General features: G+C 41.6%; 2 protein-coding genes and 1 long non-coding RNA gene across 3 annotated transcripts; 2 read left to right on the top strand and 1 right to left on the bottom strand.

The window, feature by feature from the left end:
• Positions 1-10,747: 10,747 nt before the first annotated feature.
• On the top strand, positions 10,748-38,778 carry HAO2 (hydroxyacid oxidase 2; the record flags this gene model as incomplete). Its single annotated transcript, XM_083353154.1, has 7 exons — positions 10,748-10,884; positions 14,243-14,394; positions 17,737-18,020; positions 34,215-34,430; positions 34,965-35,123; positions 36,982-37,051; positions 38,723-38,778. The coding sequence occupies exons 1-7, from the start codon at positions 10,754-10,756 to the stop codon at positions 38,776-38,778; spliced, it is 1,068 nt and encodes a 355-aa protein (XP_083209280.1). The 5' UTR covers positions 10,748-10,753.
• Positions 30,879-31,339, bottom strand: LOC310634641. Its single transcript, XR_014491286.1, has 4 exons — positions 31,309-31,339; positions 31,167-31,208; positions 31,025-31,064; positions 30,879-30,937 (listed from the first exon to the last, which is right to left on the bottom strand). It is a non-coding gene; the product is annotated as an uncharacterized lncRNA (long non-coding RNA).
• Positions 38,779-51,386: 12,608 nt separating the features above from the next.
• On the top strand, positions 51,387-59,135 carry LOC310636794 (3 beta-hydroxysteroid dehydrogenase/Delta 5-->4-isomerase-like; the record flags this gene model as incomplete). Its single annotated transcript, XM_083356896.1, has 3 exons — positions 51,387-51,540; positions 53,662-53,826; positions 58,321-59,135. 3 exons carry the CDS (start codon positions 51,387-51,389, stop codon positions 59,133-59,135), a joined length of 1,134 nt encoding a protein of 377 aa, XP_083213022.1.
• Positions 59,136-69,656: the final 10,521 nt, after the last annotated feature.

The following is a 69,656-nucleotide window of genomic DNA, read 5'->3' on the forward strand; positions in this document are numbered from 1 at the left end:
TGGCAACCTGCCTGTAATTTAGGAGGTAATAAATGACCATCAAAATTAGTAACTAACATAAATTTATCTAATTTTCTTTTAAAAACTTCTAAGCAAAAATGTGACTGTTTTCAAAGTATTCCCTTGAGGCAAAGGAGTCCTTGCGGATTTTACTCCACTAGTCATCGCCGACTATAGGAAGCAGCGCTCATCTCTGTTTTAAGGTCATTAAACCAGCACCTCTGAAGACATTTCAGCGATCGTTTGGCCAGCATGATGTCACAGAGCACTGTTACCTTCCCACCAAAGTGGTACCTATTTATCTACTCACATTTGTATGCTTTCGAACTGCTAGGTTAGCAGGAGCTGGGTCAAGGATGGGAACTCATCCTGTCATGTGATACTTGGGTCTCAAACCTAGGCTGCCAGCTTTCCAGCTGACAAGCCCAGCGTCTTAACCACTGAGCCACCCATCCCTTGAGGCATGGTGACTGTCTTCCACTATATATTTATTTTAGGGAACTACAGTTAGGGTTGAATAATCCTTTAGATTCAGTCTCCAAATGGTGCTTATAGAAGCGTGAGCATAGTAACTGTCTATAGCTTTTCCTAGAACCGCGTGATTGCTATGAAACATTGGAAAACTGAAGCCAAATCACTGAAGATCCTTCATTACAATATTTTTTTGTTGTTGTTGTTAGTTGCGAAGTCGTGTCCGACCCATCGTGACCCTATGGACAATGTTCCTCCAGGCTTTCCTGTCCTCTACCATCTTCTGGAGTCCATTTAAGCTCATGCCTACTGCTTCAGTAACTCAATCCAGCCACCTCATTCTCTGTTGTCCCCTTCTTCTATTGCCCTCAATCTTTCCCAGCATTAGGCTCTTCTCCAGTGAGTCCTTCCTCCTCATTAGGTGGCCAAAGTATTTGAGTTTTAGCTTCAGGATCTGGCCTTCTAAAGAGCAGTCAGGGTTGATCTCCTCTAGGACTGACCGGTTTGATCACCTTGCAGTCCAAGGGACTCGCAGGAGTCTTCTCCAGCACCAGAGTTCAAAGGCCTCAATTCTTTTGCGCTCAGCCTTTGTTATGGTCCAACTTTCACTGCCATACATTGCAACTGGGAAGACCATAGCCTTGACTATACACACTTTTGTTGACAGGGTGATGTCTCTGCTTTTTAGTGTGCAAGCGTCTTTTAATTTCTTGACTACAGTCCCCATCTGCAGTGATCTTGGAGCCCAGGAAAATAAAATCTGTCACTACCTCCATTTCTTCCCCAACTATTTGCCAGGAATTGAGAGGGCCAGATGCCATGATCTTGGTTTTCTTAATGTTTAGTTTCAACCCAAGTTTTGCACTCTCCTTCTTCACCCGCAACAAGAGACTCTTCAGTTCCTCTTCACTTTCTGCCATTAGAGTGGTATCATCTGCATATCTTAGGTTGTTGATATTTCTTCCGGCAATCTTAATTCCAACTTTGGAATCATCTAGCCCTGCCTTTCTCATGATGTGCTCTGCATATAAGTTAAATAGGCAAGGCGACAGTATACAGCCTTGCCGGACTCCTTTCCCAATTTTGAACCAATCAGTGGTTCCGTGTCCAGTTCTCACTGTTGCTTCTTGGCCCACATATAGGTTTCTCAAGAGACAAATAAGATGTTCTGGTACTCCCATCTCTTTAAGGACTTGCCACAGTTTGTTATGATCCACACAATCAAAGGCTTTAGCATAGTCAATGAAGCAGAAGTAGATGTTTTTCTGGAACTCTCTAGCTTTCTCCATGATCCAGCGTATGTTGGCAATTTGATCTCTAGTTCCTCTGCCTCTTCGAAATCCTGCCTGTACTTCTGGTAGTTCTCGATCCACATACTGCTGGAGTCTAGCTTGTAGGATTTTAACCATAACTTTACTAGCATGAGAAATGAGTGCAATGGTGCGATAGTTTGAACATTCTTTGGCACTGCCTTTCTTTGGAATTGGAATGTAAACTGATCTTTTCCAATCCTGTGGCCACTGTTGAGTTTTCCAAATTTGCTGGCAAATTGAGTGTAGCACTTTTACTGCATCGTCTTTTAAGATTTTGAATAGCTGAGCTGGAATACTATCACCTCCACTAGCTTTGTTGTTGCTCAGCTTTTCTAAGGCCCACTTCACATTCTAGGATGTCTGGCTCGAGGTCAGTGACCACCTCATTGTGATTATCAGGGATGTTAAGCTCATTCTTGTATAGTTCTTCTGTGTAATTTTGCCATCTCTTCTTAATCTCTTCTGCCTCAGTTAGGTCCCTGCCATTTTGGTCCTTTATCATGCCCATTTTTGCATTGAACGTTCCCTTCATCTCTCCAATTTTCTTGAAAAGATCTCTGGTCCTCCCTATTCTATTGTTTTCTTCTATTTCTTTGCACTGTTCATTTAAGAAGGCATTCTTATCTCTTCTAGCTATTCTCTGGAATTCTGCATTCAATTGGGCGTATCTTTCTTTTTCTCCCTTGCCTTTCGCTTCCCTCCTTTCCTCAGCTATTTGCAAAGCTTCCTCAGACAGCCATTTTGCTTTCTTGCATTTCTTTTTCTTTGGGATGGTTTTGGTTGCTACCTCTTGTACAATGTTGCGAACCTCTGTCCATAGTTCTTCAGGCACCCTGTCTATCAGATCTAATTCCTTAAATCTATTTGTCACCTCTACTGTATATTCAACAGGGATATGATTTAATTCATACCTGACTGGCCTAGTGCTTTTCCCTACTTTCTTCAGTTTAAGCCTAAACTTTGCAACAAGAAGCTCATGGTCTGAGCCACAGTCAGCTCCTGGTCTTGTTTTTACTGACTGTATAGAGCTTCTCCATCTTTGGCTGCAGAGCATATAGTCAATCTGATTTCTGTTTTGACCGTCTGGTGATGTCCATGTGTAGAGCCGTCTCTTGGGTTGTTGGAAAAGAGTGTTTGCTATGACCATCGTATTCTCTTGACAAAAGTCTATCAGCCTGTGCCCTGCTTCATTTTGTACTCCAAGGCCAAACTTGCCTGTTATTCTGGTTATCTTTTGGCTTCCTACTTTAGCATTCCAATCCCCCATGATGATAAGGACATCATTTTTTGGTGTTAGTTCTATAAGGTGCTGTAGGGCTTCATAGAACCGGTCAATTTCATCCTCTTCAGCACCGGTGGTTGGGGCATAGACTTGGACTACTGTGATATTGAATGGTTTTCCTTGGATTCGAACTGAGATCATTCTGTCATTTTGAGGATTGTATCCCAGTATTGCTTTTCCTACTCTTTTATTGACTATGAAGGCTACTCCATTTCTTCTGAGGGATTCTTGCCCACAGTAGTATACCTGATGGTCATCTGAATTAAATTCACCCATTCCTGTCCATTTTAGTTCACTGATACCTAAGATGTCGATGTTCAGTCTTGTCATCTCTTGTTTGACCACGTCCAGCTTGCCTTGATTCATGGATCTTACATTCCAGGTTCCTATGGAGAAAAAATCTTTACAGCATCGGACTTTCCTTTCACTACCAGACATATCCACAGCTGAGCATCCTTTCGGCTTTGGCCCAGTCACTTCATTCTTTCTGGCGCTACTAGTACTAGCCCTCTGCTCTTCCTCAGTAGCATATTGGATGCCTTCCGACCTGAGGGGCTCATCTTCCAGCGTCATATCGTTTTGCCTTTTGGTACTGTCCATAGGGTTTTCATGGCAAAGATACTGGAGTGGGTTGCCATTTCCTTCTCCAGTGGATCACGTTTTGTCAGAACTCTCTGCTATGATGTGTCCATCTTGGGTGGCCCTGCACGGCATAGCTCATAGCTTCATTGAATTACGCAAGCCCCTTCGCCACGACAAGGCAGTAATCCATGAAGGGGATTACAATATTAGTAGTTTTATTTTCAATCCTTAGGATTCCTAGCATGGAATTCATAATTTTAAACAAGCAACACATTGGCTTGACACTTTTATTGTATCAGGACTCATAGGAGGAAGATGGTGTGCAGGGAGGATTTTGTGCTCTTCCCAGATTGAAGCAGCAGCTAGGAGGGGACCATCACTGGAGGAAGTGGCTACACTCAGCACTCTGCTTTTGGGAAAGGAGCTCCTTTAATCCCATCCTTAATTCAAAGGGGTTGACTCTACAGGACTTTTCTCCATTATATCTTCACAACAACCCTGTGAGATCCCGGTTCTTTTGTCTATGAAAATGAAGAGGTCTTCACACAGCACCTACAAGGCCATAATGGAAGTGTCAGATGAACATCTCTGGAGAGGCTTTCCACAAACAAGATGCCACTCATAAAAAGATCCTCTCTTCTCTGATTGGCTCCCTTGCCTCATTTGGTAGAGAAGAGCCACAAGTGAGGCCACCATGATCCAGAAAAGCAAATGTGGAGGGATCTTTTAGGTAACTTAGTCAAGATTTAGAGTTACAGACTAATTAGGGGGGGGAAATGGAAGCCCAGAAGCAGACTGTCAGACATGAAGATCATTAATTGTTCTAGTGATGGTAAGGAATCTGTAAGTAATCCCAAATTGTACACCTGATCCTTCAAGGGCAGTTCAGCATCCTCCTCAGCAATGAGAGATTCAGTTCTACTTGTTCCTCCAGCCATGCTAAGATTACACTGTTTTACCCCGTGTAAAACAGATAGTGAAAAATAAATGAGAGGGTCTTTGTTGTGATCCAGTCTGGTATTCAACATCAACCAAAGGCAAAGTGATAAAAAAGCCAGGAATGGTTGAAAAGAACCAAAACAAAAACAATTGTATGAGGTCAGATGCCTCTTCTTTTCAATCTGCTTCATAACTACTCCTGCCTACAATCAAAGCAATAGAAGTGCCTTCTGGGTTAAGAATGAAGAATATAACAAACCACTCAGTGGTGGGATTCAAATATGTGAACAACCGGTTCTCTGTGTGGATGCTGCTTCCGGAAGTCCATTCTGGGCCTGGGCAACAAAAGATTAGCTATCGGTTCTGCCAAAGTGGTGCGAACTGGCTGAAATCACTATTAAGAAGCTTTGCTCTTTATTCCAATGGTTAGAGATGCAAGGCTCAAATTACACATGAAGCAGGCTTCCTACTAGCCACCCGCAAAACATAGAATGCCCTCCAATGAGAGGTTTCATGTAGCTGCTTTGTAAGGGTAACCAAACCCCATTGGAGATTCTTTTGTGCTGAATTGAATATTTTATATCAAATGCAATTATATTTTATCTTGTAAGCCACATACTGTTTTGAAAGTCTGCATATATAGTAAAATTCAATAAATAAAAGCCAGAGCTGACTGAAACCGCTAGGGATCGAAAGGGATCAAATAAATACTCCAGCAAAGCCCCTATACAAAGTGTAGGAGACATAATAAGACTTCAGTTCCTTCCCTAAAAGCCTGGAAGCGGCTTTTTAAAAAAAACACCAAAGAACTATTACCTGGTAGAAATCACAAAACCTTTAAGGTCTCTGTCATGTGAGTCTGGAGGATGAGTGAGTTTGGGGGATTTGATGTCGACTTACCTTATGCATTCGACTGATTCTGGCCTAGATTTCAGATCCTGGTGTTTAGCAGCCACTCCAAAATGAATGGGAAACAATCCTCCAAGAATAATATCTCCTTTCTTCTGTGCCCTTTGATTTGGTCCATAGGCAGAACTATTCCAAGTAAATGCAAAGAGGATCAAACATAAACTATAAAAAGTCATCGTTCCTCCTTTATACAAAAGGAATTATGTTGCAAATTTCAGACCAGGTACCTAAGAAGCAACATAAGTCTAATAAAATTTAACATATTTTTTCTGTTTGAAACACCGTACACTATGGCTGTGATGGGCAGGCTTGAAGTCCAATAAACCACAGGACAATAATGATAGCTCTGATGTCTCTTCAGTGGACTTCTCCATTGCAATTTATCTGATCCAGCAATTCCTTGCTTCTTCAGTATCACTAGCAGATCATGTAGAAGTCATCTTCAAGAATTCCTAAAACAATATTGAAATGTAAAAAATTCATGTATACAAAGAATCCATAGAATCAATCCCTCCCAAATAGCAGCTGCTCCAGGAATACAAAAGACACATGTAACTTGAAAATTTACATGGTGTCTTCTTTCTTGCTGTTAGTAAAACGTCAAAATTGCTGTAATAAAGTTCATGGCATATATTTGCACAAATACATCTGAAGACACCTTCAAATCACGAAGTCACAAATCGCATCCTTGTTCTAAAGCTGTTTTAAGTTTTTTTCCTTATAATTATTTTGTAAAACATCACATTTGCTTTATATATAGAAATAACCATAAATGACCAACATATTGGTCTTTTTACATTTACCTATAGCAAACAAATAAATTCAGGCATGATACCCCTAAAAATGGTGTCTTAGTTTCAGTATCTATTTTCCCCAAGTGAAAAACAAGCTAAAATACTCCCTGTTTAAAAATAATCAATGATAAATTCCAAATGTGCCTCAAGTTCAAGGAAGATGGTCATTTAGATAAATTATAGCCATTTAAAGAAACTGAGTGATGAATTGTGAACTTATTATAGGACAGTGAGTTTATATAAAGAAATCCATACCAAAATACACAAAGAAAAATACGTTTTAACACCCACATAGATCCATAACTAATTGCATATTTCATGTTTGACAAAGAAGCTTCCTCTATGCTATAAAACAGTAACTGGATGGATTTTTTCCCTCCATTTACTACCATTAGGGGGAAGAGTAGTAAATTAATATTTATATTGAAAAGGGAAGGAAGGAAGGAAGGAAAGAAGGAAGGAAGGAAGGAAGGAAGGAAGGAAGGAAGGAAGGAAGGAAGGAAGGAAGGAAGGAAGGAAGGAAGGAAGTCCCCTACAGAAGTTTTTACTCAATATAAACTCAAATGCATAACTTTCCATTCCTTGCAATTCCAATATATTTTCAGTTTAATTTCTCATCCCCACATTATGCAAAATTAAATGAAGGAATACAAATGCAAAACATAAGTTATTCTAAAATGTTACTCCTATCTTGTGTTTCCAACTCACACAAACCATCATGTTAGCACTTAGTATTTGTATGTTGGATGAAGTGGTACAGGAAAAAATGGTAGAACCATAGTCAGACAGATTTCTGAATATTTTAAATAGCTCAGACAACAAAGGTGGAAAACTGATTCCTTGGGTTTCCTTGATCTGAAGGACAAACCATCCTCATTCTCCCATTGTCAGATCTGGCAATCACACAAAAGAAGAAAATAGGAATAAGGCCAACCCCAACAAGAGTCTATTGTCTCCATACCTTTAACCGGTCTCCAAAAATCTGAGATAAGGGGGAAAAGAAGAAAATTGAGGGTACCAATGGTTCCTTCACTTATAAACATTACTTATTACCTACATTAGTCATATAAAAGGACTGCATCTCCTGCTTTTAGCAGAATACCTGTCTTTAAGCCTCACCAAAGGGTGCGCTCTTTCTGTAACTTCAGGGGGGGAAATCCACTGAGATAACGAATTATAGAAGACAGCACAAACGAAGCGACTAAGAAGTAACTAAGTGGCAGCTAATGAGTCTGGAATAGTTCCTTTGCCAAGTGCAGAAATAGGGAATGCATGTGCCCCCAATGTTTTTTTGTACCACCCACTCCATCAGAAAGACCAAACTCAATAGTAATGCATCTCAGATGCCAAGATATGCTTTAAACATACACTAGGAATGAGTTTGTACCGGGGGGGGGAGACTTGTGGCGACCCAATAATACTATATGTCCCCCATAACACTCCAAGGTAGGTCTATGAAGAAAGTCTTCTGCCTAAATGTAGAAAACTATGCAACATGGGGCTGTAATAATCTAACCTTATTGCAGCCTGTACAAGTCGTTATGATGAATACGTAATATGTGATTTCTCTGGCATACTCCCTAAAGGATGATAATAATTTCAGTCCTATTAATCCAGTAGTCTGATTTTTTCATGGCATACGTAACCTAGTCAGCCACTATCCCAGTGAAATCCCTTTACCTCATGTTCTGTCAACACACAATCACCCTACCTGGGTCAGAAGTCAGCAGTTTAAAAATTACTGCCATCTCCTTTACTTTCTTTAAAAGGTGCATGGCATCCCACCAAAGGAAACACAATATGCCACAACATCACCAAGCCTTTCTCCATTGGTCATATAGGTAGAATAGTCATGGCTAGACAATTGTGGCTGACCTGTATTTCGGTTCTGTGCTTTCAAGCCTTGGCACTGAGTTCAGACATGGAGATCTCTGCTTTTCAGCCACATTTTTTCCCTCCCGTTCTTTTACATGGAGACTCATGTAAAGTGACTGACTGAGGTCAACTGCGTAGGTTTAGCTGCTCCTCCAACCCACTTGACTGGGTGGAATTAGTTCAACCCATGCTTGACCAGGCTCTCTTTGGGGTTAAATTTAACCCACTGGCTTAGACGACTCAATCGACTGACCTTTATTTTTGTTTCGGTACACCCACAACAGCTTGCTGATCCAGTTAGGTGTGTTGTGGGAATAATTTGAAGACTGATTTTGGTAAGTATATTTTTTTAAAAAAAACCAAGCAAGCTTGAAAGGAAGGGAAATATCTACTCTGCTACATCTCTGTGAAGGTGATCTTTCTGCCCAGGTTGGAATGTACAAACACCTGGAGTCACCCTCCAGTAAGCAGCATCAGCAGCTCAGCTCCCTGCCAGGTCCACCACAGTACACGTTCCATCTCCGGGACAACGGTGTGACTTTTGGAGGCTCTATGCCTCATTTAATTCTGCTATTGGCCTAATTGGGTCGGAAAAATGCAGGGGCAGGACTGTGATTAAACACTAGCTTCGTGGTGCTTATTTATGCCATTGGAAAGAGAAGAGTTTAGGGGCTGTTTTTTTTTTAGTTTTAAGCATGCGCTTAAGAGTGTTTCTTCAAAGACTGGCACTATCTGCAATGTTATGAATGTTATCACCTCAAATACAAATGTAAGGTGCAGAACTCACACAGAATCTTTGCAAAGTTTTATGGGTGATTCTTATCATGAAATGTTTAATTACTCTCATTCAACTCAGCGTTTTTTGTTTTCACTTCTTGGAATCAGTTGTAGCTATTCTGGAAATAACTTTGTTTGATAGGGAGAAATGTTACACAGGGAAATCTAAGCAATGAATTTTGCCATTAGTTCCACACAAACACTACTTTCGCCTCTAACCAGTCTCCCGCTCTAAGAATGACCTACTTCACAGGATTGCTTAAAGAAACATAATAAAATGGGATATTGGATGTTATAATAGAGAAGGCCAGTTCTTCCTGCTATAATGTCCTACATTCTACAAATGCATCAAAATAATATATTCCAGAAACAGAGTACTACTAAAAGCAAGTTTTGAAAGAGCCATTATTACATACACCTAGAACAGACATGTCAAACACAAGGCCCAGGGGCCAGATCCGGCCCGTGAAGTGGTTTCATGCAGCCCGCAAAGCCATCCTGGAAACAGTGAGGGAACGGCCCCCACTGCCTTGGCCCTGGCCCAGAGACCCTCCTTCTGCCAGAGACCCTCAGATCTGTCCCACTCCTGCCCAGGCCCCCATAGGCATCCTTGATGCAAACGATGTAGAGCTGGCCACGCCCACACAGTAGGCCATACGCCAGTGGCGTAGCGTGGGTTGTCAGCACCTGGGGCAAGGCAACCGGAAGCGGAAATAGAGGGGCGGGCGGGCGGTGACGTCACGGCACTGCTGAAAAGACGCGCCCCGCAGTGGCGTAGACTTTCCAAGAGTCACGCGCATGCGGGATGCTTCCGGGTCCCTCTCGAGGGCGGCTGGGCGGGGCTCCGACCTGCAAGAGCCGCTGCATTCAAGCTCGCACGTGAGCCCCGCTAAATAAAGCCACGCATGCGCACGAAGCTAGGCCGGCCGGCCGGCAGGTCCATCTTCGCTCGGCCAAGCCTGCCGGGGCGCCTGCGGGGCGCTTGCGGTTGGCCTGAGCCTGGGCGGAGAGTTGGCCGCTTCTATTTATTTTATTCAGTTTATGTGGCCGCCCATCTCACCTGCCGGACTCATTTCGCTTTGCAAGAAAGAGCAGCTCGAGAGCGGAGCCAAGCCAACTCTGTGCAGCCCTTGGGGCTCCCTGAGCAACTCAGTGCGAGCGCCCCCCGAGATGTTGCGCCCGGTGCGGCCGGCCCCCCCTGCACCCCCCACGCTACGCCACTGCCATACGCACTCTAGCCATGCCCACCCAGTAGGCCACGCCCACCCAGGCCACACCCACCTGGCCCCCTGAGGGCAACCGCAATGCTGATGCGGCCCTCAATGAAATTGAGTTTGACACCCCTGTTATAGGGCATTTGTTACCAAAGGGCATTATAGCAATTTCTGTCATTTTAATTGAAGCTGCCTGCCACAGATAGGAAAATGAATGAATCATTTCTCTCCAGTCCAAGCTGTAGAAGCTTCCCACACAAGGTCGTCTATATATATAATTTCTCCAATCTCTGGCTAGCTTTATTTCCACAGAATAGGCAGCTATGCCTACACAAGTAATCAGTTTCTGTCAAGAATGAAAAAGTTCATAACATTTTGTTTTTTTAAGAAAAAAAGCAAAAAAGATAACAATGGTGAGCTGTATCATTGTGCCCAATAAAATGGGTTTTATCTTGGTGGAGATTATGTTGGATCTGGCTACTGCTTGAATAGAGGATGGTAAGAAAACCAAGTCTGTAGACTAGGCAGGGAAGTGGATTTCACATTTTTAATCCTTTTCTCTCTTTTCCTACTAGGTTCCTCTCACTTTGCTTTGAAATGACTCTTGTCTGTTTGTCGGATTTTGAAGCTTACGCTAAAAAGCATCTTCCCAAGCCTATCTGGGATTTTTTTGCAGCAGGTGCTGATGAATGCTATACGCGTGATGAAAATCTCATGGAATATAAAAGGTAGGATATAAAGTCAGCCTTTGAAAGAAGATAGTGATTCGTAACTGAGTCAGATGTATCCACCTTGAGATGTAGCACCGAGCCAACTGAATTTTATTCTCCTGATTCATTATCTGATGTGCATACTCAGATAGATATGAACGATCTGGTATTCACTGGACTAGAAATTTGATTTGGGAGAAGAAATTGGCTCTGAATACGCTGACAACTGATGTTTCATAACACCCTAGTTTTGATGAGTATTCTGCCCACTTCTCAAAGAAGTGTGTGAAACAGCCTAGCTTGCTACAGAGCAGCAGAAAGTAATGACTCCTGGATGGTTAAATCTGAGTTTCTGGTTACCCCAGAGTTGTTGAAATAGTTCCTGGCTCCACTTGCATTATAAGAAACATCCAGCCTTTCAAAACAGAAGGACTCTGATAGCATTTGCCCAGTGGAGGATGGCATGCATTTAGAAAATTTATAGCATACTTACAAATCTGTTTCTTAGCCAGCATGATTCCTGCATTTGTGTGGGCACTAGGATGAGAAAACTAAGCTTACATAATAAAGAGACTGCCTGCCTGAAACTTTTATATCCAAGGAGGAAAGATGGCTATTCTCTCTCTTCTCTGTACTAGTGTCTTCTTCAGTGTTCAGCAAGTTTACTGTTCTTTGTCACTGAACGAGTTAACTGAAGGATATAGCTGAGTAAATGCAAGGGTAATTTTTGTTTTAACAGACTATGGCATCTCTCCTTCAGCGGCCATTTGGTGTAGTAGTCAAAGTGCCAAACCCAGGAGTGGGGAAACACAATTCCAGTTTTCCCAGAGGCAGGAAGCCAGCTAGGTGACTTTTGGCAAGCCCTTGTCTCTGGAGCATAGGAAGAAGGCACTGGCAAACCACTTCTGTAAATGTTCCCAAGAAAACAGTAAGGACTGGTGGGGCTTTCTTCAAGCTCCACCCCACAGATCACCTGCCTGGCGGCAGCCGGTACCTCCTTCTCCTCTACCAACTCTTCCATGACTTACACCATGACCGCTGCCTCCTTCTGCCAGCCCTCCGTTGTTGCCATTGGAGAGAACGGAGAACAGGGAGGGGAACGGCTCTGCACAGCAATGCAGAGCAGAGAAGAGCATTTGCTTGCTGCCCTGCATCGCCTCGCATCTCCCTTCTCTGTTCTCAAAATGACAGCCCTGTTTCCTGCCAAAGTTGGAAGGTCTGACTGAACTTTTTTTTAAAGCTATTTATTAGTTCTTTTTTGCTTACATACATCTGTTAATTTTTCAACCAGCATGCAGTCTGGGTTCAAAAACACTAATACATAGTCAAATCCTACTCTTTGGTTCTTTCCTCTAGCCATTTGTAGAATAACTTCCAGCTTTAGTAGTATTCTGTTTCTTCTTTATCTTTCAGTCTCATAACCTGTGCATCTCAGCGCATTCCAATATTTTTTTAATTACTTCTTCCTCTGGTGGTATTCCTTCATTTTTCCAGTATTGCGCGAAAGTTATTCTTGCTGCTGTTGTAATATGTAGAATCAGATATAAACTTTGCTTATTAATCTTTTCTGGTATTATACCTAATATAAAAAAAATTCAGGATTGAATACTACATGCTCTCCCAATATTTTTTCTAACCAAGCATGTATTTTTTTTCCAATAAGCCTTTGCTTTATCACATGTCCACCAGATATGATAATAAGTGCCTGAATTATGTTTACCTTTCCAACATCTATCTGACAAATTTTTAAACAATTTTGCTAATCTTGGTGGTGGCAGGCACCATCTATAAAACATTTTATATAAATTTTCTTTATACGTAGTTGACATTGTCAGTTTATAATTTCTCTGCCATAATTTTTGCCATTTTTCTAGTTCTATATTATAACCAATAAGGGACGTGGTGGCTCAGTGGGTTAGGATGCTGAGCTTGTTGATCAGAAGGTCAGCAATTTGGCGGGTCGAATCCCGAGTGCCGCGTAACAGAATGAGTGCCTGTTACTCGTCCCAGCTTCTGCCAACCTAGCAGTTCGAAAGCACGTAAAATTGCAAGTAGAAAAATAGGGACCACTACAGTGGGAAGGTAACAGCGTTCCGTGCGCCTTTGGCGTCTAGTCATGCTGGCCACATGACCACAGAGATGTCCTCGGACAAGCGCTGGCTCTTCGGCTTTGAAACAGAGATGAGCACTGGTCCCTAGAGTCGGAAACAACTAGCACACATGTGCGGGGGAACCTTTACCTTTTTATTATAACCAAAGTTTTTCATCCACCTTGTCATTGTTTCTTTAGTTTGCTCACTTTCCATCTCCAAAATTAACAGAAAGTTATACATTTTCTTAATTTCTCATCAGAGGTTAACAATATTTTATCAAATACAGTTTGTTCTTTATAAAATCCATACAGTTTCACATCTTTTTCGTATCTATTTTGTGTTTGTAACTGTACCCACCATGATGCCCTGATTTTTCAGTTCTTGTTTCGATTTTAATGTCCCATTGACTGAACTTTTTTTAGTCTCATGAACTCCATTTCCCTGCAGCAGGAGAGAAACGTGCTAGAGCTGGAAAGCCAGTTACTGAAGAACTTTTTTGCTTTCACGAAGAGGGAGGAGCTGGGCGATGGTGTGCCAAGCTCTACAGCAGCACCAGGAAAAGAAGCGGCAGGAAACAGGGCTGCCATTTTGAGAATGGAGAAAGGAGATGCGGGGTGATGAAAGGCGGCAAGCAAGTGCTCCTCTCTGCTCTGCATTGGTGTGCAGAGCCGTTCCCCTCCCTGTTCTTTGTTCTCTCCAATGGCAACAATGGAGGGCTGGCGGAGGGAGGTGGAGGTCACAGTGCAAGCCATGGGAGAATTGGCAGAGAAGGAGGTGGCGGCTGCCACCAGGCAGGTGATCTGTGGGGCAGAGCTTGAAAAAAGACCCTCTAGTGGCACGCAGTGGCAGTGGAGCCTTTCGCCATCACTCCCCCCTGGCTCCAAAATGGTGGAGGGGGACCAGGTCTACCCCGCCCATCCTTCATACGGTAGCATGGCAGTCTGGCTCAGGAGGGGAGTGAAAGGGAGCAAGGGCCTGGTTGGGGGGGCCTGAAAAAAGCGGGTGCAGGGCACGTGGGGCAGCTCCACCACTCCCCCACCTGCCTTACCTCATTGTGGCAGCAGTGGTGCAATGTGCTGCATAGCCTCCTGCCCCATTGCGGCAGCCAGGTGGGACGGAGTGGGCAGGGTCCTAATTAGGGCTTATTTTGGGAGTAGGGCTTATATTATGTCCACCCCCACAAATCAGGGTAGGTCTTTTTTGGGGGTTGTGCTTTATTTTCGGGAAAACACGGTGTTACCTCTTATCAGTCCTGTTGCTTCTGCTTTCTCTTCATCCCACAGAATCTATTTGCGGCCACGTGTGCTGCGGGATGTGTCAGCAATAGATCCAAGGACTACGATTCTTGGCTCTGAAATTGACTTCCCAGTGGGGATTGCTCCCACTGGCTTCCATGGTTTGGCCTGTCCTGATGGAGAGCAGAGCACAGCTAAAGGTATGCAAGAATCTTTTTCCCTAGCAACAGTAAAGGCCAAAAATCATTAATGATATAATAAACTGGGATTTGGTATAAGATTATAGATTGTTCAAAAGAAAACAAACCATTATAAATCAATCTATCTATCTATCAACTATCAAACTTAATGGTAATTGTAATTGTATATTTATATATATAGAGAGAGAGCAGAACACGCTACCTATTTCTCACAGAGTGTCTGCATTGTGAGTCCACTTAATTTCTTCTAGTAGGGAACAACATGCATGCGTGCAAAATATATGGCACTCCAGGAGGCAAGGGTGCCTTAAGCAACCAATCTTATCCCCAAATAGATAGCTAAGGAAGGGTAAAAAAAAATAGTTGGAGGATTGGGCTACTCCTGCTTAAGCTACTTCTGGAGGTGGGTGCTTGCTTTGCTTTCCCCCTCTGCCATGAAGATTGTTATGGCAAGTATCCCAAAGGAGATACAGTCTGGCCCCTTCCTATTTTGGCATTGTATACATTCCTCTAATGCAGTGCTTTTCAACCTGTGGTACGTGTACTATGGGTGGTACTTCAGCACCTGGCAGGTGATATACATATGATGGGTGGAAAAGCACTGTAAAAAAAAGTGAAAAAACAAGTGTAAAAGTGTAGTGGGGGGGTCAGCTAAACTGACAGCAACGCCGCACAGGCCTGTGGGAGAGTCAGTTGGAACTGCGGTGTTGCTGGGGCTCTGCTGAGCACCCAGGATCCGTGTGGGGCTCCAGCTGATTGGTGCTTCCAGGAGTAAAGCACAGCCTTGTGGAGGAGGAGTCAGCTGGAGCTGCACCAAAGAGAAAAGGAGGAGGAGGAGGCGAGAGAGGAGAGGATATAAAAGGAGGAGGTTTTGGTGGGAAAGAGAGACAGAGAAGAGGAGAGGCTTCTTTGAGACACGCAGAGGGAGAGAAGGGGATAGAACAGTGCAAAGATGAATGTCAGAGAAACAGAGACAAGTTTCCCATTGAAAGTGTGGCAAGTGGGTATACAGATAGTCCTCAACCTACAACCACAATTGAACCCAAAATTTATATTGCTAAGTGAGAAATTTGTTAAATGAGTTTTGTCCCATTTTACGACCTTTCTTGCCACATTTATTAAGTGAATCACTGCAGGTGTTAAATTAGTAACAGAGTTGTGAATCTGGTTTCCCCACTGACTTTGCTTCTCAGAAGGTTGCAAAAGAGGACCACATGACCCTGAAATATTGTGACCATTGTAAATATGAATCAGTTGCCAATCATCCAAATGTAAATCATGTGACCCTGGGGATGCTGCAATGGTCATAAGTGTGAAAAATGGTCATAAGTCAATATTTCAGTGCCGTTGTAACAGTCAGTAAGCGAACTGTTGTAAGTCAAGTACTACCTGTACTTTATTGCTTTTTTCTTTCTTTCTTTTTTTGGTCAAGTTTCTGACACCTTGCTGGCGACTGGTGGTACTCAAATATTGCCAATCCTAAAAGTGGTACAATCTATGAAAAGGTTGAAAAGCCCTGCTCTAACAAAGTCAAATGAGCATGGCTTAATTACTGTAGAATTCTGACTTATTTGCATGCACATGTATATAAAAGTGGTATGTGAGTGTGTGCATACATGAATTATGTCCAGCCAAGCCAGCCAGCCACTGCTTTTTTCCTCAACAGAATGGCTACAACCTTGCCTGTGACTTGCCTGCTCAAAAGTCCAGCCAAGGTATTTCATTTGGCTACGTGCCGTATTAACTGCACTGCTGCTTACTGTCAGGGAAATGGGGCTGGACATTTAAGGCACTCAGAATTAAGAAAATATGGACTAGAAACTTGCAACATTGCAGGATAATGACTGATAGACTTCTATGTAGAAGTCCATTACTAATACCTTTTTTTCCCCATCACCTATATGACAGCTATGTAACAAAATGTCTTGAAGTGGGCAATGTCATAACAAAAGATATTACATCTTATGTAGCAGCAAATGGAAAAGTTCTCTGCTGACTTGCAAACATTGCCAAGGGCTGATTGTGAATCAGGCCATCGTCTATTAATCATAGAAAGGTATCAGACTGAAAGAGACTTACAGTGAAGAGAATTAAACTAGTGAGATACAACCTTGAATACATTTCTGAAGAATATGAAGCTAGAAACAGTTTCAAAGACCTGAACCTTGTAGACAGAATATCTGAAGAGTTGTGGGGAGAAATTAAAATGATGGTAAGAAAGACAAAACCAGAAAACATATAATAAGACACAGAAAGAAACAAAGGATACACTGTTTTCAAACAAAGTTATAGAAAAAGCTAAGGAAAAAAAGTACTAATTAGCCAAAGCCACTGAACTAATACAAACTTCCAAGAAGTGATACAGTGGTATACCTGAACTCAAAATATAGTTAAGGAGATAAATATTAACACTATAAGAAACACAAGGGATCTATTTAGGAAAATTAGAAGAATCATGGAAAGCTTCCCACCGCATCTCAATGACGTGAGAAACAAACAGAAAGGAAGGAATTAACAGAAAACATCTACAAGAAAGGCAACTTAGATGAGGCCATAGTCAAGAAAAGAATCAGAGGATGAGCTTGAGGAGCAAGTCAGATGAACTATAAACATATGGGCAAGTAGAAAAGCCTCAAGAGTGGATGAAATCTCCACAGAGCTCTTAAAGGGGCTAGGATGGAAACAATACAGAACAAGCCAGCCCCCCCCCCCCATCAACAGATTTGGGCTCTACACAGAAATAAGATCTGAAATTGTTGCAGTTCCTAAAATGGGGAAATTAAAGGAATGCTATAACTATAGAATAATAGCTCTAATATCCAACAATGCAAGGTAGATGCTGTTGAGAATCCTTTAGAAGAGATTATATTGCAGGTGAACAGGTAGAATTAAGAAGGAACAAGGGAATATAAGGTCATATTGCTAATATTAGGTGGATGATGGAAACAGCACCAGAATATTAAGAAGAGCCTTACTGTTTAATAAACTATTTCAAAGATTTTGGAAATCTCTCAGAGCAATGTGTATGCCAAGCATCCAGTTCTTCTGATACAAAATCTCTACAATAACCAGAAAACTGCAGTAGGAATTGGGCTCTCCGGAGAGGTTGGGGCTGTCCCTATTAGCACAGCAGCATCTATAGGCAACTTTAGCTCTGCCCCTTTGTGCCTGCACACAGTGTTGATGCACATACAAAAGGGACAGAGCTTCAATTACAGCACCACCAGCACCATTGGGACTTATTGGCTGCATGGGGAGCACTAGATGATTAGGCTTGGACTTAATTATAGAACCAAAGAAGTCAGCTTTGACTCTTCCCCCTTCCCTCCATATTTTCTAAAGCTGCAGAAGCTATGAATACCTGCTACATAGCCAGCACATATTCCACTTTCTCCGTGGAAGAAATTGTTGCTGCTGCACCCACTGGTTTAAGATGGTTCCAACTCTACCTCCATCGGAAGAGGACATTCTCAGAGCAGCTGGTACGACGGGTTAATGCATTGGGATTCCATGCCCTGGTGCTCACAGTTGACGTGCCCTACACTGGCAAAAGGCGGAATGACATTCGCAACAACTACCAGTTCTTGAAATCCATTCAAGTGAAGAACTTTAAAGGAGCTTTTGAGGTTGGTAACTCCTAAAACCCATCAGTTTGGAAAAACCACATGAGGGAAGGGATGGTGGATCTTAGCATCCAAACATGCTGCAAATTTTAGAATCCTGGCTGAGTTTCCAAAATGTCCAGTCTGCAAACTAAGGTTTAGAATTGCCTACCTATGCAGCTTCTACTACTGAGGCATAAACTGTTTCTAAGGCTGAATCCTCTGAATTAATGATGTGACAGTGAAAATCTCACTCTAAATTATTGTTCGTGAGCTTCCTGGAGGGTAACTTCATGTGATGTTTGAACATAGCAAGTTCACACGTACGGAATTCATTTCTGAGGTATTACATTCTGAATTGCTAATAACCGATAATGTAAATAGATGACTAAATTATCTCTCTCTCTGAAAATTATTTAAAAATACCAATATTATTGATCAATTTTGTCTGATGGCTGTGCAGATGGTTGAATGACCATCAGTTGAGGAAACTGTAATAATGGATTTCTATATTTGGCAGGAATGGATAATTTCCTTCCAACCCGGGAATTGTCCATTGTATTGTATTGTTCTTAAGCAAATATCTAATAAATATATTTCATTAGTAGCACTTAATATTTGACATTTAAGTAGCTGTTGATGTCTAACATTTAATACTGATATGAGTACATGAAGTTTTGTGAAGGACATTTCATTTTTATTTTTCCTGTGGAAATTTTGAAACTCAACATTTCCCAACCATTACTTTGTCTTTTTGGCCCTAGGCCAGAAATGCCACCAAAAGGGCCTTATAGGCTAAAAAAGACAACACCCTGTCTGGACTGATTCACACCACATCTTTACTACCGAGCCATTGTGACAATATAGCTCTTTGTAATTGACACTTATTGATTATTCACACAGAAAATGACGAACACCATTATAAGTACAGTAATATGTAATAAAAGACTGAGCCATCCAAAATTAAATCTATAACATTCCTTAAAATAAGATCAAGGCTGGATTGATGGATTGAATCCCGATCCAGATTTCTAGCATATACTTTGCATATTTGTACTTGATAGTCAGAAATGTACATCTGCTGGAAGGGGGGTTGTTGGGGGCCTTTTCTAGGCTCAAACTCTAGAAATGGTCTGCATGTGAAAAAATGACTATTCATTTTTATGAAAAGTCAGGCAACTCTTAAACTCTTAAAGTTTTGATGGTCCTGGTGAGGACAGTAGTATAAGTACATACAAACTTTTAATGGATCTTATCAGTAGTTTTGATCAGTGACGTCATCAAAGTAAACAAAGCCACGTGCTGATTACGTCACCAGGCCATGCCCATAAATGGAAGTGACGTTCGCACCCCTCCTCCCCGGAAGTGACGTGCATAATCCCCACCCCACCCCTCATGGTACAGGACTCACAAGGCCATAACCCTAGCCGGATATGACGTGTCTGCCCAACCCCATCAAAATAAGCATGGGTAACCCTAGCAGATAAGGTGTGATATAAGGTGATAGCCCTATTTCCAGATGGTGCTTGCCAAACCTAATCCCATCAACAAACATGTGGCGGTCAAGCTTCTGTGTACTTGATTACATTAGCCCTAGACTAATTCCATGGACGTGCAAATCCAAAAGAAACACAGAGACCTGTGTTTTTGGGAAACAAAACCCTGCTTTTGGGGGGGGGTGATAATTAAAAAAAGCTTTTTATTTCTAATCATTCTAGCCTAATGATGCTTTTAATTTTTGTGGAGTTTAAAAAATCAGTACCTCAAAAGCTGGGGGTGGGGGGGAAAAAGGATCACCTAAAAGGCTTCCAGGGTTTGCATTTAAACCAGGCAATTTTAAAAACATTTTCCCTGAATGTAGGGGGAAAAAACCACAGGCCTTTTAAAGCCCACAGCTGGTTTTTTACCTTTGTAAAAATCTAAAGACTTATATTTTGGCATTTGCAACTCCCTCGAATTCATATGTACGCGTAACCGTTCATAGCAGAGATGTAATAAAATTTATTCTAACCTTACAGCAAAAGCGAAGCGTTTCTGAATGGCCAGAACAGATTGATGTATTAGGTATGTGTATTGTGGGCATGTCTGGACATGACCTGTAAGATCTTGCTATAGAGCATGCGCGTGGCCACAGACAACTCGGAAACTTTAAAGCGTAGATCTATTTTAACAGCGTCATGGGAACTTGTGAAGGAAATAATAAAAAGGGTGTAGAACCTGCTGCATCTTGGTTGGCGACACAATCTCTTTGGAAAGATTTCCATAAGATGAGCTGTGATGTTCGTGATGAAACCCCGGACTACTCCTGGTCTACCTTGTCTGAATGTCGCTTGCCCTGTTGTAACGTGCGGGAGATGGCGTGTCGTGAAGATGATGCCATACCGCGTAAGTAAAAACCTGTTATGTGTTCAAATGTGTAAAGCGCAATAACCCCACCGTTAACAATGTGATTGCTAATGGCTAAATACATTTTCCAGGTTCTGTTCCGGGGTATAGCTATAATGCCGGCGCCTCCTTAATAACAAACGTCTCAAGTGATGAAGAGGATGCAGAGGTCGATCTAGGTAAATGAATTGTCTTTTTACTATGCATGCTGCCGTTAATATTATATAATAAAAGGAGAGTTAAAGAGGGTTTTACTAATGGATTATTTTTGCGTTTTTAAACAGGTGGGTACCCCGGATATTACCTAGCCCCATCTCTGTCTGATTGTCCATGCTGTCTACAGATTGATCTCAAAAGAGATACTCCAAATGACTGTTATATAGAATGTGATTGTGGCGCATCGAATTGTATATGTACAATGCCTACAGAGAATGAAGATACTGATGATACAGATGACCCCGGTAATGATAGTAATGATGAAGGATATTATTCTGTAAATGAACGTGATGATAATTGCGTCTAAATTACAAATAAAAGGTTTGTGCTAAAGCGCAGTGTGTTTATTGTAAGGTTTGAACGGTGCAGAATGAAGTGTGAAAATGTACTAAAGGAACTGTATTATACGCCGGAAGGTCCAGGTAGCTATGGTGGAGTAAAACCCCTATTTGAGGCTGGGAGGAAACTCTTTAAAAACTTAACCTTGAGGCAAGTCAAGACATGGCTTTCCGGTCAAGAAGCTTATACCCTGCATAAGCCTGCAAGAATAAAATTCTCCAGGAACGCTACAATAGTTTCCTGCATAGATTGCCAATGGCAGGCTGACCTTGTGGATTTATCAGGATTTGCCTCTGAAAACAGCGGCACAAAATTTATTTTAACGGTAATCGATGTACTTTCCAAATATGCTTGGGCAGTCTGTTTAACCGATAAGTCTGGACGAGGGGTTGCCGGTGCTTTCCAAAGTATATTCCAATCAGGAAGGGCGCCCAGAAAGCTGCAGTCAGATGCCGGGAAAGAGTTTTTAAACAAGCCTGTAAAGAAGCTTTTTGAACGCTATGGCATACATCACTTTGTCACACATAGTGAAACTAAAGCAGCGGTTATAGAGAGGTTTAATAGAACTCTGAAAAACAAGCTGTGGAGATTTTTCACAGCTAAAAATACGCACAGGTATGTGGATGTATTACCAGCCCTCATGCGGAGTTACAATAGCGCTTACCATCGCAGTATCCGGACAGCCCCCAACATGGTGAAACACTCTAATGAAAAAGATGTGTGGATGCGTCTATATGGGAATATTTTAAAATCGGACAGAAAGGCAGAAAACTTTAATGTGGGGGATCACGTTAGGATATCCAGGCTAAAGGGGAAGTTTGAAAAGGGGTATCAGCAAACCTTTACAGATGAAATATTTATCGTCAAAGAAAGGGTTAGGCGGAGAGAAAGGGATGTATATAGATTAATGGATTATGCAGAAGAGCCGGTACAAGGGTCTTTTTACCCAGAAGAGCTGCAAAAAATTCCTAGTGATCAAGAACGCGTCTACAGAATTGAAAAAATATTACGGAAAAGAGGGAGGGGTAAACAAAGAGAATTCCTGGTTAAATGGCAGGGGTGGCCAGAAAAGTTCAACAGTTGGATTAAGGAGTCTGAAGTACAACATCTTTGATATGGAGGAGTTTTACATCACCCTACCCAGCAATGCATCAGCAGCAATTTTCCCCCAAAACAAAAATTCTAATTTTACCATACAATTAGCGAGAGCGCTGGATCTTCCAGGAGCGTGGGAAGTAGCGCTAGCAGGGATACAGTATCCGCATAGTTGGTACACATTAACTTCACCTGGATATTTTGAAATTGCTAACGAGAGAAAGAGATGGCATTTTTCTTTGAGAAGCGGGTACTATAACAGCATCCGTCACCTGTTAGAAAATATGAACAAGCTTATATCAAACGCCAAGGATGGACCTAAGACAACCCTACATTATGATTCGGTGGGACGAAAAATTAATCTTAAAGGAGACGAACCGCACACCATTCTAGTTAGCGGAGATCTCGGACATTTGTTAGGGATGTTCCCTGGATTCAGTACATTATATGTTTACACAGACATTGTAGAGCTCCAGATAGTGGGCGACTTCTATGTGCCGTTACTGCGCTGTGTGCCTGTGCGAGGGCAAGACAATGATGTCATCACAATTACCTATGACCGCCCGCATTATGTACCGGTCAGCAAACATCACATCGATACCATTACCATAGAAATCAAAACCGATCAGGACAAAAATGTGCATTTTTATCACGGGAAGGTGATTGTCAAGCTTCATTTTAGGCCTCGGAAAAGTGAAGGATGGTTGTAATCAAGGAGCACGGGAACCCTCAAGACTACGTGGCTTACTACAGGGCACAAGCTGGCGGGGGCCTTCCAGGCTTTCGAGGAGCCCCCATTATGTACGGGACAGGTTTAGGGGGCCTGTTCCGTGGGCTTTTTCGAAAAGCAATGCCGTTTTTGAGGCAAGGATTAGAAATCATTAAGCCGCATGTGAAATCTGCTGCCAAAAACATTGCCAGAGATGTCGCGGGTCATCTTGTCTCCCGTGTTGTTGAGAGGGGGCAGGATGGATCAGGGATGATCATAACCAAGAAGAATTACGCATTGGGCCCGCCTATTCCGTTTAAAAAGAGAAGACTTGTGAAAAAGACCCGCCATACCAAGAGGAGACGTGCACAGAAGAGGAAGCCCTGTGACAAGGAAGACATATTCTAATACGATATGGCATTTATTCATTCTGCTTCAGAGGAATGTGTTAAATCAGAACTGGATCTTTTTCAACTGGCACCTACACAGACCAGTATTGAAAGCAGTACTTATGTCGAGATCCCACCTTTATCAGCGCTGACACCCAATGCTCCCCTGGAATTTTTTATCACGGGGCATGGTGAACATTACACGGATTTAAACAACACCCTGCTGTATGTGAGTTGCAAGATTGTAAAGGCTGACGGTACGGATATTGATGACGGGGCTAGGGTGGCCCTGACCAACTACCCCATAGCATCACTGTTTAATCAGCTGGATGTTACCTTGGGAGATCGGCTCATTACACAGAGCCATCATTGCTATTCTTACCGTGCCATGATTGAACTGATTCTGAACTTTGGTGGTGATGCGCTGGGTACTCAATTTACAGCTGGCGGTTTTTACAAAGATGACTCGGACCTCATGGAGAGTACTCTACTGACAGCCGCTGGGAACTCCGGTTTTAAAGCGAGAGCAAGACAGACGGCCGGTAGCCGTAAATGGGACCTGCTAGGGCCTCTGCATAGCGATCTGTTTTTTCAAGACAGACTGCTAATTAACGGTGTCGATGTGAAAGTCAAACTCACAAGAAGCAGAAATGAATTTTGCGTGATGAAGGATGGCAACGAGAATTACAAAGTACAACTCTTGGAGGCATCTCTCTTTGTAAAGCGTGTAAAAGTAGCCCCGGGAGTGCGCCTCGGTCATGCAGAAGCTTTGCTCTCCTCCAATGCTAAATACCCCATTGATCGAGTGGGAATGAAGGTTTACAGCATTCCTGCAGGTAGCCTTGTGTGTAATCAGGAAAATCTATTTCTGGGCCAGCTACCTAAACAATTAGTGATTGGGTTTGTGGACAATGCATCTTTTAGTGGGGATTATGAAAGAAATCCGTTCAATTTTCTACACTGCAATGTCAATTTTTGCGCCTTGCATTGTGATGGCGAGCAGATCCCTGCAAAGCCTCTTCAGCCTGATTATGAGCACGGTCTTTTTGTGAGAGAGTACATGCAGATGGTGCAGGCCACAGGCAAAGGCATGAAAGACAGACCGCTGTTAATCAGTAGGGAAGAGTTTAACCGAGGGTATACTTTGTATTGTTTTGACTTGAGTCCTGATCAGGGGTGCTCTGAGCACTATTCTTTGATCAGGAACGGTAACCTCAGAGCCGAAATTAGATTTGCGCAACCCCTCCCCAACACCGTCAACATGATTCTCTATGCAATCTTCGAAAACCTTATTGAAATAAGTCACACAAGGAATGTGCTCTTTGATTATATGTGAGTATGGACACACTGCAACTCCGCCACTTGTTCTCTGGAAATAAAGCCTTTCTAGGGGTCTACCCTTGCGACCTGTTACCCCAGAGACAGATCTCCAAAAGACCTTTTGGATTAATTGTAAATACCCACCCTCACACTCTGCCTGGTGAACACTGGCTTGCCCTCTACTTCCCATCTCCCGGATATGGCGAATTTTTTGATTCTTATGGAAGACCGCCGGATAGCCCTGACTTTCCTGGCTCCATAGCGACGTTTTTAGAGCAGCAAGCTGAGAAGTACACATTTCACCAACGCCAACTGCAGCACCCCAGCGCTGTGACCTGCGGGCAACACTGTGCATTTTTTCTACTGAACCGGACTAAAGGAGTAGACTATGAAAACATTTTAAAGATGTACTCCAATGTTGATATTAAAAATGATCAAATGGTAAAGCTGTTTGTAAAAACTATAAAGGTGGGAAGGGGGCTTGGAACCTGTAACCGTCACCAGTGCATGCAGACATGCCTGCCTTACTGTAAAATAAAGAAAAATACTTAAACGTTTTTACTTGTTTCACTGTGTTTTTATTCATTTTACAAATTGAGCCAGTCACCAAACCTGAACCTACTTCTAGGGTTTAATGTCCAAGGGCTAGAAGGGGCACTGGAAAACAGAGGCTTCTGAGCCCCAAAAGGGGCTGTCATAACAGAGTCGGGGCTAGTAGCAGTTTCATCCTTAACAACCAGAGAATCTTTCAACTTTTCTACTTGCTCTTTAACAGCTGTAGACCCCAACACAGAGGTCGGGACATTCACCTCAGCCATAGCATTCATAAAGTCATCCCAGCCTTTAGGTTTCCGCTTCTCAGTAGGGGCTCGGTGCTGCGAAGCTCCTTTCACCAAGTCTAAAATATTAGTCCCAGGAATAGGGACCCCTTTGTATAAAAAGGTACCGCGATCATCCCAGGTTGAGACGTCCTGATGCTGTTTCATTTTGTTCAGCAAAAGTTCCGCATTTTTCCTGTAACGGGTGCTCACACCGCTTAGGATTTCGTCCATCGCTGTGTCCTGCGGAGATGGCTGTGGTGGATGCTCTGGTAATGTTGGAAGTGGCCGAGGTTCTTCCGGTGGGTAAATGAGATTCAGTCTGTCCTTTTCAGACTCATTTTGCCTGGTTAGTCTTAGATACCTCTGCAATGCAGAACTGTAGAGCTTAATCTTGTCATCCTCAGACAAATCAGCTCTCTGAAGAATGGAACGCATCTCAGCATCCAACCGGTTAGTGGCTGTAGCCCCCATAGTAGGGGGTCTGCCCTGTAGTTGCTCCATCTGATGACGCGATACCAGATACATTTTCTCAGCATGATCCATGGTTTATCCAGCTAGCAGGCTAGTCAACAGCGGAATAGCTGCCCCTAGTAAGGGACCGATAAAACCACCCGACTGAAGTATGGCCTGCTTCTTCTTTTTGAGTGAGACCTTTCTATCGCTCAGCTTTTTAATGACACCTTTCTTTCTCTTCAGAGACCGGAATTGTGAAGGTTTCAGAGGAAGGTTTCCTTTTAGGGTGTTCAAAGCTATTTCTGCTATAGCTCCCACCAGGTCATTATTAGCATTGCATAAGATGGCTTTTCTCTGTCTTGGTCCGGCCTTTACTAAGATTTTTAAAAGCCCCCAATTTCTACGTACCCTCTCTGACATCTTAAATGAACTAGTGCTAAGGCAGCCGGGCTACTGCTTTTTACACTTCTTTTTCATTGTGTAAACAGCAGGCCAATCAGGTGGAAAGAGACCTGTTCTCAACCTGTAGGATTCTGGAGTGGTGGCTGCCAAATCTACCAAAAGGTACCCGTGTGGTTTGTGAGTGGCATCTTGGAATACTTCTAAAAAATACTTTGTGTTAGTGGGGTACATCTGCCTGGCCAGTGTGACAATTTGCATCTGATCACGGGGGTTGCTGAATAAAACCAAATATTTGGAATTCAGAGCTATTGTTCTCATTTTCTTGCCTTGAAAGAACAGGTTTTGTAGTATGAGAATAATGCTCAGGTTTCTGTGATGAACGTACTGTGTAAATGCCTTCTCTATTTGATCGCTCTCACTGGCCGATGTCATGAGATCATCTATCACAGCTAGAGTAATTTGATTTGGCGGAAACAAATCATCATCTTCAAAAGAAGACGGAAGCCCCTCAATAAACTTAATATAAGGGAATTTATTAAGCAGTTCTTTGTACAGAGGTTGCCAACAGCTATAAAACCATACAATATTTTGAGGCAATTGAGACAACACAACATCACCATGTTCTAACATTTGTTTGATAAAAAAAGATTTGCCAGAATTGGACGGACCGCTTATAATACACGAGAAAGGGTGTACAAATTGTGCAATATTTTCTGCCATCCTTAATAGCCGTAAGGTAGCGTACAGTAATCTTCGCTCTTTAATAACCTTTTATTATACACTACTTTTAGAGTTTTTCGGAGGACCCGCGTTTCAAGGGACCACTGTTTCTTAACCCTAACAATCCCCAACTGTTCTACCCTGATCTCTTTTTTTCTCTCTGCACCAGACAGACAATAATCATCTACCAAATCTTTCAAGCTGTCAAAATTAACCTTTTTGCTGTTACCGCAGTTCAGTGTGATTCCCTTCACCTTTAGCACTGCTTCACCGTTGGACAAAGCATAGGCATACGTTTTGGGGCCAGCCGCAACAAACTCTGTTATCGTAGTGTTTGGAGGAATCTCACTTGTCAGCTGTCCTAAATAATCACCCAAAGGTGGAGTCCACGCCCCCTCTCTACTTACAAAAATGACTGAATCGGTGTCATGATACAGGCATCTATCGCCCAGCCCATCCAGCAGCCTGTATAATTCCAGTCGTGCATACGCTGTTGTAAAGCTGGCAATGAATACGTTAGTACATGAGGCTTTGGTGGGATGACTCTTGGCAGTTTTCCACGTCACAACGGCTGTCTCGCTATCCACAAACTCACAGGAGGAAACATCATAATAGGGCACAAAAAGGTATTTGAATAATTCTTCAGGGTTTGTCACCACAGATGTTGTCAGGTGATTGGTGCTCTGACCAAACTTGCCCCACAGCGAGTTTAAAAAAAGTTTGGCAATCTGCCTTTTTGCAGGATTTACCTCAATGTGTTCACGGCGTAAGCGGACGCCTTCCATCTTTTCATAATCACGAATATATTGCTCTTTATCCTGTTCTGTTTTGCACCAGTCAGGGTAACCGCTGGCCTCCTGTTTCTGTCTGAGATGTGCGTTAATATAATCTGAAAATAGACCCTTTGATGTACTTTCAAAATGCCAGATCTCATAGATTTCAACAATTCTGTAACCTTTTTCTAAAGCTACATTCAATTCAACAGTACACCATGTTCCAGTCAGAGCTCTTTCCTCATCACTGTGTTTACAGGGGGTAGTTTGCAGTTTTTCTGTGCAGGTTGCACACAAACTAAACATTAATTTGCCCCCTGATTTGTGGGGTAGTACAGGAAAATAGAGATTCCTTGGCGGGTACACTTTGACTTTGGCTAACCCAAAATATTGCTTTATGTCCCCAAAATCTTGGTAGATAATTTGTGGATGCCCAATTGGGTACTCCTTGGTCTTATTCACAAAGGGGTACAAACTGGTGAAATCGTAATATAAGATTTGTTCACCAGGTTTTGGTTTGTAGTAAAGACATGTAGCATTTGTTCTACCACCAAAAAAGGCATCTCGAGGTATCAAAGGTACTGGGAGCTTATTCTCAACCAGAAACTGCTTCAAAGAGGTGTCAGCCTCCACCAAGGCCCTCCATTCGTGTTCCCAGATGCAGCGCACAGCATAACCCTGGCTCCTGAGGTCCTCTTCTTTAATCCTAGTACGGCTGTGCAGGGTGCCATATGTTGAACCAAGTAAGTTGTTGAAGTCTCTTTCAGAGTAGCAGACAGGGCACCCATGAAAAAAACAACCATAAAATTCAAAAGCTGTGGGGGTGTCATTTATGACAGCAAAACCATCCAAAAAATATTTGCCTACTTGTTTTTCACCCCCCTTCAGGGCATGCTGGATATTGACGTTCTCAGTGTGCTCTATGTACATCAACCATTGTATCGCAGGTGCTGAATACCTTTTCTGGGTCTTGTGATAATTATCCATAGGAGCCAAAGCAATGGAGTTGTTTTTCAAATACATGAACCGGTACTGTGCCATACAGACAGATGCCAGTGTGATATATTGGAAGGGGTCAATGCAACGAATCACTATCTCCTCAACAATATCCCCACCGCCCCTCTTGACGAACTCACGCTCAGTCATTTCCATTACCTGTTCCCTAAATCGAATACATGCTTCTCTTAGTATATCAACATCCTGCCTGCAATAGTAAGCCAGAGCCTTCTTTAGTTTAAATACAGTACCTCTATTAGCAGCGTGCCATTTCAGGAATTCTTCTCTCTCACCGGGCATCATGGTTTCAGGACTATAATACTTGGCTTCAGGGAGCAGCCCAACGTAGTCCTGATTGGCCATTGTATTGAACAAATGGGGGAAATATCCTTTGCAGCCTTGAAACCCCATAGCTTTGGGTAATTTACTTAATTTAAGGGGCAAAAATGAGAGGCTATCAATAAAACGGATCTTGTAAGCTGGTAGGGTGATACACAGAAGTTTCCCTCCCTGGCTTATAAGTTGAACCCTAACCTTTTCCCGGATCAACTGCCTCAGTACTAGGTACCCATCATAACCTTTGGCATTGTGAGCGATAAAAGTGCATCCTTTAAACTTATCATTTATAAATGTCTTTACAAACTGATCCAGACATCTAACACCGTAACAATCCCACATCACAACATCTTCGTCATCATCATCCTTCAACATATCCCTGGCGCATGCATAATTAGGTATATGTGTGCCAGTTTCTTGGCAGCATTCGAAATCATAAATAATGTACCTTTGGCCAATTCGTGGCCGGACCAGCTCTTTTAGAAAACATAAATGATATTCCAAACTTTCAACCTTCTCGGAACACTGCCCACACTTGGGTTCCTTGCATTTCATGTGGGGAGTAAAGACGTAAACCCCACACTTTTCACAATATTCTTTACTCTTACAGTCAACTTTTCCCTCCGTAGCTAGCTGTGCGTGAGTTTCAAAACATACCTTAGAATGACAAACCACTTTGCACCTATAGCAGCGCATCTTTTCCTTCTCTACCTGCTTGCATTCTTGCTTGAGACATGATCTGCAGATATATTGACAACCATGACTGAATTTATGGTGATAGTGTGTGTGGCAAAATTTACAGAAATAGCGTTCGCCCAGGAAACCCTTTATATTTTTGATGGCATAGTAATGATTGTCGTGTAACAATATAAATACTATTTTTTCTTGCTGTGGGAGGCCTGTAACAAAAAACCTCCATCCGTCCTGCAGATAAAACAAGATCTTTATAGTAACCCCTAAAGCTTTTTCAAAGAGGTGTATCTGAGAAAAGTTAACCATGTTTTCTGTGGAAATACCCAGTCTGATGTGAAGTTCCCTGGCCCTGGTAATAATTTCTTCATTACTAAGACCCCCGCCAATGAGCCAGAGCAAGCAGCTAGCAAAACACAGAAATACGCCTTCCACATTGAAATCTACTAGGTGACGTCTTTTTTTCTCCAGTACTTTGGTGATCAGCACAGTACTTAACTTCCTAAGCCCTCCCCCCTCATTGTTCCTCACAATGGTAACCACTAATTGTAAATCTCCCCCCCACAATATCTCTGCTTTACTTTGAAGCAGATTTTCAACACTGGTCAGAAATTCATCAGCATTTAAACCATCCATATTCCTCCTCAGAGAAAAGAGAGGATGATTTAACCCGTCTGCATCCAACCGGAGTTGAACAAAATCATTTGCACCTATGTCTCTAGCAACATTATTCAATATATGCTGTATAGCATTATGAATAGCATCTATAGCATGTACAAAAGACTGTATTTGGTCAACATTAACGAATCTATATCGCCGGTAGTATTCCACAGCCATGAAATTTCGGATAGGATGCTCCCACTCTTGCACCAAATCCAGATAAACATTGTTCGAATTCTGAGAGTTTGCAGAGTTAGTGCTTTGTAGCTGGGGCATAGAATGATTTATCTCCTCTTCTTGTTGAGATTCAGGTGTAGGTTCACTACTATCACTGTCTGCTGGGGGTGCGGGGAGTTCGCCTCCTTGCATTTTTGCTTTTTTGCAGGGCGGCCCTGGTTAATCAAACAAACAAAATGTTATCACCTACATTCCTAATAATGTAATACAAACACACACACCCCTTTTTTAGATTATAAAATAATACGATTGGATTTGTAGTTGGATAAAATGCTAGATGTTATACCTACTAACTCTTGTGCTGTGTGGCTTGTGCATGGTTGAGGGGTCATGCCATTCCGGGGTCCTTCCTGCTCTGTGGGTATAGTGAGATCCACAAATGGTTGATCACCTTCCCATTCTGAAGGAAAAGAAAAACCCAATGGTCAGAAATGTTGCAGAAATTTTTGTAAGAATCTGAATGTATGTAGGTATGAAAAACAAATACCATTATAAAACCTCAGACATTCGGAATCAGTCAGTTCCATCTAGTAAAAGAAAACAAACATGCCAAGAATATTATAATCACATACTTTTTTTTTATATCTAAGAGGGACAGTGTTTCAAATTTTAGCAATAAAACTACTTACAAGATCCGCACCCCTTACACATTCGGAATCAGTTAATTCCATCTAGTAAAAGAAAACAAACAGGCCATGAATATTATAAATGCATTCTTTTTTATATCTAAGAAGGGCAGTGTTTCAAAATTTTAGCAACAAAACTACTTACTAGATCTGCACCCCTTACACATTCAGAATCAGTTAATTCCATCTAGTAAATGAAAACAAACAGGCCATGAATATTATAAACACATTTTTTTATAGCTAAGAGGAACAATGTTTCAAAAATTAGCAATGAATTTACTTACATTTGTAGCATCCATTCTGTAAAGAGGGTCTTCTTAGCAGATAACAGGGGTCCAGAGGTATGAATATGTCAGAAACTGACAAACGTGTCTGGGTTCAGTATGAATCCTACTTTTTTGTACACTCTGGCTTTCTCAAAAATCACATCGCCCACCAATCAGGTAACCCCCAGCCAAATGATTAGATTATACATCTGTGACTAGCACCTGATAGGCTTAAACATGAGACCAGCAAATGTAAACTTCATAGTGTTAATAGTTTCTTGTAATTAATTCTGCTGAGTTTTTCACCCCTTTTGACCAGTACACCCTCATATCAAGAAAAAAATATAATACAACTTTCATGTGATTTGTAAAGTACATTTTATTATAAATTTCATAGCGTTAACAGTTTCTTGTAATCTATTTCTGTTACATTCTGACATATGATCCTCTTCAGAGACAATGGCAATTTGGCTTCAATCTTTGACATTAATGACAGTGGTTCACGCATAAGAGCTATACGATATATAAATTTCTTGACCTCCCCAAGGGAATCCCTGGTAAAATATAAGTTATTCACTTTGTCAGAAATACTGATGATGACCCAGAGAACATGAGGCATAGAAAGTCTAAAGCATAAGCTGCTAATAAGCTCTGTTTCACTGGTTCCATCCGTATGGTCTTCATCTGATTGTAGGCACCCCATTAAACAATGGTGTAATATTTTAATGATACACGCTTTCAGAATCTGAGGCATGCTGGCATTTTGAGATTCCACCGTTTCTAAAACAGGAAATAAGGTAGAATTAGTCTAGCTGTTTCAACTAATCAAAATACTGTTTTCTTAATTTTTATATTTACTTACCATTTGATGTTTTGCAGAATCTGCAACAACAAGGTTTTATAAATTCGTTGTCTTCCACGACGCCACGTAGGTCAGGTCCTTTTCTTATTCTACGTCTACGCTTGGGAGGTTTGGGGGTCAAATTTACATCAAACAAATCACCATCAATATTTGCCATCTTCAAAAGACTGCTGGAATTAATTTGCTAGCTGTTCAGACCTGCCTGTACAACATCCTCACGCATGCTATGACACGTCCTTGAGCCTTGTGCCTGTCCAGAATCACGGGGAATGACATGTCCAGACATGCCCACAATACACATACCTAATACATCAATCTGTTCTGGCCATTCAGAAACGCTTCGCTTTTGCTGTAAGGTTAGAATAAATTTTATTAAATCTCTGCTATGAACGGTTACGCGTACATATGAATTCGAGGGAGTTGCAAATGCCAAAATATAAGTCTTTAGATTTTTACAAAGGTAAAAAACCAGCTGTGGGCTTTAAAAGGCCTGTGGTTTTTTCCCCCTACATTCAGGGAAAATGTTTTTAAAATTGCCTGGTTTAAATGCAAACCCTGGAAGCCTTTTAGGTGATCCTTTTTCCCCCCCACCCCCAGCTTTTGAGGTATTGATTTTTAAAACTCCACAAAAATTAAAAGCATCATTAGGCTAGAATGATTAGAAATAAAAAGCTTTTTTTAATTATCACCCCCCCAAAAGCAGGGTTTTGTTTCCCAAAAACACAGGTTTCTTTTGGATTTGCACGTCCATGGAATTAGTCTAGGGCTAATGTAATCAAGTACACAGAAGCTTGACCGCCACATGTTTGTTGATGGGATTAGGTTTGGGAAGCACCATCTGGAAATAGGGCTATCACCTTATATCACACCTTATCTGCTAGGGTTACCCATGCTTATTTTGATGGGGTTGGGCAGACACGTCATATCCGGCTAGGGTTATGGCCTTGTGAGTCCTGTACCATGAGGGGTGGGGTGTGGATTATGCACGTCACTTCCGGGGAGGAGGGGTGCGAACGTCACTTCCATTTATGGGCATGGCCTGGTGACGTAATCAGCACGTGGCTTTGTTTACTTTGATGACGTCACTGATCAAAACTACTGATAAGATCCATTAAAAGTTTGTATGTACTTATACTACTGAGGACAACCTTTTTGAGCTCTTTAAGATGGAAACACCAAACTTTTAGTGATGCACCATGGGGGTAGGGAGGACAGAGAAATGTGTTTCCAAGTTACACCTACCTCTCCTTGAGAAAAGGGTCATGCAAAGGCAATGCAATCCCAGATGACAAGTTTTCCTGGTTACAGTAAATGAGTTCTTGGGGTAATTGCTCAGTCTCTAACAGACTGTACTAAGCAATGACCAGAAAAAAGAAGAAACCTCCTTAACTATGAAAGGATATTTGGCATACTGGAGAGTATTTTAACACTTATTGTCACATCCCTTGCAATCTCTTGCAAACTTATGAGGCTTCCTTATAACAAAATGAGGAATGGCAAAATGTTGCCAAAAGGCTACTTATATACTAGGAGTTAAAAAGTGAAGCACCAGAAAATTTTGGAGGGTGTTCATTAAATTTTCCAGCTTTAAAGTCTGATGCTCTGGTTGTCTTGTCAGCAAAACAGAAGGCACCTATGACAGCCTGCTGGACAATTCTTAGGTGAATTTAAGCATTCCATGGGACATATGCAAGACACCTGGAAGCGCCTCATAAAAAGATAATTATTTTGGAACAGCAGATTTTAACAAAGGCATCAATGACAGGAAAAATAAGTTATATATAAAGCTAATCATATTACTGGAGAAGTATTAAATTATAATAATGTTGCAGGACTAATAAGCCAGCATTTACTTAAGCAGACATATGTATACTAACAGAACATACAATGGCAATGATATTTCAATCTTCCTCTCTCCTTTAGGATGAAGACCAGACTGAATATGGTCTACCCTCTGGATCCATAGACCCATCTATCAATTGGAATGACATCACCTGGCTACAAAGCCTGACCCAGCTGCCAATCATCATCAAAGGGATTCTGACAAAGGAAGATGCTGAGCTAGCTGTGAGACATGGTGTTCAAGGGATTATCGTATCCAACCACGGAGGAAGACAGCTAGATGGAGTCCTTCCTACTGTAGGTCATGAGCCACTGTTTATCCTATTTGCAACCTGGCTATAGCAAACAGTGTTGCATTTTCATCGTAAGGGTCCTTCCTGAGGAAAGTTAAAGTTAGAAAGCTATAACCCCATTTAAAATGTGAGATCCATCCAGTTGCTGGGGTTCCAAAACAGCTTTTGCAAAACTTGTTAATAGGATGTTAATTTATTTTAGGTCTGTCTTGGAAAAGAATTCCTGAGTTTAAGCACAGTCCCTGAAGATCCATTTCCTTCTCCCAATCAAATGGATAGCAGGGCTTGTTGAGATATACAAGAGGTTCTTGGCAAATAATTTTAATAGACAACCAGGTTATACAGAATGCTTATGTCCTTCATATTAGAATAGAAAAGAGCTGTAAGGGACCTTGGAGGTCTTCTAGTCCAGCTCCCTGCTCAAGCAGGAGGAGCTGGGAACTAACCGAAAAGGGGTCTATTTGTTTTAGTTAAGCACTTACAAGTTGCCCCATTCCATGCAATTGTGATAGTTTGATTTGATTGATCATGTTTGCAGATTGCTGCTCTGGTTGAAGTTACTACCGCAGTGCAAGGCAAAATTGAAGTTTACTTAGATGGTGGAATACGAACTGGGAATGATGTATTGAAAGCATTGGCACTTGGAGCAAAATGTGTCTTCATCGGCAGGCCTACTGTATGGGGTCTGGCTTATAAGGTGAACATAACTCCCTGCATACAAGTAGCTATGATAAAAAGTTGAAGATAAATAGCTGTCTCTATGCAAACAACTGAAGTCAGCTTCCCCTTTTTCTTTAGATTTGCACTCACTAGATAATGCTTCCCATTTGATTTCATACTGCATGCCTGTCTAAAGATCAAGCTTAATGTACAAACCTGATTTATTCAATAAGCTTCATTACATCTGCTTGTATTCACATACACACATTTTTAGATTTACTTCATGTCTCTGATGCAGCAGGCTCTTAGCATGACAAGTTATAATTCAAGCAGGAATAGTAGAGAAAGATCTCTATTCAGAAAGGGAGTTTTAAATCAAGTTGGTCATTTACCATAAGAAAGGCTAGTATTCAGAAAGCAAAAGCTGAGTTTTTACAAACAAGTTCTTGGTCAGGCATAAAAAAAATCTAGCATTTAGTCTTGCTCTCTCAGGTGCTTGAGCACATCTCTGTCATTTTATATATCATTATACCCTTTCTTATAAAGATAAACCTAATTATAGCCACAACAATACACTTTACTGAATTTTATGATAGCTGGAGGCATGGAAGTTTAGAAAAAATGGAAAAGAAGAAAGAGATGGTATGTTGTAAGGTCACTAGAACTGCACTAAAATGAAAGCTGTACTTAAACCATTCTGGAGAAAATTAAACTCTCCTTGCAAGGCATCTGCAAGAGGGTCAAAAAAATCAAGTTAGTAGCTATGATCATATAATCAAAACCTTGGCCCGTTTTACATGTTTCACATAACACACATTTAAAAAGGGAGGACCTTTGCCATATTGACTTTTTCGGCTCTCCCCCTTCCCCTCCATGTCCCCATTTTCTGATATCCAATAAATAAAATCTTATCTTTTTTTCTGGACCCACCTGATAATTGTATCTCCTAACCCAGAACTGATCCCTGTTTGCCACACTGGTTCCAGTTTCTTTCTGGTTACGAGCTATGTTCAAATAAAATACTGTAGTAACTTAATAATAATAATTAGTAGGAACATAAATCCATGATCCTTAGGTTCTTCTAGGAACAAATTTGCAAGATTCTAAAATTTACTCCACTAAGCACAAACAATTATACTGACAGTAGCTCATGTTAATTCTTAGAAAAATCTAAGGATCATGGTCTCAAAAATTCACAGATCATTTATTGTTAAGACACATATCTGAGAAACGGCAAATAGCTTTAAAAAAATATGTACAAAATAAGATAGCTTTATTTTTTTAAAAAAGGCAATAGAAACAATTTGCACATTTAAAAAATTCTTCTCAATGCTTTTATATGAGCACCTATTTACTTTGGTGGAACTAGCATATGAAAAGTCTGCATGGAGGTTAAATATGTAAATGAAACCAGAGACAGATTTTAAGGATTTATTTTAATCCATGAAAAAAGTTGCAACCCAAAATAATACCAAGAAACCTGGATGGTAAATGAAATGGTTCACGTGGATTCATACATAATAACTAGTTCAAACTTCCCTACTGTGCCAATTTATTTGGTCTCTCAGCAATGCTGTTAGAGATAGTGAAGATTCCCAAATACTCTTGGGAATGGCTAAGAGATAAGTAATATTTTTTGAGAACTGGAAATGGAATATATACACCTCTTTTTCCCCAGTCAAGGCACTAGCATCTTGCTCAGATAGGGTCAACAGGTTTTACATAATTTTAAACGCTGACAATTCTGATTAGAAACAAAATAAATAAATAAATATACAGCCAACATCATAGAAAATGCTGTTACTGAGATCCTTTTATTTGAAAACGGCAGGATTTTCTATATTTTCAAGCTATGTTAGCCACATCATTTACAATGCCATTCATTTTTGAGACAGGGTAAAGAAGGACTTCAAGAAGTTTTGAAGATTTTAAAAGATGAATTTTGTCTGTCAATGGCTCTGACAGGTAAATACATTTTTAATTTACTGTTGTATTATAATTTTTCATTTCTTTGATTGGTATATAATAACAATAACAATAAAGTTGGAAGGAATCTTGGAAGTCATCTAGTCCAACCCCCATCTCTATGTGTTGATTAGATTTGGAAGGCCACCCGACTTAGAACTACTCTGAGCAGCTTACAGTACAAAAACAGAAAAACAAGGTAGAATTTGAAGTAGCTTTTCAGTTGTGTCCCACATATAATACAAACACTGATAAGGCTACATAAACACTCCATCCCAAGGCCTTGGGAAACAGCCATGTTTTTAAATTTTCTGGAACACTGTTAGTGTGGAAGCTGGCTGTCTTGGGGGAGGGGGGTGTCTTGCACCAGAGGAGTAGCATTTTTTGATTAAAGGGACTTGAAGGGCACCAACTCTATTCAATCTTACTGATCAGGCAGAAATCACAGGGAGATCGGCAGGCCTATCAAATAACCAGGCCTAGGCCTTGAAAATAATAATAATAATAATAATAATAATAATAATAATAATAATAATAATAATAATAAAAAGTTGGAAGGGACCTTGGAGGTCATCTAGTCCAACCCCCTGCTCACGCAGGAAACCCTATACCATTTCAGGCAAATGGCTGTCCAGTCTCTTCTTAAAAACTTCCAGTGTTTGAGCATTCACAACTTCTGGGGGCAGGTTGTTCTAACTGTCAGGAAGTTTCTCCTTAGTTCTAGGTTGCTTCTCTCCTTGATTAGTTTCCATCAGTTGCTCCTTGTCCTGCCTCAGGGGCTTTGGAGAATAGTTTGAGTCCCTCCTCTTTGTGGCAGCCCCTGAGATATTGGAATACTGCTATCATGTCCCCCGCTTGTCCTTCTCTTCATTAAACTAGACATACCCAATTCCAGCAACCATTCCTTGTATGTTTTAGCCTCCAGTCCCCTAATCATCTTTGTTGATCTTCTCTGTACTCTTTCTAGAGTCTCAACACCTTAAATTGCATCTGGAAATCCACTGGCAACCTGTGCAACTCAATTCTATATAATGTTGATATATTCAATTTCAAAACTCATAAGGTGAATTTGAAGAGGAAAGTGTTTTCAGCTGAAAAGAAATTGTATAGGTGGCCCTTGACTTACGACCACAATTGAGCTCAAAATTTCTAAGCAAGACATTTGTTAAGTGACTTTTGCCCCATTTTATGACCTTTCTTGCCACAGTTGTTAAGTGAATCACAGCAATTGTTAAGTTAGTAACACAGTTGTTAAATGAATTTGGCTTCCCCATTGATTTTGCTTGTCAGAAGGTCACAAAAGGTCTCCAGGACACTATAACTGTCATAAGTATTAGTCAGTTGCCAAGCAAACAATTTTGATCATGTGACCATAGGGATGCTGCATTGGTCATTAGTGTGAAAAACGGTAATAAATCACTTTTTTCAGTGCCATTGTAACTTCGAATGCTCACTAAGTGACCTGTGGTAAATCTAGGACTACCTATATTTGAAAGTCAGGAAAGGGGGGGGGGCGGGAATGCAAAATTAGATTTCCATGTTTAAATGTACTTCTATTCATCAGCTCATAACAAGAAACTTAAATCTGTTTTTTAAAAAAAATTATGAGCCTTAATTGTTTTCTGGGTGTACTAGTTTCCTTTAACTATTTGCATATTTTCTTTCACTTAGGCTGTAAAAACGTCTCAGAAATTGGCCGGCATCTTGTTCAGTATTCCAAATTGTAAAGAACTCTTGTGTGGCACTTACCGGACCAGAAGCAGTATGCTAGCTAAAGAAAAAGCCCTGGATGATTAAAAACAAGGGGGAAACCTCAGCCACCATCCACATTTCAAAAAGTTTGTCTGATGAAATTTTTGCAGTCCCCTGAAATGAATGGGACACAGAAGCTTATAGCTGGCCTATATTGAACTGTGAATAACTGAGAGGCCCAGTTCTTTTGCATGCCTGTCTTCATGACAACCAGCTAGGTTAACATTCCTTAAAAACTTTCAGTTTTACCACATTCTTTTCCCTGGATTATGTGTGTGAAATGCCATAGTATCCAATGACTTATGTGTTTCACTTTGAATAATATAATAAAAATAAATAAAGGCATTGGTTACTTGGAATGGCAATATTAGACCACAGAGTCCAAGTACAGTTCAGAGATGAAATCTCAGTTAAAACATCCAAGACAGGTTTCTATCCAGCATCTGTCTGAACATCTTCAATAAAAGGGAAGCAATCAACTCGCTAGATTAAAGATTTTTAGATTTCTTTTTCCTTACTAGAACTTGTCTTTGCAAGTCTGAACTGCTCCCAGAGGATCAATCAATCCATCAATCAGAATTCTCCATTCCTGATCAATATCCTGGAAATACATCAGCCAATTTCTATTCATCTTCCAGTTAAAAAGGAAAACTAGCTGCCCATCCATGACTGTAAAAACATTTCGACGATGCTCTGTTTAAATACAGTGACGTCACTAGGGCAACAGGAAGCCAGACCTGGGTGATGGTAAAAGCCCAGCAATGGCTTCATACGATTGCCAGGGAGCACAACTCATTTTTGACTGGATTTGCCCAAATCCATCTGGAATGATAATGTATTTATACTTTGTTCATGTGACAGATACTTGAAGAGCACTCTTATAGGGTTATCACCCTTTCAATAATGTCTTCTCAAAATTAAGCGTGCTTAGCAATGTTCATTATTCTTCACAGGGCTTGGTCTCTGGGCCCATGAGCAGAAACTAAATTGTTGCCCTCTAATCTAATCTAATCTAATCTAATCTAATCTAATCTAATCTAATCTAATCTAATCTAATTCCTAATCCTAATCCTAATCCTAATCTAATCATGTGTTATTCTCCTGAATTCTTAAAGGGAACCAAATACCAGATATCAAAAGTGAACAGACTGTACTTGAAGGGGTCTCTAATCAATCCAAAATAAAATAGAACAAATCCTGTGGTTTAGAAATTGTACTGTATAGTACTGTGTTTATATAATCTAACAATGTGCTTGTCTTTTCCAAAGCCTCATTAAGCAGTTCATTCTTATTTATATTTTAAATAGCCACAGCTCCATGTGCCTAAAGGGAATCTAATCAATCACTCATTATTATTCAAATAATAGAAATTAAATCAGTATACTCTGTGCATATTTTTAAAATCCAAGTACTGAGCGCAAACCTTATAACTGTAGCTAGGATTTGCTCATCATGACTTTTTATCTATAAAATGGGTGGGTAAACTGTAGGTAAGCATCGCCAGAACGTCTTGCCAAAATTTAATTGTAAAGCCACCAAATTTCAAAGGAATGATTTTTCACTTTTGAAACCATGTTAAAGTATTATATTCTGTCGCAACATTGCAACTCAGGGAAAAATATCACATCACAAATCCTGCAGCCTAAAACTCCAAAATAAGAAAAATGCATTCTCTAACCACAAAGAGATTGATTAACCCTGCAGCAAAACGTGTCTCTTATTTTTACTGCTGTGGTTTAAAGAAAGCTGCTCAAAAAAAAATTATGACTTCACAAAGTCACAAAATACTAAATTTTTGCTTGTAATCTCGAATTCATCGAAGTATATACTACTCTCTGCAATAAAGACCAAAACACAAACTTCAAAATGCCAACTCCTTTGGCTGTCATTTTGGCTATCAGGAAATCCAGTGTGCCTTGGCATTCCTAGATCTGGCTGTAAGCCACCCTTTCAATCTTTTTTTTTTAAATTTTTTTAATTTTCATTTTTTCCAACTCTCCCCCATACATATCAGTAAATATACCATAATATTTTATCAAGTATTAACATACATTCTTTTTACATTCTTATCTGTCAGATACTCCTAATAAAATAAATACACACACATAAATTTTGGTGTTGCTCGTCCATTTCCCCTTTCACTGTATCCACACTCCTTCTCTTTCTTCCCTACTTCCCTCTTCTTCCTCTCCTCTCCTCTTTCCTTCACCACTTCCCTCCCATTTCTCCCTACTTCTCCTCCTCTTCTCCTCCAAGCTTCCTACTTCTTTCCCCCCCTCCTCTACTCTCTTCCCTCTCTCCTCTACTCTCTTCCCTTTCATTCCTCTTCTGATACAATTCAGGGGTAATGTCCAAGCAACTCCTCTCCCTAGATTTTCAATATCTATATTAGATATTGAAGGGATTTTATTATGCTTAAGCTTGATGTTAGTAATATTGATATTAGTAGTGATACTTTGCAATCATCTTTGTTTATGTGCAAGCAGCTTTGTAGGTGCTTTATATTGGGGAAATAGTTATATAAAAGCAAACGTTTCATGTTTTAGATACAGGGGATTGCTTACATGAAAAGAGCATGGGGAGGGGAGGGGGGAAAGGAGTTGCGGATGGAGCCTGGGTTGTTGTGTATGAGTCAATTATTTTTCTGTACCTTTTGGTTCCTAGCACCAAGACCAGATCTCTTTCTTCTGGAAAGGTATAAAAGGTGGAAGACATCTTTCCTGGTTATTGCCTTCATCTCTCTGCCAGCCACGAAGAGAGATGTGGCCACCCAACTCTATTTTGATCAAAATAAAAGTGGTTTGCTTGCTGAAACCTCGGCTCATTTTGGCTCATTTAAATTCCTGAGTAATGCTGGGGCAATTGTGAGGCTAAGCGTAAAACCTTACATCATAATAAGTAATTTTCTAATTGGGAATTATATTATCAGGCTGCAGCATTATCACGGATGGGAAAATGGATCTTACTGAGAAACACAAGATTATTGACGTTAGAGGGACATGATTTACAGTTGGGATGGCATGCTTTCATATGGTATGGGGAAAATAGGATACATAGCTATTTCCAGAGACACCATATAAGGAATTCTTTATTTGTGGTTTGGGAGAAAATAAAGAGAAAGCATTATTTGAAGGTTCCAAATTGGCTGTCAACTATGGAAGCGCTAATACACCCCAATATGTTTAATATGGGAAATATTATAAGATATAAAGACTTACTAACAGACACGGGGGAGCTGAATAACTGGGAATAACATAACTCTGCTTTCAGTTCTCCATGGCCTTCATTTGGGGCCTGCCTTCCTGTTCCACAAATAACTGACCTTGTAGCCAACTCATAAATCCTTAGATAAGAAAATGACTTATCACTTATCAGCCCATCCAACAAGGGTCTCCCACAATGACAAAGCTTTCTAAGTAGCCTCAAGGATTTATGTGGGATGTGGAAAAACATGCTGAGCTCTTTGAAAAAGAAGGACAAGTACATGGAGATTTAGTTTTAATTGTCTATGGTTATTAGAGACAGCCACAGAAATACCAAGTCCAGATCTCTGTTTTTTCAGACTGAACTAAATGAAGCAACTGGGGCAGCAGATGGTGAAGGCAGCAGGAAGGACCTGGGTACTTGGTTCAAATTATGTCTACTTTTATTTTATTAGATGTTTTTATCCCAGTTTATTGTTTTTATAAATAACTTGATGTGGCAGACACATCTAATACTCCTTTCCTCCTCCTATTTTCCCCACAACAACAACCCTGTGAGGTGAGTGAGGCTGTGGGGACTAGAACTCACAGTCTCCCAGGTTCTGGCCTACCCCCTTCATCACAAGGCCAACCTGGCTCTCTTTGTTGGAGTTAAGCAAAAAGGATGCCCCTTCTCCCAGCTCTTCTCTAAAAATGACTAGCCATATTTAAATGATAGGATATAGATGAGAGCAAACTAGCAAAGAGACATAATTCTCAGCCTCTCAGAGAAAAAAAAAGGTTCTTTCAATGATTGTCATTATTGCCAGGTAAGTGATTGACAGTTTAAAACTGATACTTGGTCCAAAGATATTTTTTTTAAAAAAAACAGTATATAAATTTGAAATGCATGCATTGTATTAATAAACACACTGGATTATGCACAAAGTGATTTAGTCTATAGATTAGACTGAAAGGTCTGAAATGCTTATGGTGCAGAATATTGGGGAAATTTGGCCATTGGATTTTCAGTCTCGATATGCAAGATGGAGTCTATTTCAAAGTAAAGGCCCATAGGAATTTATTGCAAATTATTTTTGCTTCTAACATCTACAGATAAATGAGATAAGTCTTATGTCAAACTCAGCACTGTGCTCATTGTCAAAAGTAATAGAAATGAAGAGGATATTTGAAGCACACAGTCAGCTACAATACTGAATGATGGCGGAGGGGGGGGACAATGCAAATCACTTCTTTCTTACTCAGAAATATAGGAAAAGGAATGGTGGAACCTGGGGGCAGAGTTAAAAGAGGGATCAGCCTAGAATTCCTACGTAGCTACAAGCAGACTAAATTAAACCCATTTGAATTCCAAACACTCCAAGCAGGTGCTAACCAGTTAGTTGAGAAAATTCCTGTGCAATAGGCTGTCTAGTAATAAATCGGTTTAATTGAACTGTTGAAAGAAAAATCTTCAGGGTTCAGTCCAAGCTGGGAATAAACAAAATGGAGACTGCTTTAGAAAGGTTGTAGTTTATTGAACAGCAGAACCACAAGACATGTGGCTCTGGAGCAGCTGACCACACGTAGCTGGGAGTGGTGGGTTATTATAACTTCTTGGGCTTTTGTGTTTGGAGTTGTTTCCTGTTCCTGTGGCATGAACCTTGACCTGAGCTTTTGAGTGTATCTGTCAGGACTCTTGGAACAGTTTCTTTCCAAAACGAAATTGTATTAGGAGAAGTTGATAGCAGGCATGATAGGCAGGATCTGAGGGTTTCCCACTCAGATCACTAGGTTAAAAGAGTCCCAAGCATAACCCCGCCCCAATAGTTCATCCAGTCAGTTTGAATGGGCCAGGCGTTAAGTCTGCTGTAGGAAAGGAGCTGATAACGGGGTCCTTTCCCATGCTTGTGAAGATGTTGTTGAAACTTTGCACCTTCCCTTCCACAGCGAGAGATAAGCCAGATGGCCAGAGGCACATTCCTATCTCACCTCAAGGAAACATCAAGGGAGAGACTGTTCAAAGAGTAAGTGGCCTTGAGTAAATTACTCTTCTAATCTGTGAGTTGAAACTTGAAGGAGGGCGGCTTGTTCCATACACACACTCTCCTTGCCTGAAGAGTTAAAAACTTATGAAACTACTTGCAGCCAGAGGCTCCTGAAGGCGTATGTGTCTTGCTTTGTTCTGAGGCTTGCCAGAAACGTGGGAGCATTTGGGGAAAATTGGAGCAAATAAAGGGTGGTTTGAACTGCCAGTTGACTGTTTTGCCTCCGTGCTATGCCCTGGGTCATCACACCATTCTAGTACAACTCGGACTTCCCAGGGTCCATCTCTATGCCACTCGGCGAGATGCAATACCCCAGGTGAATTTCCTTATGAAATTCACATAGACAATTTAGCATACAGGTGAGCTGTCTGGAGTTTTTTCAGTACCATTCTGACTAATTTCAGAAAGTGGCCATCTCTGTTGGCTGGTGCGGCTTGTCAGGGGGTGGCAGCGGCTGTAGCAACAGCTGCTTCTTCTTTGGCACTGGTGGAAGGGCCTTGGACTGATGGTTCCCCCCCCTTCATCTGTTCCTTCGGCTGAACCTGGGTTGGCGGTTCCCCGGCATGGGTCAGCTTTCTCTTCCTTCATGGAATCAAAGGTAACTCTCAACATGTCAATATCTTGCTCCAGGAACCGGCTGGAATACGGCGGGCAGTCGTCCTCGTGAAAAATCTTCAGGGTTCAGTCCAAGCTGGGAATAAACAAAATGGAGACTGCTTTGAAAGAAGGTTGTAGTTTGTTGAAGAGCAGAACCACAAGACATGTGGCTCTGGAGCAGTTGATCACACATAGCTGGGAGTGGTGGGTTATTATAACTTCTTGGGCTTTTGTGTTTGGAGTTGTTTCCTGTTCCTGTGGCATGAACTTTGACCTGAGCTTTTGAGTGTGTCTGTCAGGACTCTTGGAACAGTTTCTTTCCAAAATGAACTTGTATTAGGAGAAGTTGATAGGCAGGATCTGAGGGTTTCCCACTCAGATCACTAGGTTAAAAGAGTCCCAAGCATAACCCCGCCCCAATAGTTCATCCAGTCAGTTTGAATGGGCCAGGCGTTAAGTCTGCTGTAGGAAAGGAGCTGATAACGGGGTCCTTTCCCATGCTTGTGAAGATGTTGTTGAAACTTTGCACCTTCCCTTCCGCAGCGAGAGATAAGCCAGATGGCCAGAGGCACATTCCTTTCTCACCTCAAGGAAACATCAAGGGAGAGACTGTTCAAAGAGTAAGTATGTAGGAACAGCAGAAAGGATACATTGTAGCAAAGCAGAATAACATACCACAGAGCCTTCCCCCTTCCCCCTCAGGAGAATGGCAGAACCCTCAGAAAGAAATGAGATAGATTCCCACCCGAGGGAAAGAATGGTTCTGACATCTTGCCCTCCCTTAGAAAAAAGAAAGATCCACCTGTAGAAAATAAAACAGAAAAAAGAGAGACAAGGATTAGTCTGGTTTATCTGGGTATGCAGCATGAAACTTACTAAGTAGTCAGCAGGCCCTAACATGATGTTTCTGAACCCAACCATTTTGGGAAGGCAGCAGGTGTTTCCATGCTACTAGATATTGGGTGGAACCATGATGCTTCCTGGAATCTAGGATTTCTTTTATTTCAAAATGTTGTACACCTTCCACCATGATTGGAGGTTGGGAAGGAACTGTAGCTGGCCTTAAGGGTGATTGCAGTTCATGTTTTAAAAGACTGCTGTGGAAAATTGGGTGAACCTGTCTGAGTTTCTTTGGGAGCTCTAATTCTACAGTGACAGGATTGATTATTCTTTTAATGGGAAATGGTCCCACAAATGTTGGTCCTAACATTTTTGAGGGCTGCAGGGATTTTAGGTATTTCGTTGACAGGCAAACTTTTTCTCCTACTTGAAATGGTTTGGGTTCACTTTCTTTCTTATCTGCTTGGAATTTATATGATTCCCTTGCTTCATCTAATGTCTTTCTCACGACTGGCCAGGGTATTTTGTAATTGTGCAATTACAAAGGGATGGTCTGGTCACTCGATGGGAGTTCAAGCATTGGGTTAAAACTTTGTCCCATTGCCACCTGGAAAGGAGTGTAGCCCATGCTGGTATGTACTGCATTGTTATAGGCAACTTCTGCGAACAGGAGCATCATAGGTACTGCTCCAGTACTGAGTTCGACCGTTCAGTCCCACCATTTGTCTGCAGATGGTGACTAGATGACAACCCCTGTTTGGTTCCCCAACAGTCCCAGGAATGCTTTCTGATGTGAACTGTACCTCTCTATCTGATATGATTTATTGTGGGGCCCCATGAAGTCAATAAATATGCTGGACGAACAGATAAAATGTACTTGTTTAGAGAACAAATCCATCATGACCCAAATGACTGTGTTCCCCCCACTTTCCGGTAACCCCACAATAAAGTCCATAGAGATCTCTCTCCAAGGCGCTGATGGGCTCACTACTGTTTTCAACAAGCCTGGGGTCTTTCCTTGCCTTCTCTTCACCACAGCACAAATTGGACAACTGGCCATGTAACTTTCAATATCCTTTTTTTATTGATGGCCACCAAAACTGCAGTTTCACCAGGTGGAAAGTTTTTACACACCCAAAATGACCAGCTGATTTTGAATGTGGCATAGCCACATGAATGGCAGTCTCTGGCTTTTTGGGATGTACAGCTTTCCTCCGACCCATGGTAAACCATCGGTCATGATGCATAGGTTCTTGTGGCTTAGGAACCATTCATCGGTTTCTAGCACCTTTGTGAATTCAATGCCTGCTTGGCTCGCTAGGGGCTTTTGAAGTTTGGCTTGTGTTCAGATGGTGACTTGTGCTGCTAATTGCTTTGATGGCATAAGTGGGTCTGTTATTTCTGTTCGGTTGCTATTATACTGGGGCAGTCTGGACAATGCATCTGCTAAGAAATTCTTCTCCCCCGGCAAGTGCTTTAGAGTGAAATTAAACTGGTGGAAATGCTGTGACCATTTCGCTTGCTTAGGGGTCAGTTTCCTGGGTGTTTTTAGTGCTTCCAGGTTCTTGTGGTCGGTCCATACTTGGAAAGGAATTTTGTTCCCCTCCAGGAAGTGCTGCCAGGTTAGAAGGGCCATCAGACTGCGTAAGTCTCCTCCCAAATTGCATGATAGGCAGGATCTGAGGGTTTCCACTCAGATCACTAGGTTAAAAGAGTCCCAAGCATAACCCGCCCCAATAGTTCATCCAGTCAGTTTGAATGAGCCAATCCCCAGGCATTAAGTCTGCTGTGGGAAAAGAGCTGATAACGGGGTCCTTTCCTATGTTTGTGAAGATGTTGTTGGGTCTTTGCACCTTCCCTTCTGCAGCGAGAGATAAGCCAGATGGCCGAGGCACATTCCTTTCTCACCCCAAGGAAAAATCAAGGGAGATTAAGTATGTAGGAACAGCGGAAAGATACATTGTAGCAAAGTAAAATAACATACCACAGAGCCTTCCCCCTCCCCCTCAGGAGAATGGCAGAACCCTCAGAAAGAAATGAGATAGATCCCCCCCTTCAGGGAAAGAATGGGTTCTGACAGTGTCCTTTTTGGTATTGTAATGGTGGTGGGTTAATCCTATTATGTCCTAAAGGTCATGTCTTTAGAGCTTGGGTGGGGAATGTAGATTTTAGGGGTCTTTGTCTTTCTAATCTCATCAGCTGAAAGCTTTCTGGCTCCAGACTTTCTGAATGAATCACCAACTCTGCATTTCTACAGAGCTGGTTTCTGCTTGGGGCAGGGAGAGGGAGTTGGTTTCTGGGAGCTGGTTTTGTCTTAGGTTTTGTCCCATTATTCCTTTGGGGAAATATAATATTCTGCTTTGTATTACAGGTAGTCCTTGTTCAGTGACTGCCTCATACAGTGACCATTCACTGTTACAGCTGCAACTGTGTTTTATCATCGTACTTCTGTTTTTCCTTTTGCTTTAAAAACCTACAAAGGTCATCAATGCTAGGATTGGTTGCAAAGTTACTTTTCCATCGCCTTCATAACTGTGATTGGCCACTGTATTAGGCAGTTGCTAGATGAAGCTTACCTGCACTTTTTTCCATTCTTCTTCCCTTGTCAACACCTCTCACATGGCAGCTTCTCTGGAAAATTTTTTGTCTTATTTTGTTTGGTTTGGGCTTTTTTTACAAATCACTGGACAAACCTAGACAATTGAAAGCAGCCATTTAAGCCATCAGAGCCAATCCCCTGCTTACTGCATGGAGCTAACTGAAAGAATTCGTCAGAAGAGCTCCCAAACCTCTGCTTGAACATATTCATTGATGGACACTCATCACCTTCCTTAATTGAGTTTCACAGTTGAACTGATTTGCCTTAGATTGGTAGGGAATTTTTTATAGTAGGCTCTGCCTTCCTTATTGTTAGATGAATATTCAGAGGCTGGGAGGAAACTGCTAACAGGTGATGGTAAACAGACCCTCCCCCCGTTTTTTTTTAATTCTGATCACACACCTTGAAATCTAATTCAAAAAAATCTTGAGATACATCCAAATGTCAAATATGATCCAGACAGTTGTTGGCAACATCAGTTCCACTGTATATGCTTGGCTGCTGCATACGCAGCAGATGTGAAAATCTACTTCCATTCATGGGTCCCTCATCCATCCTGGATGCTTCTCTGTGGTGTCAGATGTGGCTGTTCTGGCCTAGATCTTTGGCATGTGTAACCAACTGCTACCTGTTCCTCAATAGCCTTGTCCAGGCCTGGCCCCCACAAATAACTCCTGGCTAAGGCTTTCATCCTGACTATGCCAGGGTGTCCCTCGTGTAGTGACTGTAAGACCTTGTCCCTAAGTTTCTCCGGATCTGCTACACCATAATAGGCATCCCTTGTGAGAAGACAGCTCATGTCTGCTCGTGAAGAATGAAGCCGCTGGGGGAGCAGTAAACACGACCCATCAAACTCGACCCAGCAGCCCTGCCAGTTCCATTCATCATGGAGAGGCTGTAGACGGCGGAAGCGGAGAAGCGGCGGAGGAGGCTGAGATTGATGCCATGCATCAAAAGCAAGGAAGACAGCAAACGCGGTGAGACAACAATGGAAGCCAGCAGAAGACACCAACGACTAGCAAATGCACAAGCTGCCACTGCAAAGAAACCACTCAAAAATGTGCTAGCTGCGGGGGAAACCATCCGAGGGTGACCTGCAAGTTCAGATCTGTTAAGTGTCGGTCCTGCGGTAAGATAGGACACATAGCAGCCGTTTGCCGAAATTGCACGCGGGACAACTTGCATGAACTTCAATCGGTGGACGCATAGCCTAAAGTCCCCTCATCTCAATTCTCCTCAGCCCTCTCTGACCAAATTACACGGGAACAAGGTGACCGTGTCACACATGGACATTCACCGTGTTCTCACACCAAAAATCACATTAGAGGTTCAGTTGCAAGGGTTACCTTGCAAGATGAAACTCGACTCCGGATCTGCAGTCTCCATCATTTCTAGCGATACATTTAGAGCAGTTTGCAGCTGGAGCAAACGGTGGGCTCCTTTGAAGCCCAGCAACATTCAGTTAGTGGATTTCCAGCACACACCCATTAAAGTTAAGGGGGTGGCCACCATGTTAGTGGGGTTCAAGAACTTCCAGGGTCCTTTGGATGTCCTGTTAGCCAAGGGCCGGAGGACCAGTTTAGTGGGGCTTAATTGGTTTCAGGCTCTGGGAATAGGGTTCTCGGGAATCCATAGCACCCAGACCAAAAGCCTCGAATCCATCTGCAAAACGTTTGCAGACATATTCGATGGCAAGCTGGGTAAATACACAGGATTGAACAATAGGGGTTACCTGTACCCCTTATATACCTGGCCAGGTGTACTGGCAGCCAATCCTTTACTTGGGTTTTCCCACCGGCTGCATCCCAGCCAATCCTGTCGCAGCACAGCACACCCTGATGGTTACAATGAGCCGCTGCTTGTATTTTATTTATCCCCATACATAACACATAGAGTTTGATGACAAGGCTTTACATGCCATGGCTTCCTATCTCTTGCTACTATTGGTTGAGCTTTCCTTTACTTAATAGCAGAAATAATAAGCCACAGTTTGCATGGGAAAGAACCCAGAGGACTCACTCTTTTTGACAATTTTTTTCTTTCATCACTCACCTCTCTCTATGGACTAGCAAATATCTTTTATTTCAATCTGTGGAGCTTATAATAATGTGACTTGAGATTTTCCTTTTTTCTTGTACATGCAAAAGGTGTATCAAGTATCTCTCACTGGATTTTGTTTTCCTCCACATTTAGGAATTAGACTGGGCATATTTCTGAAATTCCCTCTGATTTTCAGTCACCATATATTTTTTTCCATTGGAATTCCTTCTCTAGGAATTAATTTCTAATGAAGTTCATTTCCTTTGATGGCTGGTGAATGTTTATAATGATTGATCAGGCAATAAAAATTCTGAGGAAGTGGGAGCATTTCATAGCAGCTGCATTAGGCCAGGTGATGGAAGCAGCATTTATGAGTGGGATTACAAAGTATGTGATTATTTCCAAGGCCCTTATCTTGAGTCATATTATCAATAATTCAGAGATTAATTGCTCCAGAGGACTACATCACTCCTGAGATGCAAGCTTTTCTGCATCTGAAAAGATGCTGAATGTTCTCATTCTCTGCAGGGTTTTATTTGTAATGTTTGTGTGGGAGGGTTTTATAAATTGGTCTTAACTTTTAATGTGTATTAATTTATTTACGGGCATTGCTGTTTAATTACTTTTTAATTTTTGTATCCTGTTTTTATTATGTATTGCCCTGTTCACCGCCCTGAGTCCTTCGGGAGAAGGGCGGTATACAAATTAAATTATTAAATTAAATTAAAAATTAAATTAATTTCACCTTTACTCTTTCTTTACATTACTACAGCATTTCAAATACTTTGGATCAATTTAGATATTCTGCAAGATAAAGGAATTACAAGTTTTTTCAGTCCTGGACCATTTCAAGCAGAAATCTCTCTATGGAAATACATGATCCAAAGAGAGTATATCTATGGTATGGAGAGACTTCACTAACTACCAAGTAGAGGGGGGGGGGGTCAGGAAGAGAAGGCAACCTGTAAAGGCCAAGAGCCCTCAAGTGCCATCTCAAGCCTTAGAGGCCAAAGACTGTGCAGTTTAGTAACATTTAGAGATTAGAGTGCTCTGATGTTTCATCTCAAAAACATGTAATAACTCAGCAGCAGTAGACAGAGGAAAAGATAGAAGCAAATAGCCTTGAATATGAAGACACTCCCACTTAGCCAAAGCTTGCCAGTTGAAACCTCCCCCTTCTTCCTAATAACTTTCTGCTGCATTCTTCTCCTCTGTCTCTTTTTCTCTTTTGTTTCAGGAGGAACAGCATCCCTTGCAGCATCTCCTTGCTCATCATCATGTCCTTGGGAGGAATGAGATGCCTCGTGACTGGTGCTGGTGGGTTCCTGGGTCAAAGGATTGTTGGCCAGCTGCTGACAGAAAAGGAGAGTTTGGCCGAAGTCAGAGTCTTGGACAAAAGCATCAGCGCTGAAGCACTCCAGGATTTTGAGAGTAAGTAAGGTAGTTGAAAGGAGAGAGTAATTTGGATGCCCAGGAAGAAATACCTAAATCCACATTGTAGAAGTTCCCCATGTAGAGGACTCCATTGTGCTCAGGTGGCACTTCAGTGTCTCAACCAAAGCCACTTCAGACTGCTGGTGAAGGTTCACGTAATGGAAACCTTGGCTCCAATTTTTTAAATACACAGAATTTTGGACAACAAACTAGATTAATACCCTTTTCCTTGACATTTTAGAAAAAAATGTTTCTTCTATGGAGGAACATTTTATCTGCTGAGCTTCGGCCTCAAGTCTGACAAAGTGTAAGCTCAGCACCCTCTTTCCTTCAACATTGGCAAGACTAAATTGTTTAAATTAGATAATTAACATTTATTATTACTATATCTATATAACATTTCTGCTAAGAGGTCTGTCAACAATATCTAGGATATTTTTTTATGACATTTCAATTTTAGTTGAAAGGGACGATACGTAGCATGTGTGCACACATGCAAAGTGGATTAGAAGATTAGCTTTAAAGAAAAAATAGATGTCATCTCTCTGATGCCCAAAGTAGTGGAATGCATGAGCTCGTGCATGAATCCAGATTAACAAAAAAAAAATGAAAATCAGACATTGTTTGTACTGTTAATAGAAAAAAGGCTTAAAAGTAAGCATTATGTATTTAAAGTAGTGTACAACAACTAAAAATAGGAATATATTTGGGCATATGGATTTGCACAGCTCCTGCTCAGCTTTCATATTCCTGAAAGGCATCTTGTTGTTAGCTACTGTAAATGGGTTTGCTTTCCTTTTTTCCTTCCCACTCCTGGCAAAACCTTATTCTTTTGGTGTAAGGGGTCCAGGGAAAACATACTTGTCCATCACTTAATTAGTAAACATTCAAAAGTCTCTTTGGTATTTCTGACTTCAGCAACTGCCTGTAGTTTGATAGGAAGCAATCACTTCACGGGGATAGAACTAAAAGAAAGCTGAAAGACTCTTGGCAAACTTCTGCCTTGCATCCAGAAACAAGTCTAAATCAGTAGTGACAGGTAGATCCATGTCTAAAATGGAATGCAAAAATATTTATATTTTTGGAATTTATTTTCTAAACAGAATGCTGAATATATTACTGTAATCTATTATTGAGGCTGGGACAACTATGGATGTAATGTAAGTCCACTGGGGCTTTAGAGAACTTAATATTTTTATGAATGTGACTAAGACATAGTCCTTATTTATTCTTGCTCATTTCTAAGAAATTTTGTCAGCAAATGTAAATGGGGTATTTTATGCGGTCAGTGCAATCATTTATGCAATAAATTGTAATATAACTAATGTTTTTAAAAGCACAGAATATGCATTGTATGCATTATGCTATTGACAGAACAGCTCAGTTTAATGCATGTTTCCTCATAGGATTAGTGAAGATATTCAAGATATTCAAGACTGGGTTGTAAGATAGTTTGTTTGCTCAGCAAGTTCAACTGATTTTGTTCCTCAGGTTGCAGCTGTAACAGTTCTGGGGCAAAAGCCTCATAGGCTGCCATTGACAAGTTTCCGTAGGTCGTAGCTTGGCCCAAGGTCTCTTTCTCTGACCTTTTGTAATAAGAAAAGAGGCTCACTTCTTCCTATGGTCCTTGGATCCTTTAAATCTTGCTGCTTGTTCCAACTCCAGTCAATGTGCTAAGATAAAGAGACACCTTATTTTGGAACACAGGTCCTTGGTCCTGAAGCTCATTGGCTATGACCAAGTCTGTCCTTGTGCATGGAGCCACAGATATCTTTTAAGTAGCGGCTTCTCTTCAGATAAGATGGAGAGCCAAGGTTCATTGGAGACTTGAGTCAGGGTTTGTCTTTCAACGGCACTGAAGGAAAATTGCTTTTTCAGGACAAAGGCAACGATAGCTAAATGGCAACTAAGCTGGGGTGTCCATTGCTGCTCTATGTTTTTCTGTGTTATCTGACTAGATGGCTAATGAGAAATAAAACTCAGCAGCATGGCAGAGGAGAGGGAGGAGAGCTTGCTTCTCTCCCCAGCTATAAGGATGGTCTGCATTGCTTGCTTTAAAGTGAACAAAAGGAAGGTAAATACAGGTCGTTACTTTATTGGGTGCTTTTCTTCTTCCAGAAGTGAAAAGTAACACCCTTTTGACAGTCATACAAGGGGATATCCGGGATGTGGCGCTTCTTCAAACAGCAGTCCAAGGAGTCTCGCTTGTCATCCATGCAGCTGCCATCATTGACACCCAGGGGCTCATCGATCGACAGACCCTCTGGGATGTCAACGTCAGAGGTAAGGTGGGGTGACGTTCGATGCCAGGCCAGAGAGGGGCACTTGAAAATAAATTTTAAATGCTCTCCACAGAGAGAGGTGAGCCACTCACTGGCAGGTGGTGAATGGGCTACTCCTGTTCTTATTAAGAATAACAGTGTGTGTGTGGGGGTCTCTCTTCGTGGGGAGCATCTGGATTGCAGACTGACAGGAGGCTTTACCTCGTCCTTCTGTTGTAGCTGAGTTTGTTCTCTGTGTGTGGATAAGTATCTGCTTAAGAAGAAAAGTTCTGCAAGACATTACATGCACACATGGATACGCACAAACCCTACAAAGTTATCTTCCTTAATGTCTCACATGGCAAAACAGATAAGAGGTCACGTAACCCCATGCACATCCTTTATTCTATAAGAGACCTAGAACAAGTAACTTTAAACTGATCCCATGCAAATCTCGCAAAGCAAGGCAGCATGTATTTTATTCCATTCTTCCTGGACAAATCCCTGCAGTTTTCTTGCAAAGGTTTTTCAGAAGTGGCTTGTCCTTGCCTCCTTTCTAGAGCTGAGAGGAAGTGACTACTAGCCCAGGTTCACCCCTCTGGCTTTGTACCTAAGGCAGGACTAGAACTCTCCGTGTCCCAGTTTCTAACCTGATGCCTTAGCCACTGCAGCAAAGTCAACCCTTCTCCCTTTCTCTCTATAGACTGGTAGTCCTCGACCTACCACCAGCATTGAGCCCAAAATTTCTGTTCTTAAGTGAGACATTTTTAAAGTGAGTTTTGTACAGTTTTACGACATTTCTTGCCACAGTTGTTAAGCGAATCGCTGCAGTTGATAAGTTGTTAAGTGAATCTGGCTTCCCCTCTGACTGCTTGTGATCACATAACCCTGGGACACTGTAACAGTCATAAATATGAACCAGTTGCCAAGCATCTAAATTTTGATTATATGATCATGGGGATGCTACAAAGGTCGTAACTGTGAAAAATCACTTTTTTCAGTGCTGTTGTAACTTCGAATGGTCACTAAATGTAGTGACCATTCAAAGTTACAACAGCAAAGTTACTTCCGGAGGAAGTGGACAGGATTATGGGGAGGCTGAGGTCCACCACATGTTTATTGGACCCATGCCCTTCCTGGCTGGTTTATGCAGCCCGGGAGGGGACACGAGGCTGGTTCCAGGCGGTTATATCTGCCTCTTTGAATGAGGGTAGTTTCCCCGCCGCCTTGAAAGAGGCGGTGGTAAGACCTCTCCTCAAGAAGCCTGCCTTGGACCCGGCTGTGTTAAATAACTTTCGTCCGGTCTCCAACCTTCGCTTCCTTGCGAAGGTTGTTGAGAGTGTGGTGGCGCATCAGCTCCCTCTGGTCCTGGATGAAGCGGATTATCTAGACCCATACCAATCGGGCTTCAGGCCCGGGTACAGCATGGAGACGGCATTGGTCACGCTGGTGAATGATCTCTGGAGGGCTCGGGACAGGGGATATTCCTCTGTCCTAGTCCTATTAGATCTCTCAGCGGCTTTCGATACCATCGACCATGGTATCCTGCTGCGGCGCCTCAGGGGATTGGGAGTGGGAGGCACGGTTCTTCAGTGGTTCTCCTCCTATCTCCTGGGACGCTCGCAGTCGGTGTTGGCAGGGGGGCAGAGGTCGACCGTGAGACCTCTCGTTTGTGGAGTTCCTCAGGGGTCGGTCCTCTTGCCTCCCCTGTTCAACATCTACATGAAACCGCTGGGTGAGATCATTCGTGGTTTTGGAGTTGGGTAACATCAGTATGCTGATGATAACCAGCTTTTCATTTCGACCCCAAACCACCCCAGTGATGCCCTCGACGTGATGTCCCATTGCCTGGAGGCGGTCCGGGTCTGGATGGGGAGGAACAGGCTTCGACTCAACCCTGACAAGACTGAGTGGCTGTGCGTACCGGCATCTCGGGATATTCAGGATATCCCACCCCTCACTATGGGGGGTGAGCTATTACCCCCTGTAGATAGGGCTCGCAACTTGGGAGTCCTCCTAGATTCACAGCTTTCCCTAGAAGACCATATAGTAGCTGTGACTAGGGGGGCCTTCGCCCAGGTTCGCCTGGTGCGCCAGTTACGGCCCTATCTAGACCGGGATGCCTTACGTACGGTCACTCATGCGCTCGTGACCTCTCGTCTTGACTATTGCAATGCTCTCTACATGGGGCTACCCTTGAAGACCACTCGGAGGTTCCAACTGGTACAGAATGCAGCCGCGAGAGTTGTGTTGGGAGTTTCCCGACACTCCTATGTCACACCTTTGCTCCGTGAGCTGCATTGGCTTCCAGTTGTCTTCCGGGTGAGGTTCAAGGTGTTAGTAATGACCTACAAAGCCCTACATGGCATGGGTCCGGAATACCTTGGAGAGCACCTGCGGCCGGCGTCAACTTCCCTCCGCCCAGTACGCTCCCACAGAGAGGGCCTCCTCAGGGTGCCACCGGTCAAAGAATGCCGACTGGTGGCCCCCAGGGGGAGGGCGTTCTCTGTGGGTGCGCCGGATCTATGGAACCATCTTCCGGTCGAGTTCCTCCACTCCTTCCGGTGCGATTTTAAAACCCATCTTTTTGAACAAGCTGGCCTGGCCTGATGGGATGGGGTTGGATTTTATAAATTGATCTTAACTTTTAATTTGTATTAATTTATTACGGGCATTGTTGTTTAATTACTTTTTAATAATTTTTAATTTTTGTATCTTGTTTTTATGTATTACCCTGTTCACCGCCCTGAGTCCTTCGGGAGAAGGGCGGTATACAAATTAAATTAATAATAATAATAATAATAATAATAATAATAATAATAATAATAATAATAATAATAATAATAATAATACTGTTGTAAATGGAGGACTACCTGTATATGTGTGTCCAAACACACAAAGAAACCCAAACATTCTCAATGTTATTCATTCTCTCTCTCTCTCTCTCTCTCTCTCTCTCTCTCTCTCTCTCTCTCTCTCTCTCTCTCTCTCACACACACACACACACACACACACACACACACACACAGAGGGTGTGTGTGTTCTTTTTAAAAACCAACTATATAAGATAACCAGGCTGGAAACCCAGAGGTAGTGAATTCTAATCCTGTTTTAGGCATAAAATTAGCTAGGTGACCTTGGGCCATTCATTTGCCCAAGCAATGTCAAACAGTTCTGAAAATATTGCCAACCCCCCCCCCCCCCACAGAAAATAGTCCAGACTCGAGGCAGTCATCAGGACTTAATCCTGACTTGGACACACACAGAGAATTGCATTATCGAATTAGCTAATCCAAGCACATGGCCAAATCAAGATCCATTTTGCATTTTATAGAAAAAACATTCCCAATCATGAATAATCCTAGTCAGGAATCAGATTGTTTATTGTTTATTATTTTACTTATATCTTTGTTTGCTTTAATCCTTTTTAATTATCTTTTACAAATAACCTAAGGTGGGGATCATAAGTCCTAAAATATTTAATAGGACATATGAGATGGTCCACAGTCCTGGTATCTGCGCCTCATGCAGAATTATGTGCTACCTGTATAAATGCCAAGGCCTGTCTTATCACAAAGATAAGCCACAATTGACATTTCCTAGAAACATGCATATTCATAACTGTTTGTAATGAGTGAAGGAAAACGTTAAGTTTCTTCATTGGTTTATTTTGAAACAGATTGCCATCAATGTGGTTATGTCAGTAAAATCAAAGCAGCAAAGTAATTTTTAAAACACTATTTCATCTGAAACAAAATCAGAAATGCAGCTTTTGTTCCAATAAAGAAGATTTAATTAATTTAATTTAATAATTTGATTTCTATACCGCCCTTCTCCCGAAGGACTCAGGGCGGTGAACAGGGCAATACACAATAAAAATATTATACAAAAATTAAAAAGCCATTAAACATTATGCCCTTAAAATTAATACATATTACAATTAAAACTATTTATAAAAACCCAACCCCATCCCGTCAGATGGCATTCATTCCTAGGTTAAAGAGAAATATTAATGGAAAATGAGTGGATTAAGTTATAGGCAACCTATCTGAAACAGCACTGTTCTTGGGAAATACATGCTGTCTTCATTAAAAGATTCTAAAGCTTCCAATATATATTTGATTGAAGTGTGGGGGGGGGAGAGATATTCAGTGAAGTCCTTCAGACTTAGAGTAAGGTCTAGAAAGGAGGAGGACACTAAGAAACAGAGGGAAAATATAAAAGCCTCCTTTAAAAATTTCACTGTAGTTCTGGGGCTGTGAAAGTTCTTCTGGGGAACCTTAGCTCACATTAATCCACAATAAAATCAACAGTATCAGACCTTCCTCAACTTGGGCTTCTAAGTAAAAAAGATCCTTATCTCCATTTGTTGAGAATGATATACAGTAGTCCAGAAGGTGGCAGTTCTGACAAACAGGCTCAGAGGCCTTTGTGGCATCAGCGTAAGATGTTCTCCTGGAGGAATAGCAACCCCCTCAGCCTTTGTAATGTTGCTAACATTTCCCTTTTTCTGAAGGTACACAGTTGCTGCTGGAGACTTGCCTCCGCAATGATGTCCAGTATTTTATTTATACCAGCAGCCTTGAGGTGGCAGGTCCAAACAACAGAAGCGATCCCATCTATGACGGTGATGAAGACACCATATATCAGACGACCCAAGGCCCACCCTATGCTGAAACCAAAAGAGAGGCAGAGAAATGTGTCCTGGAGCTGGACAGGTTGCCACTCAAGGGGGGCAATAGTTTTGTAACATGTGCTCTGAGGCCCATGTACATCTATGGAGAAGGCAGTTGTTTCCTTCTGGGTCACCTCGATGAAAGCATCCTGAACAATAATGTATTTTTGAGGCTGTCTAGGAAAGAGGCGATTGTAAATCCTGTCTATGTGGGAAATGTTGCTTGGGCTCATATTCAAGTGGCTAAAGCCATGAGAAACCCAACAAAAGTGAAACTGATCCGAGGGCGTTTCTATTATATCTCTGATGATACTCCCCACACAAGCTATTCCGACTTCAATTATGAGCTGACAAAGGAGTTGGGCTTTGGTGTTGAACCCAAACCTGTGATGCCCATTACACTTTTATATTATTATGCTCTGCTCCTGGAGATTCTGAGCTTCTTGCTCAAACCTTTCTTCAGATACGTTCCTACTATCAATCGTTCCCTTGTAGTCCTGCTCAACACCCCATTCAGTTTTTCTTACAAGAAAGCACAAAAGGATTTTAACTATACTCCTCACTACTCCTGGGAAGAAGCCAAACAGCGAACAAGTCGATGGATTGCTGACATAACCCCCCTAAGGGCAGCATATCTGAAAAGCAAGACTACCTGAATGTCAGAAAAGAAAAGCCTATTTTTTAAAACAAAGGGAATGGGGGGGGCATAAGAGTATCAAATCAATTAATTTTTTTATTATGGTCACAGACTAGCATCACTAAGAGTATCCAAATAACTGAAATGGGAAAACAACATACTGAAATACCTGAATAAATAAAAGGCAAAATTTTCCACATTGTATATACATTTGCACCATTAAAATATCAAATGAGTATCCCTTCTGACTTCTCGCCATTTCTTATGTCCACTTAAGTTGAGTTCCTGTCAGCATTCAACATCCCAATTCCAGAGTATCCAAACTGTCGGGTATTGTGAGAACATTTCATTCTTCTTTGGGAATGAACAAAGATGTTGATAGGCTCACTTTGTTGAGCATCTTTAAGTCCATGTAGTTTTACATTCACACTGATTTTGGTCCACACACACCAGACAAATGTCCTAGCACATCATGAACAACCATCTATGGATCCCACACTCATGTCTCTAAATATGGCCTGAACATGCTATGGTAACTGACAGCACCTCAAGATGCCATCTTCATCTCCAGTCCACATCTGGGGCAGCTTGAAGTCATATTTATCTCCTCCACTTACAAAGTAGTATTTTCCCTCTTCTCCTGATGCAATCTTTGCCGGGAACACAATGTGGAACAATGTTGGTGATGACATGGCTGGCCAAGGGCTAACTAGTTCTGATTGTCTACTTTAGTCTGTTGTGGGAATGTTCCATCTCCTCCAGTCCCTGTGCAGTCTCCTTCATAGTTGCAGAAGACACTCAATAACTGCTTTCTCCAGAGGCAGCTGCCACGCTAACATTTGATCAGAAATTTTGAAACTGTTGTCTTGTAAAACATCACTAGACCTCTTCTTAAAAAAAAAAAGTAAGACTACTTTAGTGCTCCACTGAGTAATGGAAAAGAGCAAGGCCACTAGTAGAGCAGCAAAGCTCCTTCATCTTTCACCTTGCAGAAAAGAGCTTTACTTGCCAATGGCAGCTCCTCACACAGGAAATATTGCAATTTTGAGCCTGCTTGGGGTGCTAGACATGCTGGGGGTCTCTCTTGACTTTGCTGCTAGGGGAGCATCCATTGCCTGTCCAAGCAGCAATTCTGGCTAAAGTAGGAAGAAGCAATAAGATATCCATATATCAGGCCACCCGCTGCAGGGCGAGGTGAGGGTATTGTAGTTCACAGTGCAACACATCTGTGAGAGACCTTCTTTCTTCTCTTGTAAGCTGCCTTGATAGCAAAGCCAAGGTACCTCTTGCAGCTGTCAGGAAATGAGGAAGAAGAACAGTTGCTTTCTTAGGGGATCAGGATCAAGTACAATTTAGTGAATACCCTGTCTGGCTAGTGGTGACCCACTAAGAGTATCTCTCCCTCCCTTTGTCCACCATGCAACAAGCCTGTCCCCAGCTCCAAGCATCTCTGGAACACCAGAGACTGCTTTTTTTCCCCTGTCCAGGCACAGATTATCATCAGAGCTTCTGCTGCCCCTTTGTGGAGGCTTTCTTTGAGACACAAGATTCAGAAAGAAGCCTCACGTGGAGAAGAGGGGAGATGCAGAGTGGGAAGACATGCTCAAGGAAATGCCTTGCTATTTTGGAAAATGATTGGTTTTGCGGGCTTCAGTGGGGTATCTTTAATCTGCCACACAATCAGCTTCAATCCTTTTGGTCTCTATGTAAAGGTAAAGGTTCCCCCGCACATGCATGCTAGTCGTTTCCAACTCTAGGGGCCGGTGCTCATCTCCGTTTCAAAGCCAAAGAGCCAGCACTTGTCCGAGGACATCTCGGACATCTTAAGAGCCTTGGTGGAGCAGTGGGCTAATGCCTCCTTATGTAACACCAGCTGCCTGAAATTAGTGCAGGTTCGCATCCCATCAGGCTCAAGGTTGACTCACCCTTCCATCCTTCCGAGGTAGGTAAAATGAGGACCCAGATTGTTGGGGGCAATTAAGCTGACTATGTAATAATGCCGCTTGGGGGGAGTGAAAGCCCTAATAAGCAGGCATATACATAGAATGAAGGCTACTGCTAAGCTTGTAAGCCGCCCTGAATCTTCAGAGAAGGGAGGGATATAAATGGAATTAAAATAAAAAAAAATCTCCGTGGTCATGTGGCCGGCATGACTAGACGCCAAAGGCGCACGGAACGCTGTTACCTTCCCACCGTAGTGGTCCCTATTTTTTTACTTGCATTTTTATGTGCTTTCGAACTGCTAGGTTGGCAGAAGCTGGGACGAGTAACAGGCGCTCACTCTGTTACGCGGCACTCGGGATTTGACCTGCCAAACTGCTGACCTTCTCTATCGGCAAGCTCAGCGTCCTAACCCACTGAGCCACCGCGTCCCTTTTGGTCTCTATAAAGGCTGTCAAGAGTGGTTGCTGCCCCAGGTCTCTAGCCCTGATAGGTTACAGCCCTTTTATTATTTTATTATTGCTTATTGGTTTATGTTTTGGAGTTTTTAATTTTGTTTTTTTGGTATTGTTGTTAAATTCTGCTGAATTGAAGCCCTGAAACAAGGGCAGCCCAGAACTACTATAAGTGCACAATCTTTTTAAAATGGAAAGAAAAGTGAAAATAGTTCTCTATGTTTTTGTACCTTTTAAAACTTAGCACAATCTATTTTTGCCTGAAGATCTGAAGGGCCAGATTTGGAAGAAAACATCATAGAAAAAATTCATGCAATCGCTAAGAGTCTACACCTATTTAAAAAACACATAATCAATGTTTGCCTGAGAGGTTGATAAATATTTTTAGATTTTTTTTAAATGCTGGATTTAAAAAAAAACTATCCTGCCAAACTGGATAGTGTAATGAAGCAGATTTTTGAGCATCCGCCCTTCCTATTACTAAATCAGATCAAAGGCTAGAACCTCAGTTAATATTTTAATACAGAACTTTACTTGGAACTTTATAAAAGAAGAATCCAAATTATTTATTGCTCCATGAATTGCCACAAGCTTAATTCTTAAAAGATTATTCTAAGTTTGAAACATTCCCCCCACCTCAAAAAATCCTTCAGCATATGCTTCAAGTTATTTTTCACTTGGCATTAGCAAGACATCTTATATTGATTTTATGGAAATCAATTAGCAATTCTCAATAGCTTTCTAGTGATATTTCAGTAAATTAGTACTCAAGAAGCTATTGTTGTATTCAGCATAAGGCACAGGGTATTTCCTCTTCCAGGTTCTTGGGATATGTTGTAGAATGTAGATCGTTGAAAACAAGTGAAAATTTTTAGTTGCCTAGATTTGTAATCAACTGCTCCAGCAAAAAGTCCCTCAATTATTTATGGGCAGAAGTACAACTATTTATAGATTGTGTAAGATTGTGTAAGAAGAATGATGAGATTATGGCTCTCGGCTTTTTTTTTACTTGAAATGCTTTGTAGAACCGCATGGCTCTATAAGGTAAGGTAAGGTAAAGGTTCCCCCGCACATGTGTGCTAGTCGTTTCCGACTCTAGGGGCCGGTGCTCATCTCCGTTTCAAAGCCAAAGAGCCAGCGCTTGTCCGAGGACGTCTCCGTGGTCATGTGGCCGGAGACGCCAAAGGTACATGGAACGCCGTTACCTTCCCACCGTAGTGGTCCCTATTTTTCTACTTGCATTTTTTTGTGCTTTCGAACTGCTAGGTTGACAGAAGCTGGGACGAGTAACAGGCGCTCACTCTGCTACTTGGGATTTGACCCACCAAACTGCTGACCTTCTGATCGACAAGCTCAGCGTCTTAACCCACTGAGCCACCGCGTCTCTATGGCTCTAAGTGCAATAAAAGAGAAGCCACCTCTGCAAAGCCCTCACTTATCTTCTTATTGCTTATGACATTTTTGTCTTCACATGAAGAGTTTCCAACATTATGAATCAAAAAGCATGACACTATCTATAAAGCAAATTATTTGCCTCTCTCTATTCTTAGCCTATTCATAGCCACATTTTAATTTTCTGCTAAATGCTTATGAAAAAAAATTCCAAACATTGACAATTTCAACCAAGAAAGCAGTAAAGGGATGAAAGCTGGCGTGACAAATTAGTGTGAGAAAAAAAAAACTCTAAAACTGCACCTTATTTTCCCCCTACCCACCCGCCACCTTTGGCATTAATATATATGAAAGGAGAAAGTTTCCATTTGGAGATGAAAAAGGATAATTTTCAAAAGCTGTATTTAAATGCAACCACATGTAGTCCTTGACTATGATCATACCTGGGAGCAGAATTCTGATTGTCATCACGATCATAAGTTGGGGCAATGACAGGACTCAATTTTATGACTGTTTTTGCAGTAGTTGTTAAGTGAATCATGTTGTTATAAATCCAAATCACATGGTTGTTAAATAATTAATATGGCCAAGAGCGCAACCCTCTCCTTGTCTTGTTATGCTATATGAAGCCTGTGGTACTGCACAAGTTGAGTGTCATGGTTGCGATAGATGAAACCCATCAAAAGAACTTCAAGGCAAGAATTCTTCCTCAAAGAACATTTTATTCGGGAAACAAAGCATCAGCACTACATAGTTGAACCCTAAACAAGATTCCCTTCCCCTGGATACAAAATAGAAAATTGCAATTTCCACCCCCATGAAGCAGTCTTTAATCACATTCTCCAATTAGCCTGAATCGCGGGCTTTCTCCCCAGCTCCTCAGTTCGCCCAAACGTTATCAGTTTGTGTCCTTTAGCTCCCACAGAGCAGCATTATTATTATGGCTAGCTGAGCTCAAGCATTCACCCCAACCCCCCCTTCTACACCTGATTTCTAAATAAACGAAAAAGCATGTTAAAAGCATAGCAAAAATGGCTGCAATTTCCATCAGTTGTCAGAGCGGGAACATCCATTGTTACAGTGTTGACGTTGAGTCTTGTAATGGAAATCTCTCCCTCATTCAGGACATTTAGAGAGTTTCTCCCAACATGGGTTTTCCAATGCCTTAGGACAGGGGTCAGCAACCTTAAACACTCAGCCACTTGGGCCCGTTTCCCAGAGAAAAGAAAACACTGGGAACCACAAATCTCTCGCATGCACACACGCGCTGGAGGGGGGAGCTTGATTGAAGAGTTTAATTAAAAAGAAATAGAGGCTGCTGTGCATGTGTTCTCTCTCTCTCTGTCTCCCTCTCCCTCCCTCTCCCCAATCCTTTGCTCACCTGGCAAGCTGGCTTCATAATGTTCTCTGACAAGCCGACACACATTCTTATTGGGCTGGCTCTCCTGCCCTTGGTGTGTGTGTGTGTGTGTGTGTGTGTGTGTGTGTTTGTGTGTGAGTGAGTGAGAGAGAGAGAGAGAGAGAGAGAGCTGCTGCTTTCTGCTGCTTCCTGTGGAGATGCAGCAAAGGCAGGAATCCCGCCCAATAAGCTTGTTAGCTTGTTGAAGAACAGTGTGAGGCCACTCTCTTTTACACACACACACACACACAGAGAGAGAGAGAGAGAGAGAGAGAGAGAGAGAGAGAGAGAGAGAGAGAGAGAAGGGAAGTGCAAGTGCCTCTCTCTCTTTCTTTCTCTGCAATTGGCGGAGCCGCGGGTTGCTGACCCATGCCTTAGGACAGACATGTCAAACACAAGGCCCGGGGGCCAGATCTGGCCCGCGAAGTGGTTTCATGCGGCCCGCGAAACCATCCTGGAAACAGTGAGGGAACGGCCCCCACTGACTTGGCCCTGGCCCAGAGACCCTCCTCCTGCCAGAGACCCTCAGATCTGTCCCACTCCTGCCCAGGCCCCCATAGGCACCCTTGATGTGAACAATGTAGAGCTGGCCATGCCCACCCAGTAGGCCATACGCACTTTAGCCACGCCCACCCAGTAGGCCACACCCACCCAGGCCACACCCACCTGGCCCCCTGAGGGCAACCACAATGCTGATGCGGCCCTCAATGAAATTGAGTTTGACAACCCTGCCTTAGGAGGTTTGAACTCTGCATAAAGCCTTTCCCATGCCCAAGGCATTTTCATTGGGGTGGGTTCTCTGGTGCTGCATCAAGTTTGAACTATCCCAAAACCTTTTCCCGCACTCTTCACATTCAAAGAGCTTTCCTGTGTGAGTTCTTTGGTGATTGACCAGATGAGAGTTTTGACTGAAGATTTTCCCACACTCAGCAAAAAGGAATGGCTTCTTTCCTGTATGGATCCTCTTGAGGATAAAAAAGTGAGAGCTCACAGCAAAATTTTCCCCACATTCGCTACATAAATAGGGCTTCTCTCAAGTGTGAATTTGCTGATATTTTATTAGGTCAGAATGCCAGCTAAAAGTCTTGCTGCATTCAGTGCATTTATGAGGCTCCAATAAAGGAGAATAATTGTAGCTCGGGGTTGAAACTAGAGGTTCTTGATACTCCCTGAGCTTGGTTGTTTTCTTGCAGAAGATGTTAGGTAACATCCTCAGTACTATGTCAATGCTGTAAACATTGGATGCTCCCACTCTGACAACTGATGAAAATTGCAGCCATTTTTTCTTTGCTTTTAACATGCATTCTAAATACATTCTGGTATTTAGAAATCAGGTGCAGAAGGGCGGGGTGGGATGAAAGCTCGAGCTCAGCTACCCATAATAATAACAACGCTGCTTTGTGGGAACCCAAGGACAAGCTGATAACGTTTTGGCGGGCTGAGGAGCTGGGGAGAAAGCCCGCTTGTAGGCTAATTGGAGAATGTGATTTATGACAGCTTATTGGGGGTGGGAATTGCAGTTTGTTACTTTGTATCCGGGGGAAGGGAATCTAGTTTTGGGTTCAACTATTCTTTTGATGGGTTTCGTCTATCAGAACCATGACATGCTATTTATGAGGTTTCTCTCCCATAGAGGAGATCTCAGCTTCAGTATTAAGGCTTGTGTTCTCTTGGGTGGTCTCTCCCCTTTTAGCATAATTATTCTAATCCCAAAGGAGTTCCAGTTGTGGGGATGAGATCTTGAAGAATCTCAAAGACTCCTGATGGATCAGTTGTTTCAACCTGTGATTGATCAAAGAAACAGCCTTGCCCATGTTGCTTTTCAAGGGTTTAGAACACAGAACCATAGGACTGGAAGGGACCTTGGAGGTCTTCTAGTCCAACTTCCTGCTCAAGACAGGAGACACTATACCATGGTTATCCAGTCTATTTTTGAAAACCTCAGTGATGGAGCACCAACTCTGGGAAACAAGCTATTCCATTGATTAATTGTTCTCGCTGTCAGAAACTTTCTCCTTACTTCTAGGCTGGATTTCTCTTTAACAAGCTTCCATCCATTATTTCTTGTCCTGCCTTCTGGTGCTTTGGAGAATAAGTCAGTCCCCTCTTTTCTGTGATAGCCGCTCAAGCACTGAAAGTTATGTCATCACTAATCCTTCTCTTTGATAGGCTATACATACCTAGCTCCTACAACCATTCATCATATGGTTCAGCCTCCAGACCTCTAATCATCTTTGTTGCTCTTCTCTGCACCCTTTCTAGGGTCTCAGCACCTTTTTTGTATCATGGTAAATATTTGTCTGGATAAAATCTCTTCCTGCACATTCTCTGAATCATTCCTTTCAAGAATGTCCTGATCATATTCACTTGGGATTGCACAATTTCCTTGAAGAGAAAAACGCCAGGTAAGAAAGTTAGGCAAATAACATGAAGTCCTTTCAGTGTCCAAAGAAAAGTTTTCTTAATTTACTACATTTCTTTTATTTTGAAAACACATAGTGAATGCAGTTAATGAATAAACAATGATAGAAAAGCTTTAAGGGAATGAAATCAATTTAGCTCCTCCTTTGAGTTTTATTCCAGATATCACCCTGAGAAACCTAGCAACTGTTCAAGTACCCCCAAGATGAGCATACCGTATATTAAATAGCTGTATGAGAAAGGTACCCATTGCTCTAAGGAAAGCATACTGCTCTGATTTAAGCATATAAAGGGAATTTATAAATACACAGTAAATGTCCCCAAATGGTTGCAGTTCAAAACACACTGGAATCTACACTTTGGAATTCATAAATAGTGGTGTATAAAAAATAATCCCGTACCACTATTTTATCAGTGTTCCCCATTTGTAAAAATATTCTTTTAATCAATAACATCTCTGCCAAATATTTGCAAACTGAGGCGAAGGCAGGGTTCATGTTAAAGTGCAGAGCCAATGTTAGAGGTGTGGAGTCTATCCCTTTCCCTGCTTCTGCTTTTAATTCCTTCCCCCAAATGTCTTGTAACCTGAGTTGTATGCCACATATCAGATTAGTAGAGAGAAAAACAGATGGAAAATAAAAGAGGATCTTGTATATTTTGCATGTCATTTGCTCATGCTGTGGCTAGTGCAACAAGAATCACAATTTCTACTCAGCTTTCAAACCAAGGCAAAAATTGGAATCCCCATTCCTTACCAGAAAATCTAGGGAGAAGGGATGTGTTGCCTAGTTCACTAAGTCCTACCACTACACCATCCTGCCATATTCTCCAAAGGAAACTGCAATTGGCCAATCCACTCCCAAAAGCACAGAAAGAGGGAGTAAGAAGAAATGGTTACAGGGAGGTGGTCAATAAATTCGCCGTTAAGGATGAACACCCCCCACCAGACATAAGGTAAAAATAACAGTACTTTATTAGGTGGAAATCCTTTTTAAAAATATGGAGAGATGTATCTCCCACCTATGATCTCATAAAAGTCTTCCTCTTTATGAAGTGTCTGGGGGCACAAGGGGGTACAATCCCTCTTCTGATTCCATCCACAAGATGTGAGCTCAGAAATCCTACTTTCAGTAAGATATATGTGGTCATGCTATGGTAGCAACTTAAAATACTTTTCAAATCACGCACAATCTTTCTATATTAAAATATAGAATGTATTTATTCCATATAGAATATAAAAATGTTTTATATAAGTATATAAAGTACACAAGAATGGGTAATCGGTGGCCCTATAGATTTACTCAAGTACATCTTCCAGCATCCTTCACTATTAGGAATTCTATCTATGGTTGAAGAAAAAGCAGTTTGGGGGCAGAGTCAAGAGAGGAATCAGCCTGGAGTAGTTAAGTGCCCACAAGGGATCCAATTCCAGTCGCCTCCCCCTACCCCTCAATTCCATTAGTTCTGGTCTAGCACCAATTTTAGTACTGTTCATTAGTTGACTAGATTCTTGTGTATACACATGAAAAATATATCAGCTTAACTGGAGCTTAATGTGTGGTACCATTCTTCATTACTGACAATAGTTGCTACAATTTATTGTTCCACAATTTCTGGAAAACTAGATCCCCATATGGTAGATCACCGTTTACTTTCTCCATTCCCTTGATTTTACTCTTAAATTGAACACATACTGAGAATTTAGAAGGTATTAAGGACCCAGGAATGGTAAGAAGCTTTCTTAGAATTTGTTAGGTCTGGAGAAGGGTATTTAAAAGATGTCATGACATACATCTGTCATCAACAACGGGGTTAATGTATGTTAAGTTCTTCTAGAGGAAAGGATCAAAACCAATGTTACCAGAAAAAGTAAGCTAAACATAAGAAAGAACTTCTTAAGAGAATCAGGTTTTTTTTTACAGTGGATAGAAGTTGTTTAAAGGTTTTAACCAAAGGTAATAACTACCAGGAAAGTACTTTTATAGTGGTACATTTCCAGCCTCACTGAAGTATTGTACTATGTAAATGATTTTTGAGGTCCATCACTATAATTGTTATGATCCCCATTAGATCACTATGTACGGTAATATCCTTGGTTCCTTTGCTACATGACTTCAAGGCCATTTTCAGTACTTCAGGTCTAAAGGGAGTTGCTTTCAGTGTTCACTGATCAATTACAAACATACAAAATGAAAGGACAGAAAGTAAAAATAGATTTTGGGGTAGACTCAGCTTCTTAAGCAGCACCAAAGAGTGTTTTTCTTTGCCATCTGCAAAAGAAGCAAAATTTTAGTCCTTTTCTAGGCACGGAAGTATACACGTACACAAAAGAAGACAATGCTTTTTAAATATTTATCTTTACACTGATCACTTGCAAAGAATGGCACAGGAATGTAGCTATTTAATTAAATACATATTTTATTTATATCTAATTGAGGTACCATCCCTACCCAAAGTAACACCAAAAAGTAACCAAAATGCTCTGCTTGTTTATTCTAAGCAGATCCCTCAGAAATGCTAATTGCTAAGGCAATTCTTTTTTGACCTTTCAAATAAAAATGTGCTAGCGACATTAGGCAATAGGATTATAAAATTAAATAGGATAAAATAAATAGAGGAAAAAATAAGTAAAATTACATTGCATAAATGATTTGCACTTTAATTTCAAAAAGTTCTTTAATAACTATTTCTACTTTCAATCAGTGAGTGGATCTGTGGATTTTATTTATGGATAGAGTTGGATTTAAGTAAAAAGATGCGTTGTAGTACAGAGTTTTTCAACCCAAGAACTTTATGATGTGTGGACTTCAGCTTCCAGAATTCCCTATCTGGTCAATGCATCTTAAGATTGCTGAGGTTGAGAAACACTACTCTAATGTAAAAGTTTGGGACTAGGGGCAGGAAGGCCTAATACTCTGTGGGTTGTTATGAA

This window comes from Vipera ursinii (genome assembly GCF_947247035.1).
Source record: "Vipera ursinii genome assembly, chromosome: 2".
Classification (NCBI taxonomy): domain Eukaryota; kingdom Metazoa; phylum Chordata; class Lepidosauria; order Squamata; family Viperidae; genus Vipera; species Vipera ursinii.